Source organism: Oryctolagus cuniculus, chromosome 2 (assembly GCF_964237555.1).
Source record: "Oryctolagus cuniculus chromosome 2, mOryCun1.1, whole genome shotgun sequence".
NCBI lineage: Eukaryota > Metazoa > Chordata > Mammalia > Lagomorpha > Leporidae > Oryctolagus > Oryctolagus cuniculus.
This window is the reverse complement of record NC_091433.1, coordinates 90,686,050-90,757,942: the sequence shown is the minus strand read 5'-3', so window position 1 is coordinate 90,757,942 and position 71,893 is coordinate 90,686,050. Positions and strand designations below refer to the sequence as shown.

The following is a 71,893-nucleotide window of genomic DNA, read 5'->3' as shown; positions in this document are numbered from 1 at the left end:
ACCCCTCTCTCCTGGCTGCTGGCAATCTTGTATTCCTCTAGCAATTCAAAGGAACCTTTGGGTCTAAACAACCCCGATAAGAGAACTGGAGCTTGCAAAAGGATATGCAAACACGAGGTCTCCGGAGATGATTTCAGAAGTGCAGTGGCTTTCGTGGTTTTGGGGGAAAGACAAGACAAAAGAATAACTTGAGAGTACCAAGAGGGTAATGCATTGGGTATGTCATAGTGAGATGGAAAGATGCTATGGAGAATAATGTAAAATATATAACCATCATCAGAAGGTTTGAAGCAGATAGCGATTCCAAAGCTCAGGAATGAGGGCCGGTGCTGTGGCATAGTGGGAAAACCTCCACCTGCGATGCCAGCATCCATATGGGCGTCTGTTTGAGTCCCGGCTGCTCCACTTCCAATCCAGTTCCCAGTTAAATGGCCTGGGAAAAGCAACAGAAAATGGTCTAAGTGCTTGGCCCCTACACCCAAGTGGGAGACCCAGAAGAAGTTCTTGGTTCCTGGCTTCGGCCTGGCCCAGCCCTGAGCTGCTGTGGCCATCTGGGGAATGAACCAACAAATGGAACTTATCTCTCTGTCACTCTCTCTCTCTCCCATCCCCCCTCTCTTTCTCTCTTTGTAACTCTTTCAAATAAATAAATAAATCTTTAGGAAAAATAAAGCTCAGGACTGAACTTCCTTCCTTCTTCGATCCCGTCGTGCATGGAGCATCTTCTATGTGTCAGACACTGGACTCTGCCCTTTGTCCTGTGTTTCACAGGTTACAGGCTTATGCATGGAAAAGAGGGAAAGGTTTATACCAGAGAATGTGGGGTCACAGGGAAGAATCGTGACATGATCTTGCTTAGGACAGAGAAGCTTCACACAGGAGGGGGTGGCAGTGTAAAGACAGACAATTGCTGTGCACTCGGGCAGGGGCACGAAGCAAGGGCAGCGCGAGCCCAAGGAACAGTTGTGCACCTGCAAAGGGATCCCGGTGGCTCAGTGTGATCCGGGAACAAAAAGGCACTTGGAATTGTTGCAGATCAAAGTTCAAGAGAGGGAGAGGCGGGGGCGGGGTGCGGGGAGGCCAGATCAGGAATGGGTCAAACTGTGCATGTCTTCATGAGTACATGGAAACCGCCTGCCATCAGGTAGGCTTCAGCCTAGCAGTTAACTGCTTGGGACTCCCACATCCCAGGACCCAAGACCCAGCTCTGCTTCCAATTCCAGCTTCCCGCTAATGTGCACCTGAGAAGCATCAAGTGATGGCGCAAGTACTCTGGTCTCTGCCACTTCTGTGGGAGACCTGCAATGAGTTGCTGGCTCCTGGCTTTGGCCTGGTCCAATCCCGGCCATTGTGAGCTCTGAGCCTCTCTCTGTCTCTGCTTTTCCACTTCTCAAAGAAATAAATAAAAATTTAAGTGTTCACCAGTTTGTGTTAAAGATGACACCTTTTATTTGTCTTTAATTTTTTTTAAAGATAATTTATTTGAAAGGCAGAGTTACAGAGTCAGGGGGAGACAGAGAGAGAGAAAGAGAGAGAGAGAGAGGGAGGGAGAGAGCTTCCATCCTCAAATGAGTACAACACCCAGGGCTGGGCCAGGTGTGAAGCTAAGAGGCTGGAACTCACTCCATGTGGGCTCTCCCATAGGGGTGCAGGTGCCCAAGTGCTTGGACCATCTTCCTCTGCTTTCCCAGGCACGTTAGCGGGTAGTTGGAATGGAAGCAGAACAGCTGAGACTCTAACTGGTGCTCATGTGGGATGCTGGCTTTGCAGATGGCAGCTTAACCCGCTGTGCCACCAAGCCAGTCCCGAAATGATGCACTGTATTTGGGGGAACATGTTTGATGAGGAATAAAGAATGGTAAGATGAATATCCTAGAGCGCTCACTGCAGCACTGGGAAAGGAGGCAGAGAGGCCAGCTAGGAGGCAAGAGTTGCTGAGAGTTGATGGAGAACAAGTTTCATACGACACCAAGCGCCACCCTCTCTACCTCCCCTGAATTTTGGCTCCATGTAAATACATCATTCTCTATGGTAGGCTAAACTTATACATTGAGGGTGTAGGACTTTTTTTTAAATGTTGTTTGAAAGAGAGAGACAGATAGACAGAGGTATAGACAGACAGACAGAAGTATACACACAAAGTGAGAGAGACAAAGAGAGATTTCCATCTGCTGATTTACTACCCAGATGCTCACAACAGCTGGGGCTGGGACAGGCTGAAGCCAGGAGCCAAAACTCAGTCCAGTTCTTCCAAATGGGTGACAGGGTCCCAAGAGCTTAGCCACCACCTGCTGCCTGCCAGGGTATACATACTCAGAAATGCTGGAGTCAGAAGTGGATCAGGCGTTGGAACCCAGGCACTCTCGTATGGGGTATGGACATCCCAAGCAGAAGTTGGTTTTCTTTTTTTGTTTACTTTTTTAAAGGATTTATTTATTTATTTGAAAGGTAGAGTGACAGAGAGATGCAGAGAGATTAGAGGGAGGGAGCTTCCATCCATCGGTTCATGCCCCAAATGCCTGCAACAGCCAGGGCTGGGCCAGACCAAAGCCAGAGTGAGGAGCAACTCTATTCCATTCTCCCGTGTGTTTGGCAAGAGCCCACGGACTTGAGCCATCATTTGATGCCTCCAGGGTACACAGCAAGGAGCTGGATCACAAGCACAGTGGCCGGAAGGCTGGAACTAGAACCATCCCTACGTATAAGATACCAGCATCACAGGCAGCAGTTTAACCTGCTGGGCCCCACACTGGCCCCCAAAGCAGTGTCTTAACGTCGGCACCGAATGCTCACCCTGATTGTGTAGTTTTCAAAGCATTTTTTCTCAGGTAAAATGGCATCACTAACTTCCTTTTACTAAGTAGAGAATCTATAACGAAGTTGAGATTAGAACTTACTCCTGCATCTGAATTTTCCTTTTATTAAAACAAATTATCTGTTTATTTATTTGAAAGGCCGAGTGATAGAGAGAGGGGGCTGGAAAAGAGAAATAGAAAGATCTTCCATCTGTTGGCTCATTCCCCAAATGACAGCAATCACCAGATCTGGGCCAGGCTCAAGCCAAAAGCCAGGAGCTCCATCCTGGTCTCCCAGGTGCACATCAGGGGCCCACGTACTTGAGCCATCATCGGCTGCCCGCCCAGGCGCATGAGCAGGGAGCTGGATTGGGAGCAGAGCAGCCAGGACTCCAGCTGGTGCTCGGGTATGGTTTGCAAGCTGGCGGTTGAACCTGATTAGGCCACGACACATGCCCCCCCGCTTCACATTTGTCCTCTTTCTTTTTATTTCAGTTACAGAAAGCCCCTCTTCTAAGCTGTTAACGAAAGACTTTAAGTCAAGATGGGGCCGTACCCAAGATGCAGTCAAGGCAGTTGGTATAAAAGCAAAGAAAAACCAATGGAGCATCTTGCTGTCTAAAAACTTCAGCCACCACACATACACACACACGCATACACACACATGCACACATGCACGCACACACACGCACACATATACACAGGCACACACGTGCATGCCAAGCTATGGAAAACACTGAACAATCAGATACAAATTTAGGCAAATTTGGCCAAACTTTGACTTTGGATGTCTATGTACACGGTGGGAAACAGAAACCTGAAAATCAGTCCAGAGACATCTGGCCCTATGAACACCCACAATAATAACGCCAAGCATGTGTTCTCTGTGGCTGGTTTACCGCATGCAACCAGCAACCCTGACGCACAGAGAAAGACTTTCTGCAAAGGCCAGATTTCTCCAGGAGGATTCCTTTTAGCATTTTTTCCCTTTGGTCCCAGACCTGCCCAAACAGAAATGCCTTTGCAAGCATGAGCACCTGGCTCCAATTATGAGACTTTTTTTCCCCTTGTTAATGGCTAGAAAGAGGCTGGTTGTGTAAGAAGGCGTAATTTTCACAGCTAAAAATAGCCTAATCTCTGTTCCCAGGTCTTCTGGCACAAGGCAAGGCGATTTTCTTCGTGCGGCGCTCTTCGGGTGAGCTGGCTTTTTATCTTATCCGAAGCCATGCCCCTGCAGGGGCCATTCGTCATAAGGGTCTGGCATTGAGTCTAGCAAAAGCGGTAGCTGCACATGTCACGGAATGGCAGTTTCTGGAAAAACAGACAAGCGCCCTCAGAGTTTCCCGGATGGCTCCGAGAGCCCCGTAATTACTGTGCACACGCGCTCCTCGGTGCGCCGGTCTGATGGGGGTGCTGAGCCTCCGCAGTGTACACCCACTCGTCCGCACAGCCCAGCACGGCTGCTGGGAACCGTCAGGGTCTTCAACAGGCACCCTCTGCACTTCGCTCAGACATGGGTCTCTTGAAGGCGGCCCAGTTGCAGGGAGACGGACTCAAGGCTGGCAAGGGTTCAGGGAGGGAGCTGTGGACAGTGTGCGCTTTCCGCAGCCCTGTCTTCCGGGTCTGCTGCAGCAGCCGGTGATTGCAGAACCCTTGTGACTCCCAGATCAGCATTAACGGAGCTCCATCAGAGAGCTCGTACCTGCAAAGCTGGGACGACCAGAGCTGTGAATCTCCCAGTCAAATACTGAATTACGTCTCCCTGACTGACCTGGGGAATTGAGAGCCCCGAGTTCTACAGTCAAGGTGTGGGAGATGCCTTACGAAGGGCACTGGCGTGAGCAAGGGGAACAAAGCCTTCCGTGTTCCATAGTGGAAATGCCTGTGATCAGCAGAGGCGCCAGGAACAATGTAATTTAGCAAGCCGAGCCGCAAGCGGACACTGGGTCAGAATCACCTCCGGAGTTGCCACCTAGCAAAAATGAAAGGCAAGCACCACGACCTCTCCTCCCCTGGAAGTGGAAGAAACGAGGTTGGCCAGACACTACCGCTGAGCACGCGACTTTCCCGCGATAGAGAGCACAGGAATTTTGCAGCCCCGTAACCAGTCCTGGAGAGACTGTGGCATCAATGCCGGCTCATAACGTCCGGGGTAGAGGACAGTGTAACAGCCAGCTGTTTGCTCCTTCCCGTTTCTTTCAAGGTTGCAGAAACGAGGGAGGACGCTGGCGGAGGCCGATGACCACAGACTCTCGAGTCCTCCACCTGCGATCCTTGCCTCACGTTGTGCGGCGCTGGCATCTTAAATTTACCAGCCTGCTCCCATACCTTATTCATCCTCAGGAAATACCCCTAAGGTGCCGGTTAGATCGTTAAAGGTGACTCACTATCTGAAACACTGAACTTGGCAGTCCAATCCCCCAGTTACAAACAGCGACGCCCCAGTTTACACAGTGTAAATGTTAGGCCGTTGCTATGAACCTTGTATTTGTGTAAGAAAGTTGAGGTTGTAATTGATGGGTGAAGCGAGAACTGTGCGTCTGAGTCACGATGGGACTTCCTCCCTGCCGGAGTCCTTGACCTGAGTGGGAGGGCGTGGGCCAGAGGGCAGAGACGGAGAGGGGGACGTTAGGAAGACCCTCCTGTTACTCGGATGGGAAGGGCCCCACCCACCCCCAAACACACACGCTTTCGGACAGCACTGATATGAATCAGTGGTCCTCACCAAGGCCCATTTGTCTGTACCTTGAGACGTCTTTGGTTGTCATGGTGACAGGGAGCTGGGGTGGAAGTGTTATAGGAATTTAGTGGAGAGTAGATCAGGATACTACTCCCCACACACACACTCAGGGCAGCTACCCAGAACAATATGATTAGCTGGCCAAAATGTCAATAGTGATGAAGTTGAAAAACCTGATTTAATGTAATTTTAGATCAAGGGCTGGCATGCTACAGCCTGGCTCATGTCCTCTTTTGTAATAATAAAGGTGCTTTCTAAAAAAGTGTTTATTTATTTGGAAGAGAGAGAGAGAGAGAGTGGAAGAGACAAGAGAGACAAAGAGGTCTTCCCTCTGCTGGCTCACTCCCCAAATGGCTGCAACAGCTGCGGCTGGGCCAAGCTAAAGCCAGGAGCCTGGAACTCCATCCAGGTCTCCCGTGTGGGTGACAGGGGCCAAAGTAATTGGGCCGTCATCTGTTTCCCTCCCAAGCACGTTAGCAGGAAGATGAATGGGAAGTGGGACAGCCAGGACATGAAGTGATTCTCATATGGGGTGCTGGTGTCACAGGCTACAGCTCAGCCCGCTGCGCCCCTTGTAAATAAAGTTGTATTGGAACACAGCTGTGTTCATTGGTGTGTATCGTCTATGGCTGCTTTCACAAGATGAAGACTTCAGCAGTTGTGACAGAGATCGTGTGACTTGGAAATCATAAAGTGTTTGTATTTTACAAAAGACTAAAAGATAATCTTGTCACATCAATAACCATTTTAATTATTTTTCTGATAGGGTCAGATAATAGGTGATCATTAGACACTTAAACAGTTCTGAATTGTCTGTCTATAAGTCATTGCTAGTCCTTACGCTCCCTCTCCTCCGTTTGTTCAACAAAGAATCATAGCAGCCAATGAGATTTAGATCCAGTGGGTTCTGTGATTCTAGGTTCCCTGGGGCCTAGACAATGTCTTTAAGAAGGGAAATTATGATTGTGAGATAAAGCATGCTATTATAAATCTATTTAAAACGAGAAAACCAACCTCAACAAATCCGTGGACGTTTCCTGTCTCCTCAGTCTCTTGGACACCTGTTTAGTGGATTACTCCTGAAGAGACTGCCCTCTGACTGTGTTCTGACCTGGCCACACCCAGAGCAGTACCCACATCTCAGCCACTCTCAGCACCCACAGGGCTGGTGCAAGCCCAGGGCTTCGAGGACCTCATTCACTTTCCTGAATCTTCAGCTCAGCCCAAGTGTGACCAGCACAATGTTTTTATTTCCATGATCAATTGGCTTTGGTTCTGGTTTCGCCACTCAGTAACTGTTGATCCTGGACGAGGGAGTGCCTTTCTGGACCCCATTTCCCTAAATAGGTAGAAGGTGGCCAGCTCCTTTAAATGCCTAATCCCTGTTAGCCATTGCTCAATTTTCTTTGATTTCCAAAATTTCTTGGATTTGTTAGAAAATTTTTATTATCTGTTCTATCTGTTCTACTACCAGTTTCCCCTTACTTAGCAGAAAATTGGTACCTTAAGGCCCATATTCTAAGATTCAGCTCTGTTCTAGTCCTAGCCATTTAAATAGCTCTGCACTGTCTGCCTAGGAATCGTGGCTGACCCCAGGGTTGCCTCTTACACTTTGTTCAGCCAAACCTGTGACGTAAAAATGTGTTTTCTTCTTCGTGGCTTCTGCTTCATGCTTACAAATACGTTTTGCTTTGTTTTTAAGATTTATTTATTTTGAAAAGTACAGTTACAGAAGGAGAGAGGGAGGGAGGGAGAGCTCTTCCATCTGCTGGTTTACTCCCTAGATAGTTGTAGTAGCCAGGGCTGGGCCAGACGGAAGCCAGGAGCCAGGAGCTCCTTCCAAGTCTCCCACACGGGTGCAGGGGTCCCAGCACTTGCGCTATCTTCCACTTCTTTCCCAGGAGCGTTAACAGGGAGCTGGATTGGAAGTAGAGCAGCCAGGACTGGAGCTGGTGCCCACATGAGATGCAGGTGTTACAGGCAGCGGCTTTACCAGCAATGCCACAACACTGGTCCCTAGAAATAGGTTTCATATCAGCTGTAAGAATCTATGAGAAATTCCTTGGTTTCATAAAACCTTCAACTGGCTACAAACCTTGTCTATTTTTTTCTTCTGTATTATCAGCAGATTATTTACTGGATTTCTTCACCCAAAGTAGTTCTTGCAACTGAATTTATGTACCCCAAATAGTTCTCTAATGCATAACTTCAAACCAGAGTCTAATTTTAGGTGGAGTGTTTATAGCTAGAGAACCAACAACTGCAGGAGTGAGCTAGGCCAAGAACTCACCATACCCTTCCCACCACCTCTAAAGGTGGCTCCAAGAAACTGGCTGGCAGTGGAAGTGGACGTGGCATTGATGGGAGGTGGAAAGGTGGAGCCAGGAGCCTCCTCTGGGTCTCCCACGCTGGCACAGGGGCCCAACAACTTGGGCCACCTTCTACTGCTTTCCCAGGCCATAGCAGAGAACTAGATTGGAAGTAGAGAAGCCAAGTCTCGAACCAGCACCCGTATGGCATGTTGGCACTGCAGGCAGCGGCTTTACTCGCTATGCCACAGCGCCGGCCCCTGAAATAGTTTTTGATGTGAGTGAACTTAAGGGCTGGTAATTTTAGTAACAACTTAATTATAAATGACATTTGGCTTCAGGCACACAATTTCTAAATCCTGGTTAAAAACTTTAAAAAATTCTTTCTCATTGTAATCCAAACAATTTAAGCATATAAATAAAAATATGCATGGAGACCTTTAAGACGTCACGGCTTCTCCTGACCTATCGCTCACACCCTCCGCTATACTTCTCAGAGGCCAGCTCTTCAGCTGAGCCGCTGTTTCCTCTTGTGTTTGCCTCTCTGGTGCTCAATGAGAGGCTTATGCAATAGCTTTCGGATTTCTATTTGTGGATGTCATTACCGCTTGCTGACTGTTATCTGTGCTCGCCGACTTGGGGTGGGTGGGGGGCAACACAGGGCAGAAGTTAAGCAAGAATCTGAAGCCAGATTGCCTTCGTGTAAATCTTGGGACCAGTTACTCCCAGCTGGGTGGTTTAGGACCGTTGACTGTATGTCTATGTCTCAGGTTCCTTGTGTGTGTGCATAGGTGTGAGAACTGTAATTCTTGGGTTGTTAAATGCATGAGATCATGCAGAGTATCCAAGAGTCCCCCAACACACAGCAAATGCTCAACAAGCAAGAGTGATTCTTCAGATGAGGATATAGCAGTCACAAGAGTGCCTTCCACTGGTTTCAATGATTCTGGTTAAACAACATTAAATGGAAAGTTCCAGAAATAATGAAAATTTTAAAAGATTTATTTATTTATTTGAAAGGCAGAGTTAGAGAGAGACCAAGAAAGACAGAGTGAGAGAGAGAGAGGGAGAGAGAAGAGAGAGAGAGAGAGAGAGAGAGAGAGAGAGAGAGAGAAAGAGGTCTTCCATCCATTGGTTCACTCCCCAAATGGCCGCAATGGTCGGAGCTGTGCCGATCTGAAGCCCGGGGCTTTTTCCGGGTCTCCCATGGGGGCAGGGGCCGAAACACTTGGGTCTTCTACTGCTTTCCCAAGACAGAGAGCTGGATCAGAAGTGGAGCAGCTGGGACCCAAACCAGCGCCCACATGGGATTCCAGCACTGCAGACCAGAGTTTTAACCCACTGAGCCACAGTGCCAGGCCCAAAATAATGAATTTGTAAGTCTTAAATTTCACAGCATGCTAAAATCCCACCCCAGACCCCTACATCCTGCCTGGGATGGAAACTATCTGTCTGGCATGTGCATGCTGTATGTAACTACCTGTCCACTGCTCTCTTCATAGACACTTTGGCTATCACGATGCCGGTGTGCAAGTCACCCTTATTTTAGTTAATAACGGCCTCAAAGCTAATGAGTAGTGATGCTGGCAATTTCATTAGCTTTTGTTTTAATTTTCCTACTTTATTATTGTTATTGTTGTTACCCTCTCCATGTGCCTAATTTATAGGTTAAATCTCACCAGAGTGAGGAAAAACCGTGGGTTTGGTACTGCCCATGGTTTTAAGCGTCTACCAGGGACTAGAACGTGAACAAGGGGAGGTTACTATATGTTCCATTTCCCCCAGTGCCACGTGCACAAGTAAATCTCTCCTCAGTGAATATGTTCTGGTCTAAAATGATTTATAGGATCACCGAGCGATGCAAATCCTCCACTTAGAATTTGTTTCTTGGCCGGTTCTTTTTTCCCCCAGACTTTAGTAGCACCTTCATTTGTTTTCCATGAAAGACACTTATTATTTGAAAGATGCCTACAGAAAAACTGTTTGCTAAGATTCTTTTTCCTAACCAATCTTCCTCTACAGAGAATAAGGGAAAACCAGCGTTAGACAAAGTGCCTTGTCTGGATAGATTATGCTCCAGTATGGTATCGTGGCCTTTTGAGATCTCCTGTTCTGTGAATCCCCTGTCTTCTGACTTCTCATTTCCTCACATTACGGGAGCGTATTTTCCTGTTGGTTCACTGGGAAGTGTTCGTGGGATGGACATTTTTGAACCGCCTGTGTGGGATTGCTTTTCTCTGCCATCACACTTGAGTGACAGCCGGGGCTCCGTGTGAAATTCTAGACCGACCTTCACCACCTTCAGGATGTTTAGGGTGGTGTGTTCTAGACGGAGGAGTTCATTACTCTTGTGAATAAGGGTCTTTGTTGTTGACCTGTTTTTATTCTTCTTACGTATTGTAAGGTCTTTATCCTCAGTGACTTGATTTTTAAAAAAGTATCAGAGATCTGTTTGTTTTTAAATTCATTGTGCTTAACTGTTGAAATCCTTACTTAAGGTATACTAAGCTGATCTTCTGTATATTAAGATAATCGAAAATGAATCTTGATGTGAATGGAAGGGGAGAGGGAGTGGGAAAGGGGAGGGTTGTGGGTGGGAGGGACGGTATGGGGGGGGAAGCCATTGTAACCCATGAGTCGTACTTTGGAAATTTATATTCATTAAATAAAAGATAAAAAAAATAAATAAATTCATTGTGCTTGATAGTTGGTGAGTCATTTCAATTTAAAAGCTCATATTCTTCAACCTTAGAGAATTTTCTTGAATCGTTTCTCTGATAAATTTCCTCCTATTCATTTTCTCTGTTCTGTGTATGAAACTCATGGTAATTAGATATTGGATAGTCTTCACTGATTTTTCGAACTTGAAACTTTTTTTCTTGCCCCATTTTTTAGAGTATCTTTTGCTGTGTTTTTTGAGAATTTTCCTTAACTATATGCTCTATAAAATTCTTGGTTATGGTAGTCGGGTTGAAACTGGATCCCTACTCAAGGGTCCCTAAAATTACAGGGGAGATATCACCAGGACCCAGCCTCCCACCCTTATCTCAATGATTCATTGCCCTTCCTTTATGACTAACTAAAGGAATTCACTCAATAGAGGGAGTGAGGCAGGAAAGTCTCCATATCGCCTGTAATTAATGCACATGTCAATCAAACAGGGTCTCCCTCCCTTAAGGGAATCGTGGCCCAGGGTGGAGAGCAACTCCCTCTTGCATGGCCTCCAGATGTACTGGAGCCCACCTGACCACCACAAAAACTCCCTGAAGAGCACAGCATCACAGGCCAATCAGAAGAATGTGTCTAGTGCCACTGAACAACCAGGAGCTTGAACACAAGCTGAACACGCACCTCTCAGCCCCCAATTTAATCTTTGAGAAACTTCACTCCTAACTCCCTGGGAGCCTGGGAATTCAGCAATGGCTATCCCGCTCCTTGCTTTGCACTTTGCAAATATATTCCTACTTTCTTCCACCACCCCACTGTCAGTGATTGGCTCTCCACGTGTCCTGTGAGCAGAAGCACTTTTGGGGGTTCTATAGCTACTCCTCCAGCTAGTTTAGAGGTTGTTCTGCCAGGAGGTATTTTCTTTTCAAGAACTCTTCCCTCTAATCTGAGACTTCGCTTAGTTTAGCACCCTGTTCTTATGCTGCCGCCTTGCTGGGAACAATCTCATGAGGATAATCCCCTGAGGTTTCAATGAACCTGCATATCCACCATGCTTCACACCTCATATGATGGTGATTAGGTCCTGCACCTGATCCTCAGCTCTATAAGGTCATGAGCAGCAAAGTTTTAAGGGTTAAAGTCCCAGGACCGAAACTCGTTTTCAGAAAATTAACGTCTAGAGACAGAGATACCAGGATAGGAAGAGGTTTGAGATATGTTAGCTCGGCAGGACTTTCTCCATTTATGAGTTTTAGAAATGTTATCCCTAGTCTTGGTAAGCGTGGAAGTTTTGAGCAAATGTGTGATACAGCATGAAATAATAATGATTTGATTTACCCATGACAACAACCAAGTCGGCAAAACAGAACCGAGCTGAACTTTAGGGAGACCTGGGAAATTAGTTTAAAAGGAATCTGTGTTTATGTGTGTGTGTTGTATGTGTGGGTGCGTGTGCATGCATATATGTGTGTATATAATAAATGTATTTTCGCATACACTTGGATCTATATAGATGCATATGTCCTATCTATTTCAAGTTTATCTCATGATTCTGTTCACATGTACTTAAAAATCCCTGACGTAAGTACTTGGATTGGTCTCCTTCTAACCCTTCTAATATAGACAAGAGTTTCCTTCAAGTCGCCATCTTATCCTTAATGCACAGAATCTGCTTGGCCATGGGCTATCCGTCAGGCTGTCTTTATTGTCAGAGACAGAGCTTCATCCAGTTCTGCCGAGATGTGTGGTCCTTGCCCTGTAGTTTAACATCTGTGAGCCCGTGTTTGCTTGTCTGTAAGAGAACAGTAAGCACCAATGTCCTAATATGCGAGAGAGTCTCAAAGGAAAAAAAATGCTAGTTTCCTCCACCTTTTGATGGAATCTTGGATGAGTTCTTCCCAGTGTGATAGAAGGTCATAAAGTCAGATAAAATCTCTGCAGCTGTCCCCAGGGAGGACAGGCTGTCGGTGGCGCTCCTGTGCCTGGCGAGCCCCATCTGCAGGGTGTGGGTCTTCCTTGGATTCAGTCCTAGACAGTGGCATTTCCTGAGCGGAGCGCCTTGTCTTTGTCCTGAGTTTGCGATTTCCTGACCTTGTGGGTTTTAAGAGGCAGCCTTGCTGGAGGAGAAGTAGGACTGGGATTTGGCGATTCCTGCAGCTTTCTCACCTACTAACTCCGTGACCTTGCACTGTTCAGAGGAGCAATCTTGGGCATTATAATAAATAATAGCTTTCTCCTGTTATATTTTCTCCTATTGTTTTCATGGCATTTGTTAGGTACATAAGATGAATGAGATATATATTTTATAACTGCTATATTCTATGGGATTATTGGCTTGGTAGTTGCCCAACAAGCTCATGTCCCTTTTGCTCACCACTATAACCCCAGCATACCCTGTGTTGTGCTGATTACTTAGCAGGGTCTCAAAATCTACCTGTCCAAAGAATGAATGACTAAAGGAGTATTAGATGCCTCAGATCACCTGCCCTTTCTTTCTCACATGGTAATTACACAGGTCAAATGTAAGCTCTCTGCGAGCTGTAGCAATACTAGTACAAGATGTCTTGATTTTGTTCACCCTGACCTCTCAGCATTTGGCTTCCGGCAGTGCCTCTCCCAAACCAGCAACAATAGCAGCATCTGGGCATTTATTGAAGACTCAAGGTTACATATTTACCCAATATCAGCTCTATCAGAACCTCTGAAGTTAGGCCCGGGAGTCTTTGTTTTAGTGAGCCCTGGAGGAAGCAATTCAGACACATGGGGAAGTTGAAGAACTCCTATCCTATGGGACACTTCAGAAGGCTTTCCAGGTTACATAAAGGAACCGCATCATTTGAATTTATTCTTTTACTTACAGAAATAAGCAATGCCTTTAAATCTCACATTCCTCCCATCATCTCAGTCCCAGAAAGGCCAAAGCGTAAGGAAAGCCTTCCCTGGATCCCTTCTTAACATAGTTCCTTGTTGAATTAGAACAACATTTATATCGCTTTATCAGTTTTTGTTTTTTGCTGAGTTTTCTCCTCTGTATTCCTAAAATAGATATTCATTGCACAGGCAGATGTGGAGGTTTTCTTAACCAACACTTGTCCCCAGAAGATGACATAGTAGTACATGGTCCTTAAAGATGTATTCATTGGCAAAGACTGTCTGTGGATTGAAGAAGTCCAGGACCCATCCTTAGGGTCATGGTTTGGATTACATTAAAATTCTTGTCTGCTTCCCAAGAATCCATACAGATTTGATGGAGTCTTAAGTTCCCTAAATCCGAGTCTTCCTTTTTCCTCTATAAAAGAAGTTGAAATTTCTTCCAGTATCAGCACTGGATGGTACCCACACCTTGTTGGCCATGTTACTCAATCATCTTGCAATCAGCTGTGACTGTCTCAACACTGTGTCTCTCTCTGTGGGTAAATTATACTTCGTGAATCTTGTTTTGAGTCCTGTATAAAATTGGATAGCTTGACTTCTGCAGTCCTCTGTTTATCAAAGCAAAATTTAGCCTAGCAGGATCTTTTTAAAAACCAATAAACAAACAAACAATCACTCCTCCTAGCAAAGAAATGCAAGCATAATAACTGTAGTTAGTCTCTTCAGACTGGGTGCAGAAGAAAGATTGCCGTTCATCTCTAGCAGCTGAAATCACCGGTCCTGAGCACTTGTGCAGAACAGGGTGGACGGCACCAGGCCTGCTCAGCTGATTCACTTATTTCTCCAGGGTGAGTTGATTGTATTAAAAGGATCAGACTCAGAGCCAGTGCTGTGGAGTAGCGGGTAAAGCCTCTGCCTGTAGTGCTGGCATCCCATATAGGCACCAGTTCGAGTCCCAGCTCCTCCAGTTCCAATCCAGCTCTCTGCTAATGCACCTGGGAAAGCTGTGGAAGATGGCCCAAGTCCTTGGGCCCTTGCACCCATGTGGGAGACCCGGAAGAAGCTCCTGGCTCCTGGCTTCAGATCAGTGCAGCTCTGGCCATTGTGGTCATTTAGGGAGTGAATCATGACCTCTCTTGTGTCTCTACCTCTGTCCGTATGTAACTCTGCCTCTCAAATAAATAAATAAAATCCCTTTTTAAAAAAGAATCAAGGCTCTAACTTGTTAGATTTTTAAAAATTCGTCACTGTATTATAGGTTGGCTCCCTTTATTTTCTGTTGAGTCAAAGGAAGATACCTTGTATAGAACTGCACTTGTATTACTATCCACAGCATAGCGACTTTAAGGGAACACAAACATTTACCATGGCCGGCAAGGAATGACTTACGACTTACGTGCTGGCCATGGTTTGACTTGGGTGCTGTACCATACCCTGCCGCTTTTTTAAAGGAGTATACTACACAGATGGATTTGCACTGTGTGGGTGGTTGCAAAAGAAAACGATAAGAATGAGCAATACTTGTCTATCCATCTATCTAATTATCCATTTTTAATTAATAGACTATTTTAAGGCATTTTAGGGTTCACAACCAAGTGCAGTGGGCATTACAGAGTGCCCACTTATTCTGTGCCCTCACACATGTGGAGCCTCTCCCAATGTCAACATCCTCTAGCAGAGTGGTTCGCTTATCATGATGGAAGAACTCACATTCAAACATCACTGTCACTCGAAGCCCATAGTTCACTTAAGCGCTGGTGCTGGTGTTGCCCACACTGCGGGTTTTGACAAATGTACAATGTCAAGCACATATCGCTATTCAGAATAGCTCCTCTACCCTAAAATTCCCTGGGACGCACCTGTTCCTCTCTCCCCTCCTACCTAACCTCTAGAAATCACTGACTTTTGCCCTGTCCACAGTTCGCCTTCTACAGAGTGTGAGGTAGTCGCAGGCGTGCAGGACGTGGCATTTTCGACTGGCTTCTCTGACTTAGCAATATGCATGCAAGGTTCTTCATTATCTCTTCAGGACCTGAGAGTTTATTTCTTTTAGTGATTATTAATATTCAGTCAGACTTGCTGCATCCCACAGTGACCTTTTTTAAATTTTGAAGAAGAAAGCCAGTTTTACTTTGAAGTGAGCAAATTTTACTAAAAAGAAGCCACTTAAAGAATTCTAACCACTTACTAAAAAGAACATTTAAGTTCCTCATTTTCTTTCCTTTTGCCAAGAGTATATCACAAAGTAATATATTTGTGGTTGATGCAACTTTTGAAAAAAAAATTGTAGTAAAATGAAATAAAGATGGAACTAGGAATTAGGAGAGCAGGGGTTAATATTCCTTGTACAATGTTATTTTAGTAGACTTAAGTAGACTTAAGTTTGCCAATCTTTTCAAATAAGAGGGTTAAAGAGCTCTAATAATCCTGGTAGGCTAGGAGTTTCATCCACAAACCTATATTTCATTATAAATTAATATTTAATAAGTTTTGCTTGAATATATGTAATTTTTAGTCTTCTCTTAAAATATCTGATTAATAAACATGGATTTAAAACAGTATACTATAATGTTCCTTCACTATCAAATGTTTAATCTCTTTTTTGTCTACCCAAAAAAGTCTCTTTCAGAAGACATGTTTGAGGTATTAAATCACCCCAACCACTTCTTTGTGAAGAAGCTTGTCGGTTTTCCTTTTTAAAAAAAAAAAAAAGATTTATTTATTTATTTATTTGAAAGGCAGAATTACAGAGAGTGAAGGAGGGAGACAGAGATCTTTCATCTACTGGTTCACTCCCAAAATGTCCACAACAGCCAGGGCTGGGCCAAGCTGAAGCCAGGAGCCTTGAACTCCATCCTGGTTATCCTGGCTTAACCTACTGCACCACTATGCCTACGCCAGGGTGTGGGTTTCTTAAGAAATAATAATACTAGCGTCTCTGAGCTGGAAGGCCTTCCTGAAGTGCAGCAATACTCATTGAGTAGCACTAGGTACCCTGCCAAGCAATGCAACAGTGAACTTAGGAGATGCAGTCTTTGCCCCCTGATATGTACAGATGAGTGATGTGTCAAGCATAGAACAAAGAGGCACACAAATGGGTGTGAAGTGACACAGTGGGGTAGACATGAGGGTGGGTGCAACAGGCAGACTTCATGTGGGCTCGGACAGCAAGGGAGATTTCTCTTGAGACAATGAATTTGAGAACCGAAGGATAAGTAGGTGTTAGATACTTTAGTTAAGATTACAAACTTGAGGGCCAGTCTTACGGCGTAGAGTGTTAAGCCATTGCCTGCGATGCTAGCATCCCATTTGGGCACCAGTTTGAGTCCTGGCTGCTCCACTTCTGACGCAGCTCCCTGCTAATGCACATGGGAAATCAGAGGAAGATGGCCCAAATTCTTGGGCCCCTGCACCCACGTGGAAGACCCAGATGAAGATCTTAGCTCCTAGTTCATGTCTTTGGCCTGATGCAGTCTTGGCTGTTGTGAACATCTGGGGACATTTGTGTGTGTGTGTGTGTGTGTCTCCTTCAGTCTGGGTAACTCTGCCTTTCAAATAAATAAATAAATCTTTAAAAAGAAAACATGATTTGGGGCAAGTTTTAGAATTCTTCTGAGACATGCAAGTGTAACTATCAGCTCTTCAGCTTCACATGAAAATTGAGAGTTTGGCTGGAAAGAAGAGATTACTGCAACCATGTCCGAACTGAAAGCTTAGCCGACAACAGTGAGCACTAACAGTGGCACTAGAACATAATCAATGGGCCAGTGCTGAGGCGCGGCAGGTTAAAGACCTGGCCTGAAGCACCGGCACCCCATATGGGCACCAGTTCTAGTCCTGGCTGCTCCTCTTCTTATTCAGCCCTCTGCTATGGTCTGGGAAAGCAGAAGATGGCCCAAGTCCTTGGGCCCCTATACCCATGTGGGAGATCAGGAAGAAGCTCCTTGCTCCTGGCTTTAGATCGGCATGGCTCCAGCCTTTGCAGCCATCTGGGGAGTGAACCAATGGACGGAAGACCTTTCTCTCTCTCTCTCTCTCTCTCTCTCTCTCTGTAACTCTGACTTTCAAATAAATAAAATAAACCTTTTTAAAAAAAAAGATCAAAGGGCCCTTGTTGTGGCACAGTAGGTTAAGGCACCAGCTTGGATGTCAGCATCCCATTTGGGCAGCGATTCAAGTCCCGGCTGCTGTACTTCCAATCCAGCTCCTTGCTAATGCGCCTGGAAAAAGCAGCAGAAGACGGCTCAAGTACTTGGCCCGCTGCCACCCACATGGGAGACCTACAAGAAGCTCCTGGCTCCTGGCTTTGGTCTAGCCCAGTCTTTGCCATTGCAGCCATTTGGGGAGTGAACCAGCAGATGGAAGATCTCTCTCTGTGTCTCCATCTCTCTCCTTAACTCTGCTTTCAAATGAACAAATATTCTTGGTTTTTTTTGGAAAAAAAGAAGATGATCCGAGACCAATTGTTCACTGGTTACACCCTGCTTTTGATTTCTCCAAGGAGACAGGTGTGGTTCTTGATGCTTAGCACAATGTCCCTATGCCCACTTTCTCCTTACTCTCTTTAAGTCTATATTGATCAACAAATATATCTGTCTACTTTGGAGATTTATTGCATCCACCACAAATAAGTATCTGCTGACTCTAGAGATAATAGCCTAGGTTCATTAGCAACTATCTGGCAACATGGCAGAATAATTCATTAAAGAAAGTACAAGTAAAACAAATAATTATTGAGATGTGGGAATATTTACTTGCAAGGCTGTGACCCAGTCTTGTTAATGATCAAAAGTCACATACTCCTGAATATTTATTTCTTTCCAAGGTTGGCAAAGAGTATTGTCAGTCGTATCACAACAGAAAAGCAGACAATCACCCCCACACAAGTCTGATTTTACAGATGAGGGATCAGAAAAGTTAGGGACCCCTTAAAATTTAGTAACTACAAGAACTGTAACCCAAGTCACTTTTTCCTCTGGAGAGATGTGAGGATCTCAGAGAGTTCACCAAGAATGCGCTTTTTCTTTTCATCCTGTTTTCTACTAACATCTAGTATGGCACTGCCCAGGAACAGACACGTGGGAGCAGAACACCCTTGAGCTCAAATCTCAGTCCTGCTGGGAACTTGCTGTAGTTTAACTCCCTGTGGGCTGCCTACTCCATCTAGCATGGGTCCCTCCTTTCTTCCTTGCTGCAGAATTCCATTCTGTTCGGGTACTTGGGGTGGGGCAAATGCTTACGAAATGTACTCAGAGAAAAGAAAAGTTATTTTAAGCCTTGTCTCACGCACATGTGGTTTCTAGAAATGAGGGGAACATTTCATGATCATTCAAAGAAGGAGCCTAGGACAGGCTTAGATACCAAAGTCATGGGCGGAGCAGAAAGACGGGACAAACCTGAGTGCTTGATACAACTGTGGGCCATTTTTTTAAAGATTTATTTATTTATTTATTTGAAAGTCAGAGTTACACAGAGAGGGAAGGAGAGGCAGAGAGAGAGAGGTCTTCCATCCACTGGTTCACTACCCAATTGGCCACAATGGCCAGAGCTGCGTCAATCCGAAGCCAGAAGCTAGGAGCTTTTTTCAGGTCTCCCACGTGGGTGCAGGGGCCAAAGGACTTGGACCACCTTCCACTGCTTTCCCAGGCCACAGCAGAGAGCTGGATAGAAAGTAGAGCAGCCAGGTCTTGAATTGGCACCCATATGGGATGCCGGCACTGCAGGCAGCAGCTTAAACCGGTACACCACAGCGCCGGCCCCTGGGCCATGTTAAATGCTGGAGTTGCCCAACTGATGGATTTAATTGCCTTTGATAATGTAAAATAGTCCTTGTTTCTGCTGTTGAGGCCATTTGGGCTGGGGGCTGGGGGTCTTCTCATTCTTCCTGATGATATATTTAGCGTGACATCATAAACGATCAGTATTTGAAGACTTAATTCCCAACTTCATTAAATGAAGACCACAAAAGCTATAGCACTGGGTTATTGTGAGGTGCTAATGAGAAAAGGTTGATAAATTATTTAGTATGGTGTCTGCTATAGAGTTCCATATGTGGCAACTAATATCACCCCAGATCAATGCTCCTTCTATTATATTCCTCTGCCTTGCAGACAATTTAGGAGTGCAACCAGATGGTAAATTGGAAATTACATTTGAAGCACAAGCCATAATAGGCATGATATTGCAAAGCAAGATGTAAAATTTAAAAGGCTTGAGTTTCATATATACATACATTTTTGAAAAAAGAAATTCTTGACTCTTGAAAAGCCCTTGCCTACATCTGCATACAGAGGGCAAGATGAAATCCCCCCTGCCTGGGATTGTCAACACTCCAGATGGGACAAGCTATCTCTGATGATGTCACATCAAGAGGAACTGCAAGGAACTGATCAAGGGACCCAAAGCAAGCACATGTGGATTACAATATATGGCAGAGTAGGAGGGGGCAGAACTGACCTAAGAAACACGAAACATGGAGTACTGGTGACACCCTCCTGCTGGCAGATAAGTTAGTACAATACACAGTGTTTTGGGGATTTTGGTTTTATTTCTTTTAGAAGAATAGACAGCAACCACCGACAGAGAGACAATCAGAGGTCCCCTCTGCTGGTTCACTCCCCACAAATGCCCATGATGCTTGGCGAGAGATGGGAGCTGGGAACTGAATCCAAGTCTCCTGTGTGGGACCCAGTCACCTGAGCCATCACCTGATAGCTCTCTGGATCTGCATAGCAGGAAGCTGGAGCGGAGAATCAAACTGAAGTCTCCCCACGTGGGACACAAGCATCTTAACTTCCTGAGCACCGAGTCTGGTAAAATGTACGTGAGAATCTGCTATGAGTCAAATGTGGGTCATCCACAAGAAGACAAAAAAAGAATACCCAGAACTTTCCAACCGGACTAACAGGAGGGGCAGATCTGGCTTCAGGAGAGAGAAACTGAAGGGTGGCTCTGTTTCTAGAGACTGAGAGAAGACACTGTAACAGACCGAAGTCTAGATCCCCCATGTTAAGAGTGGAAGAGTTCCCCCCATGAAAGCAACAGTGAAAGAAGCACCCAAGGCCGGCGCCGCGGCTCACTAGGCTAATCCTCCACCTTGCGACGCCAGCACACTGGGTTCTCGTCCCGGTCGGGGCGCTGGATCCAGTCCCGGTTGCCCCTCTTCCAGGCCAGCTCTCTGCTGTGGCCAGGGAGTGCAGTGGAGGATGGCCCAAGTGCTTGGGCCCTGCACCCCATGGGAGACCAGGAGAAGACCTTTCTCTCTGTCTCTCTCTCTCACTGTCCACTCTACCTGTCAAAAAAAAAAAAAAGAAAGAAAGAAAGAAGAAAGAAGCAGTCTGCAAATGCCCAGAGGGTCCAGGGAGCTCTGGGACCTCCTGTTACAACAATTCCCCAGCTCTCCTGCTACCTGTCCCCCAGCCCGTGCATGTTGCTGGCCTATTCTGGCCTCAAGGGGAAGAGAAGGCTGCATCCAGTCTCTGTTTCAGAGCTGTGGCTTCCTAAATACTGAATTGAAACTGCATTGCAACATAAAGAGTCTTTTCATGTCTTGGAGACTATCCAGGGTTTTATCTGGGAATATGGAAATAGACTATGAGATGCAGCAGGTTTACAGGGAAAATAAAAACCAAACATGAAGTCACCTGCTTATGCTCCAAAGTGCAGCTCTCTCAATGTACCAGTTACACAATTTCCTTTTTCATGCTCACTCTGGAATGCTTCCAAACCCAGCACCATCATTGTTTCACCATATTGCATACAAAAAGGGAGTGGGACACAGACATGGTCCTTATCTGTTACTGCATCTACTGGAACTGTGAGCACAACACCCTCCCCCTAAACCTCACAACTGAAGGAGACAGGAGTGCGGTGGACTAATGAAGACGAGTAGAGTTCTAGTTCAAGTTTTGCAATGATAAGCAGTGAAACATGGGCAAGTCCCACAAGTTTTTTGATGGTTCATTAGCATATCTGTCAAGAGGGAGGAAATGGGCTCAAGAAGCCAAATGGTACTTCCTGGATTTAAAATTCTTTGCATCTACAGCAGAGTTTTCAAAAGAGCCAAATATGCAAAACAACTCCAGTGCTCATTGATGCCTGGGTGCATAAACACAACTGGTGTAGCCATGTGAGGAGCCAGATGGGTTAATAGGTAGTCAGGGTGGTCCCAGTAGAATTTGGGGTGTAAAATATTAGCTTCCTTCCTGGCCTAGATGCTCCTCCACATGGCAGGTTCCTGGTACTCGGTATGAACCCAGATTTACCCCTCTCTCTCTTAGACAAAGCTCTCACTCTCCTATGCATCTTTCTCACTAAATAAAAGCCTAAAATGTACCATGCTGCCTCGTTTATTTATGCTGGTATTTAGAATTCTCTAAATATTAAGCAAGAACCCTCTCGGGCTTATTAATATTGGGGATTTATTAATAAGTATATGGTGATATTGTATGGCACCCTAAATTCCAGTAACATATGTGGCACCCCAGATGGCACTTTTGGGGAACTTTAAGGAGCCACACTTTCATATATATTTTAGGGGGTCATTTCCAATATCAGAAATACTAATACAGGTGTCAACATAGACAAAAAACAGCACACATGTTATGCTAAATGAAAGAAACTACACAGCAAATACCACGTATTGGCGGCATCCTGAGCTCTGCATCTCACAGCACCAATTCTAGTTGTCATGGACACAGCTCAAGAATCATCCGCTGACACAGGCAAGGAGACAGCAGAGTCGGATGAGACGACCGCTGCTCCTGGGTGCCTGGGCGGCTGGGACAAGGATGGAATCCCAGAGGAAACCCACGAAACATAGATGCAGACCTGGAAGAAGGCATGCCCAAGGATGTGCCGGATTTCACAGCAATTGAAAGGGAAGACTCATCATGACTTAATCCTGCAGCCAAAACACTGAAACAGATACCAAAGTAAGGAAAGAGGCACTCAGCCAACAGAGCTGGGAGTCAGAAGAGGCAGTCCCTGCCGCGGCTGTCTCTGAGGAGCAGGTGAACTGCTAGGAAAGCTGTGGCCAGTCGGCTCTCTCCAAGGCGGCCACTGCAAGGCTGATTGAGTCCATCCCCAGTAACTCGGTCCTCAGAAAGCTGCTAGGGCTGGTATCCCCAAGGTTTTCCTTGGGAATGTGGCTGAAGCAGCACTGGAAGTGTGTGAGAAGTGAGGGAGCAATGCCAGCCCTACAAACCCACACATAGGAGGGAGGCTGTTTGGAGGTGGAAGTCAAACGAGACAAATCCCCAACTCGAAGTACACAAACAAGAAAAGATGCCTCTTTGTCTAGACCAAAGCCTAGCAAGGCTTATTACTGGCAGAAGGAATACTGGCTCCAGCCTTTCTGTTACCCAGACTACCTGCACCGGGATTTAGGTTTTCAGTGCTGCAAGGATGCCCTAACCATTTGAACATCTTCCTCAAAACTCTATTCACCACACCTAGAAGAAATGCAGCTTGGTGCACAGCCACCAGCACTAAATTTGGGAACCTGCCAGAGCATCTTCTGGTGTTGGCTGGATGTCTTTTGGCCAGCTGAAGAACCAGTGTGTGGATATCTTGAGTATCTTCTGAGTCAGGGAGCCGTTTTCAGGGAGAGAGAGGACCCTCTCTAAGAGAGTTTTGCTGGTTTCCCCCTTGCAGCCTGAAGTTGCTAAGACCTAAGTTGTTTCCTACACCTGGTTCACGTAGGTGAAACAATGAGAAACTCCTGACATGTGTGTTCTACCAGGAAGGACACGGGGATAACAGCTAGTGGAATGATTCGTGCTGTAAACATCGAAGATTCTCCTGTGGAGTGTGGAATGTGGTGAGTGGTCATTAAACTCTTCTGACTTGCCAAATATACATATGTATGATATTTTATATGATTCCATATATTATGGTACTTTAAAAAGTTCATGGAAAATGGAATTAAAAGAGATGTTTGTTTTGGTGCCAAATATTTTGCAACGTATGCATGGTTTTCTCATATTTATTTTTGTGAACTTTTGATGACCCCTAATATGCATGGATTTCAAAAAAAATTCACACCAAAATGAATTTATGCTTCCATTTTTTCATGAATTTTTTTAAGTACTCTTATACATGAATGCCCAGAAAAGTGAGGCTGTAGAAAGAAACAATGGATTAGAGGTTATCTAGGCATTGAATGACATGGGGAAGGGAGGGATGGCTAAGCAGAATGAATGGGGGGTGGTCTTTGATGAATGATAATATTATCAGCTTGTTTGTAATGATGGTTGCACAACTCTGAATATGCTAGAAACCACTGAATTTACATTTTTAAAAAGAGTTATTTACTTGAAAGGCAGAGGGGGAAAGGAAGAGAAAGAAAGAGAGAGAGAATTTTCCACCTGCTGGCTCACTCCCCAAATGGCTGCAGCAACCAGATCTGGGCCCTGCCAAAGAATCACACTTGGGCCATCATCCACTGCCTTCCCAGGCACATTAGCAGGTAGCTCAATCAGACTCAAACAACCACTCTGATGTGGGATATTGGCATTGCAAGCAGTGGCTTAACCCACTGCACCACAACCCTGGCCCTTTGAGTATACATTGTAAGTCAATGAACTGTATTGGCCCTAGATTGTGTCTCAGTAACACTGTTACTTAAAAAGGAACCCCTGGTGCTTGTGTATTGGTTAGAGGGAGAGGGTAGAGAACACACTGATGTTAAGTAATGTAAGAACAGCTCAGAGGCAGTGAACGTGACAAGCTCAGTTTCTAATAGTATCACATCTGTTATAAGGAGAACTTTTGTAAAGGTTTCCATTTGTTGCATTGCAGGCATATGGATTCATGTATAATTTATGAAGAGTTGAAAGAAAAAACCAAAAGGCTTTTGGGTCAGCAGACTAAGTTTCACGGTTTCCCCCTTGTAACTCTTAAGTTTTCAATTGACAGTTGGGCTGGTGGTAAAATTATCGATGATCATCATTGATCGTGTATGTCTCATCATTAAACACTGATAGCTGAACAACTGAAATGCACAGGTAATCCTTAATCTTCCCCTTGGCAAATGATTTCACCTCCATTATATCTTAGGAGAAAACCAAAAGGGCCTGTGTGTAGAATACGGGCACGTACTATATTTTTGGCCCTGTATCAGTAGAGTCTAGGCACACACCACGTCTCATGTCTCATGTCTCATGTCTCAATGGAGTCATTCAAACAGTTCATGGAAATGAATGAAAAGTTCATTTTGGTTGCAGAAAATTTTTGAAGCCCATGCATATGAGGAGGTCTTCAAAAAGTTTTTGAAAAAAGCATATTATGAAACAACTATGCATAGATCGCAATTTTGTTCACCAACACAAACATCTTTTAATTCTCTTTTTTTCATGAAATTTTCGATGTGTCCTCTCATATCCCTTGCCTTATTCATCACCACCCTTAATGGAGGTAGAATTTCCTCAATTTCATAGAATACACTGTGCTTAGAAAAGGCACTTGATTTGCACAAAGGTGCATAATAGCACTTGGTAGATTTCAGATTTGTTTCCAAGTCACTGAATGTTTACAAAGTATACATTTTTTAAAAGATTGATTTATTTGAAAGGTAGAGTTACAAAGGGAGAGAGAAAGAGAGAATATATATATATATATAGAGAGAGAGAGAGAGAGAGAGAAATCTTCCATCTGCTAGTTCACTCCCCAAATGGCTGCAACAGCCAGGGTTGGGCCAGGCTGAAGCCAGAAGCCAGGAGCTTCTTCTGGTCTCCCATGTGGTTGCAGGGGCCCAAGTACTTGGGATATCCTCTGTTGCTTTCCCAGGTGCATTAGCAGGAAGCTGGATCTGAAGTGGAGCGGCCGGGACTCAAAACAGCACCCATATGGGAGGCAGGCACTGCAGACAGCAGCTTAACCTGCTGCCCACAGCGTGGACTTCTACAAGGTGTAGATATTGACATGAGTTTCTGCCTGTGGCCTGGCACATTCCATGCAGACGCACCAGTGCAGAACTGACTACCTCTGCTCATCTGGCCCTGATTTCTCAGGTCTTCAGTCACCGTTCCACACCCCATCATGGTGCTTTTCTTACTGTTCTTCAACCAGAAGCTCCTTTTTCTTTATTAAGGACCTTCTTGCCTTAGTGGAAGGTCTGAGCTTAATTTTACAGATGGTTATTATGACTTGTCTAAACACGTTTGGTAAATAATGGATAAGGCCTTCAAGGGATTAATTTTCATGAACACTTGAGGCTAGAAAAGTGCGGAGACTCAGCAGGTGGGTCTCAGTCAATATTTGTCCCTGGGCAGGTACTGAGCTCTGTGAGGAGAGGGATACAGAGGCAGGAGCTCATTCCTTGAGAAGCCATAGTAGCAGGACTCAGGGTTGACTCCCATGCCCACGGGACACACCGTGACTTTGCTAGAGCCATGGCTTTCCTGTCACCGTGCAGAATACAGTGTGACAATGGACTCAGCCCCTCCCTTTCACCCAGAAATGCCAGGAGAAAACACCCTGCCACAGGTGTGAGCAGGAGCATCCCACCCACAGTGCCAATAACACTGGCACGGACGAGTGGCCTCCCTAACTACCTCAACAGCAACGAGAAGGCCTGAACTGACAGCCCTGAGAAGACCATCAGGAGCAGGTGTGCAGACGTGTTGCCCTGCAAAGGTATCGGATGAGATTTTGCAAGGGAGTGAGTTTCCATCACGAGGGAGAGGACGAGTCAGTCCAGCTGGATTTGTTATTGTTGACGTCATTTATTAGCGTGCATGAGCTATGGAAGACAGGGGAACTCTAATTAAAATCTGAAGTCTATTCAACTCCACCAAATGTGTCTGCCACTCTGTTCCACATTTATCTCTTCTCTATCTTGTGTTTTCCTCTTTCTTTCATGATATTTAAAATATATTTTTTTAAGTTTTATTTATTTATTTGAAAGGCAGAGTCAGAGAGAGAGAGAAGCAGAGACAGAGATTCTCCATCTGCCGGCCCATCACCCAGATGGCCACAACAGCTGGAGCCAGGCCAATCTGAGGCCAGGCGCCATGTGGATGCAGGGGCCCATGTACCCAGACCATCTTCCGCTGCCCCCCGACAACAGGGAAGCTGGCTCAGAAGTGGAGCAGCCATGTCTCAAACTAGCATCCACGTGGGTTGCTGGTGCCGCAGGCAGCGGCTTCACTCACTACACCACAGCCCGGCCCCTAAAATATTTTCTAAGGAGATTGCTTTTGTTTATTTTTAAATTTTGTGTATATTTTATTTGGTTGAAATAGAGAGAGAGAGAGAGAGAGAGAGAGAGAGAGAGAGCAAGCACACTCCCATCCCCTGGTTGCCTCTCCAAATGCCTGTAACAGCCTGACTGGGCTGGACAAACGGGGGAAGCCACGATCCAGGAGCTCAGTCCAGGGCCCCCATGTGGGTGGCAGGGACCCAGCTCCTTGAGCCATCACACCCCCCACCCCCGGTCTGCATTAGCAGGAAACTAGAATATGAGCATTGCGGAGATGGAGCACAGGCACTCAGATTTGGCTTTGCAGGTACCCCAGATGGCTTCTTAACTGCTAGGACAGACACTTGTCCCTGTGAAGTTTTATTTTTTTAAGATAAATGACAGATTCCCTGGGGTTGGTAGTCATACACAGTGCTTCCTTTATATTGAAAAGCCTGGCCACAGGATTGTCTACTGAAGTTTAAGTCACTCGCTGGTGTTAAATGGACACAGCTGGAGTTTCACGGAACACCTGCATAATCCTACAGCTCCCCTAATGGTGATTTTCGCCCTCTGCCTGTTGGGTCACTCTGTTGGCCTGCTGATATATAGGCAACTAGAAGTACCACCGGACAGCAAAACAGACGTGCAGCCGTGAGCCTAACAAAAGAAGAAAGGTAATTAAGGTTTGTTCTGGGTTAAGGACCTGTTCTAAGTAATTTGCACCTTAAACCTCTTTAGTCCTTCTATCAACCTGTGGGGTGCTTGTTGATGGGTGACTAGCGATTCGCAAAGGCCGGTTACCCTGCTCAGTGGGCAACTCTGAGATTGTGTCGCCAACACCTTGGATCCAAGTCTGTCTGACTGAAATTCCTCACTGAAAAAGGACCAACGCTCAATCACCAGTCTGCGAATAATCAGAAGGCACCACAGATGTAAAACTTCCTCGTGTCTGAGTTTTAAAGAATTGCAAATATCATGGAAGGAGCTCACGTGTTAGACAGGAAGTTAGAAATTGGCCTATGTGTGTAAGAAGGGCCTAAGAAAACTGACATCTAAGGCAGGCCATCATCTGATTTCAAAGTTCTGCCCAGACCCTGATCACCTGGGGGGGGGGGGGCAGGTCGGGGGGGGGGGGGGGGTCCTGCCCTTCCCCCAACGAAAGCTCCCAGGAGAATTTTCTCTCCTCAGGACTAACTGGGTTCTGACCTGGTAACATGGGGGCAATAAAACCTTCACAGACGCCCTAAGGGGAGCCCCTCTGCTCTGCCGGGTGCCAGCAAATCTGGGGAGGAATTGGCTAATTTTCACAAACTCTTTCGCTAGGACTCTCCATCCTTTGTCCTGGAGGAGTGGGGGGGGGGTTAAACAGATTCCCTTAAAACCTGGGGAGTCCAAACAGACTGGGTACTCAGCCTCTGCCTCCTGGCTGAGCCGCCCGCCTGGCCTGCCCAGGTGTATTCTCTCCATTCAACCATGTAACCTCGCTCTCCCCAGTCTGAGCGACAGCTCGCTCTCTGTCCCTTCCATCTGACCGGTGCCCTATCCCCAGTAAAGCCTTATCACTCCACTCTCTGTCTCAGCCTGAATTCTTGGGTGAAGACAATCACCCCACAGCTTCCACAGCTCTTTTCTCTGGTGACACAAGGAGCAAAAATCTGTCCAGCTTCCCTGTAATGTGCATATTTCCCAGAGGGAGTCCAGTGATTATCAAGATTTGGCTGAACATCTCCCCTAATAGATCAGGATAAACTCAAAAAGGACAGTGGGGTGGGGGAGTCTGAAATTCCATTCACATGTGTAGTTTCTATGTTAGCAAGGGGGCGGCTTTGATCCGATAATCCGATAACCCCCAGTAGCGATTCTTAATTATCTATACATTCCTGGGGCAGACGCAAGGCACCCCTCTTCTCATCCCTATGAAAAGACCGCAGTGGGCTCTAGGCAGTGTTGCCTTCCTCAGCTTTCAGTCTGAACCATGCAGGAAGTAGCTAAAGATTAACAAAGTAAGCAAACTTATTGACTGTGTAAACTACGGGTAAGTCAGAGGCTAACTTCAGGAATTCTGAGCCCTTGGGCTGTGCTATGTGGTTTCCATAACAACTGATGACAGAGAAGAAGGCTAAGAGTCGTGACTCACTAAACCTTTGGGTCCGGTTCTCAGAGGCCAAATTTGGTCATCGGGAGACCTTTAAGGCATAGAGTCATCTCTGTCTTAGTAATCACATTCAAAGGGCAAAGTGTCCCCACTAAGAGCCCCAAAGGCATTCTCATTTGCCACTCCTGGGGGGAGCGGGCAGGGGGAGCCCAGACTTTGCACATCTGGGCTCTCAACTCTGTTATTCGCGGTGACCCCGGGGCAGGGGCAGGGGGAGTTAGGCCCCAGGGACTTGGGCAGCTGAGCTGAACTCAAGCAGGGAGGGTGGGGTCAGCCCTGCCGCCTGGTGGATTCTTTGGCAGCTGAAGCAGGGTGACAGTGAGGTGAGGGAGACCAGGAGAGGTCTGTTTGGGCTCTTGTACAAAGGATATCCGAGGCTAGCTAGCAATCTGCAGAACTCCTGTCCAGCAACCCCTGCTCACGGCTGGGGCCAGGCCCTAGCGAGCCGCCCCCTCCACCCTCCGTGTTCCAGGCTTCCCAAGAACATCCCCCTACCCCGTACATCTCTCCCCTGGACAGACTGTCCCCTTCCTGCGGAGGTCAGTGCTCAGGGCCCCCACGGCTCCCCTTCTGTCCCCATTTCTGCTTTGTCCCTTTTTCCTCAGCACAGCCAGAGGGGCAGCTTTCGAAATACGCATCCGCTGTCCAGCCTTTTCCTTGAAATGCGTCACGGATTGCCCTGCTGTCTGACTCAAATCCACATGGCGTGAGCTCCCTGCCAGGCACCTGGTTTGCCTTCTGTGCACCCAAGACACCACGCCACCACGCCACCTGTCATCTCCCAGACTCTCCCCATCCTTCTCCTGGCTGAGTCACCCCGAGCCCCTTGTTTCAAAGGCCCCTCACCCAGTGACAACACAGAGAATCAGATCTTCTTGGATCTTCCCTCCTATCAGTCCCTCCTACAGATCCGCAGCCATATTCAGCAACGATATATTTGGTTATATTTGCAAAGAGGGTGGGTTCACACACACACACACACTTGAAGGTCCAGAAAGGTGGGCACCAGCCTATTTTGTTTGTCACAATCTTTTTTTCTTTTGAGAAGAGAAAGTTTATTACAAGATAGCCAAGGCAAGAGTTGAGGGCAGTACCCTGATCTGACTCTTGTCGCTTTAAACTCACGGCCTCAGTGTCTCATTAGGTGTGGGAATTATGTGTGTTCTTTAAAAAATTATTTGCTTATTTGAAAAGCAGAGTTACAGATAGGCAGAGAGAGAGAAAAAGAGAGAGAGAGAGAGAGAGAGAGAGAGAGAGAGGGCTTCTATCCACTGGTTCATTCTCCAAGTGGCCGCAACAGCTGGAGCTGGGCCGATCCAAAGCCAGGAGCCAGGAGCTTCTTCCGGGTCTCCCACGAGGGTGCAGGGGCCCAAGGACTTGGGCCATCTTCTACTGTTTTCCCAGGCCATAGCAGAGAGCTGGATCAGAAGAGGGCGGGACTAGAACCTCGACCATATGGCCCAAAAGATTAACCTACTGCTCCACAGCACCGGCCCCCACGTGTGTTTTGATCCACGTCTTTTCTCACTGTGGGGCAGCAGATGACAGTGGAACAGTGTATGCTTGGAGACAACCCCTGTGTTCTCAGGTAGTGAACGCCCTGCAAGAGACATCCTTGATTTCACAATTTTGAACTCTGTTAAACCACTGAGTAGGCTACTGAGGGAAGGCTGATGATGCAAGGCCTTTATTATCGTCTGCACAGAGGAAGCAAGCTCACTTGCTCTGGCTTAGACTGGTTTTGAGTCATTTCCTGCTGGCCCTGGTCATGCCCTGCGTACAGCACTGGGCTTGCTCGGGAGTGAGCTCGCTTTTGGAATGGTTCATCTGCCCTCCGGAGCGTCAGTCTGTGTCGCAGGGGAGGCCCAGCACCGGGAGAGTGTTTCTCAGGGAAGCCCTGGGATTAGGAACGGCTGAGTCAGTGGGAGACTTTTGAAAGCGGTGTGCCAAAGACAGGCTCTCTGAAACATAGTCTGCCTGAGGATCATCAACTGCTTCCGGTTTACTAGCAAAGTGATAAAACACGGGTCCATTCGGAAGCAATTTGCATCCCGGCAAAAAAATGAAAATGGAATGCATCCGAATGTGAAATTTGGCAGTTTCTGTTCTGCCATCTCCACATAGAAATCGAGGTGAAGGGACTGGAAGCAGGACGAGTGGAAATGATTGGGCAGACGATTGGTAATCTGATTTACTGAAGAATTAAGTTCTGACAGAGACAGAATTCTCTCCACTGAGCCAACGGGGGGGGGGGGGGAGCTCACCCAAGGTCAAGTTCAGCCCCTCAGCAGCGTGTTCTTAGAATGCAGCTCCCGACCAACCCAGAGCAACATCGATCTACATATCCAATGTGATCAAGTAGCACTGAGATTTTTTTCTCTGTAAAACATTAAGCTGCAATAATTGGAATACAAGGTACCATTCCCTTCACTGGATAGCACGTTTCACCATAGATCATGTAAAACTGGCATTTTTGTAACTCAAAAACTGCTGAGCACTGGTAACTTCAAGTTGCATTTGTCTTTGAATTGTCTGTTTCTCCTGGCTCAACTGTATTTTATCTCTATATTTTAGCACTTAGCACGTCACCAGGAGCATAACAGAAATCCAGTAAGTGTTTATTGGAAAAATGAGGGAAGTAGAAATCTACTGTATAAGATGCAGACATCCTTGTGTGACATCGCTTTTGCACAGAGACATAGCATTTTGAGAAAAACACATGGTAGCCTTCTACAGAGGAACATGCTTCAAGAAAAGTTGGAATTTCACCTTTACCAGTTACCGTGGGAGATTTTGGGCAAAGGACCTAAGCCTGCTAATAGTTCCCTCATTTGTCAAGTGGCAATGTCAAGGATTACTAGAAAGATTAAACGGGATTGCATTAGCACTGAATCAATTCTACAGAAGGCACGGTACTCAGCAAACGTAATTTCCAACTTCAACCCTGCAATTAAGTAACCACTTAGAAATAATTGCCACCACCACTTGATTCTATAAGGAAAAAGATGGAATTCTCTAAAAAGGTGCAGTTTGTTTGACAGTGATTTCTGTAAGCTGTGTTGACTCCAACGTTTAGTAAGCAACGGAGATTTTGAAAACATTCAAATGAGAATACACAATGAAGCAATATTTCCCACATATTAGATGTATTGCACGAGTGCCTTCATCTATGACTACAGCATAGTAACATCAACAGATTGAAGAAAATGAAGATTCTCGTGGCTTCTCCCTTGTGGGAGAGGTATCTTTGTAATAAATTCTATTTAAAACCCTGAAATGGTAAACTTCCTGTGTTCCAAGTGCATAACCGTTGCCCCACCCCGTGCAGATGATAATGGTTAACAAAACAGAGCTATTTTGGCACCAAGTAAGGCTGCAAAATCTCCCTCATCAGCAAAATTGAAGGGAAGACAAGGAGGCTGCTTTTATGTTTGCAATTAAATGGATCCCTTTTGATATTTAATATTTAAGAAAATCTGTTGAGCTAATAGAATCTGATCGTTTAGAAGAAAAAACAGTGCCTGAGGAAAAAGCTTCAGATTTTATTTTGCTATTGTGTGTGAAGATGTTCTTGATGAAAAAATTAGTGTACATTTTCTATAGGGGAAGATTTTCAGGGTTTGTTTGTTTTAGTTCTTTTCATGTGGAAAGGCCCAGAACATTGTTTCTTGACATGTTTTAACTTCATTCAAGCAAAATGAAGATCTTTTTTTAAAAAAAAAGATTGATTGATTTATTTGAAAGTCAGAGTTACACAAAAGAAAGGAGAGGCGAAGAGAGAGAGAGAGAGGTCTTACAACCTCTGGTTCACTCCCCAAACGGCTGCAATGGCCAGAACTGCACCAATCCGAAGCCAGGAGCTTCTTCCAGGTCTCCCATGTGCGTGCAGGGGCCCAAGGACTTGGGCCATCTTCTACTGCTTTCCCAGGCCATAGCAGAGAGCTGGATTGGAAGTGGAGCAGCTGGGACCCGAACCAGTGCTCAAATGGGATGCTGGCACTGCAGACGGTTGCCCTACCCACTATGCCACAGCGCAGACCTCAAAATGAAGATCTTAACATGGCTTTAAAGACTTTATTTTCCAGGGGTTACGTTTGTGACTATTCACAGAAATGGCATATGGTAGCTTATCCTCTCATTCATTTAGGATTCAACAAACATTTTTTCCTATATATTTATCTTAATTGATACATAATAAATGTACATATTTATGGGGTACAATGTGATAATTCAAAACATGAGTGCAACAATGTCTGATGTTCATGTCAGGAAAGTTAACATTTCTGCTCCTTCAACATTTATCATTTTTTTGCAATGGGAAGCTTTCAACTCCTCCCTTGTAATTCTTTCGAAGCTATGCAATAAATTGCTGTCATCTATAGTCACCCTTCTGTGCTATAGAATGTTAGGACTTCCTGTCTAACTGTATTTTAGTGCCCATTATCTGGCCTCTTTTGTTTTGTTTTGTTTTGTTTTTAGGCCTCTTTCTTTCTTTCTTTTTTTGTTAAGATTTATTTATTTATTTTGAAAGTCAGAGTTACAGAGACAGAGGGAGAGACAGAGAGAGAACAAGATCTTTTATCTGCTGGTTCACTCCCCAAATGGCTGAATGACCAGGGCTGAGCCAAGCTGAAGACAGGAGCCACCAGCTTCAACCAAATCTCCCATGTGGGTGGCCAGGACCCAAACACTTGAGCCATCCTCTGCTGCTTTTCCCAGGCCGTTTGGAAGTGGAGCAGCCGGGACCCGAACCGGCGCCCACATGGGATGCTGTCTTTGCAGGCAGCAACTTTACCTGCAATACCACGGAGCCAGCTCTGTCCAACCTGCTTCTGTCCTGTCTATCCCAGCCTGTCCCAGTGTGAAGTGACCACCCTTCCACTGCTATGAATGAGAACATGTGGGACTTGTGTTTCTGTGCCTTGCTTCATTTCACTCACCGTGGTGTCCTCCTTCCCACCCATTCAGCAAATGTTTGCTATTTACTCTGTACAGGGCCCAGTGAGAGACCCTGGAGAGCCAGAAAACGCAGCATTTCACCTTCCTCTTGCAGGTGATTTTTCCTTCCTGGGAACTGTAACTTATGTTAAACTCATGAGCTATAACTCATGGTGGCACAATTTTATCTCTGCATGGTGATTTGGTCTATCTATTGTGAGTAGAAAACACACACACGCACACAAGCACACAGAGAAGCACATGAATATTCGCATGTCCAATCCATATACAATGATGTTTAAGTCCAGTTAGAAGTCAAGGGGGCCAGCGCCGCGGCTCAACAGGCTAATCCTCCACCTTGCGGCTCTGGCATACTGGGTTCTAGTCCCGGTCAGGGTGCTAGATTCTGTCCTGGTTGCCCCTCTTCCAGGCCAGCTCTCTGCTGTGGCCCGGGAGTGCAGTGGAGGATGGCCCAGGTGCTTGGGCCTGCACCCCATGGGAGACTAGGAGAAGCACCTGACTCCTGGCTCCTGCCTTCAGATAGGCCGTGGCAGCCATTGGAGGGTGAACCAATGGCAAAAGGAAGACCTTTCTCTCTGTCTGTCTCTCTCACTGTCCACTCTGCCTGTAAAAAAATAAATAAATAAAATAAAATAAGAAGTCAATGGAGCAAATGTTCATGGAGGCCCAGCCATTCAGGATTCTGCACGCATTATGTCCAGTGCTTCCTTGGAAGAGGCTTCCCCTTCGTGGGGGAAGAGGACCACCTGCCAGACAGCACTGGGGAAGAGAGAGCCCTGGTGCCCCGTCCTGAGAAGAAGCACATTGTACGTAGAGCAGCACCCCAGAAACAGAGAGTGTGTAGAGTGGCATTTCAGAAAGCTAAATCTTGCTGTCCAGAGACGGACCTATTGAAGGGCAAAGAACTGGATGGAGTGGGTTACAGCAGCAACAGCAGCACTCCAGGGGCGATGGCAGGGGCCCAGGAGAGTGACCATGGCACCAACAGAAATGATTTCATTTGAGAAATAATGCAGATGAGTAAGACACTGCGCCTCCAATTCGGTGCTTCCTCCCAATTCTTTTCCCCAGTCCAATGCCTAGTCTCCATCTCCACTGCCAGGCGCTCTAATGCAAGCAAATACAGTACCCACCTAGAACACAGACATTTTGTGTGAGTGCTTCCCTCTGCTTCTTTCCACAGAATGCTGGAAATTTACCCCTGGAAACAGGAATCAGAGCGGTGCCACTTCTCTGCCACTCTCCAGAGGCTGCGTCTGCCTGATGACACACAGCCAACTCTCAGCAACACGGTCCTGCTTCCTCTCCAGCCCAGCCACGTCCTCTGGCCCCACTGCTGTTGAGAAGCCTGCTTTCCCAAAGGGAAGCCTGTTATAAACTCTTCCCTTGGGGCTGCGCTGCGGCATAGCAGGTAAAACCACCACCTGAAGGGCCAGCATCACGTATGGGCACCAGTTTGAGTCCTGGCTGCTCCACTTCTGATCCAGCTCTCTGCTGTGGCCTGGGGAAGCAGTAGAAGATGGCCCAAGTCCTTGGGCCCCTGAACCAGCGTGGGAGACCTGGAGGAAGCTCCTGGCTCCTGGCTTCGGATGGGTGGAGCTTCAGCCATTGCAATCAATTGGGGAGTTAATCAGAGGATGGAAGACCTCTCCTTCTCCCTCTCTCTCGCTTTCTCTGCCTCTCCTTCTCTCTGTGTCACTCTGACTTTCAAATAAATAAATATTTTTAAAAAATATAAACTCTTCCCTTCTCTGAAATGCCACTTTTCCCACCCATAGTTACAATACCTTTTCTTCATCCAGGCTTCTACTGCCAGTGAGTACCTTGGTCCCAGTTTAGGAAAGTCAGCAGTCCTTTTTTTTTTTTTTAATTTATTTGACAGGTAGAGTTATATAGACAGTGAGTGAGAGAGACAGAGAAAAAGGTCTTCCTTCTGTTGGTTCACTCCCCAAATGGCCGCTACGGCTGGTGCTGCACCGATCCAAAGGCAGGAGCCAGGTGCTTCCTCCTGGTCTCCCATGGGGTGCAGGGCCCAAGGACTTGGGCCATCCTCCAGTGCCCTCCTGGGCCACAACAGAGAGCTGGACTGGAAGAGGAGCAACCAGGACTAGAACCCGGCACTCATACGGGATGCTGGCATCGCAGGAGGAGGATTAACCAAGTTTTTAATGGCGCTGGCCCCAGCAGTCCTTTTGAATGTCCTTAAAAATAGTTAGGAAATTGAATGATGCTAACATTGCAAGAAAGAGAAGAGTCTCATGTTTGGTTTCTAAAATCCATACTACACTTTTAAACTTTTTTTTCCAACTGTGGTTTTTGTTGACGTGTTAACCATTTTTAGGCAGGGAGCTCGGTGACAAACATTTCTGAGCAGCTGTCATTCAACTCCAGACCTCTCTTCTCTTCCCAGACTCAAACAATTCTGTGCCCGTTACATTCTACCCCTGCCTTCCTTCTCTCTCCAGCGTCAACTTCTGTGGAATCGAATACTGTAGGTACGTCCATGGGTAGGACCACACCGTATTTGTTGTATTTGTCCTTGTGTGACGGACTTACTTCACTGAGCGTGATGTCCCCCAGGTTCACCCATGTCACTGCGTGTGTCAGGATGCTCTTCCTGTCCGAGGCTGAATTGAGTTCCTTTGTGTGTGTAGATCCCATTCTCTCTATCCCTTTGTCCTTTGTTGAACAAGTGGTGTCATCACCTTCGGGCTACGGTGAGTCACACTTACATGAACACTAGGAGCATGGGTGTGTACAGGCCTATTCCAGTCTCTGCTCTTACTGCCGCTGGGTGTATACCCAGAAGTGGACTTGCTGGGGCAGATGATAATTCTATGGCTGGTTTCTGAGTCTGGCCACATACTGTTTTCCCAAGTGGCTGTGCCATGCCATTTAATTTTCTCCCCAGCAGAGCACACGTTTTCCAAAGTCTGAATCTTTCCCCAGGTGCTTGTTATTTTCTGGGTAAGGGCTGCAGTCTCATTTGGCCCCAGTCCCAGTGTGACAGAAGAAGCTGAAACCCAGAAAGCTAAGTGACTTACAACACACCACATATCAAAACATGGGGCTAGAATCAGGTTTCCTTGCTCTGAGTATTCCACAGGGCCTCTTAAACATTGAACGCCAGAGCAAAGAATGTAGACTGCTATGTGTCTGAATCAGGGATACATCAGAGCTGAAATAAAATTGTATGTGAGATCAAGACAGAATTCTTATCTGAGGTCCCTACCTCCTGATGAAGTGGGGATGGCGTTGGAAGAGTGGGTGAGCCTCCTGGGGCCCCAGTTTCCTTACCTATATCATGAGAATAATAATACTTGCCTTCAGAGATGTTGGAAAGCTTAAACAGATTTAGTCAGCATGGTCTCTAGCCTGAATGCTACGTAGGGACTGAAACTTTAGGTTAACTTTCCCTCCAGTGCCGCTGCCTACGCTAACACTGGACACATGTTAGTGGCTGAAGCAATGCTCGCTGTTGTGAATGGCTTGGACAGCAGGGTCTAGAACGCCTTCAGAAAGTTTCAGGTCCCTTCTGGAACTTTCTTTCCAGTTCAGGGTGGGTGCTGACAAAAGGTCAGAGGAACAGGAGGACCAGATGGCCTTCCTGGAACGTGTGCCAGAGGCATTCGTGTGTGTCTTGGGGGTGACGCCTCCACACCGACCCCAGGGCTTGGAGGCTCCAGGGCAGGTCTCCCACATAGTACATGCCTCTTCCTGAGCACTCCCTGGCGCAGACTGCAAGTCTGACAAGGAAAATGTGCTGTGATCATCATACGGGGCAGAGCACAGCTGCTCCAAGGTGGAGTCCATTGTCAAGGCTCTCTGGGTAACAAAAAGAGGAAAAGCCCTATCAAAGCACTTCCTGCCTCCAGGAGCCATGTGCTTCCATTAATTCTTTTCCCTGGGTCAGTCTGTCTCCTTCAGCCAGTGTCCCTCCTTGTCCACTGGACCAGAGGACAGAGTGGTCATTTTTAGCAGTGAATTTTAAGCGCTTTCGAAACAGGGAGGGTTAGCAGGAGGACTAAGCGCAGAGATTCGGTGCCTCCAGGCAGAGATGTCACACGCAAGCTGGTGCTGAAAAAACTGCGGGCAGGACGGTCACGATTTTTTCAGAAATCTGCCCCCTCCTGTCTATCTACTGCTGTGGCACTGCCCTGGGTCGAGGAGTAAAAAGTGAGGCCTCTGTGCTTCCTGTAGCAACAAGGAATATTCTAGACAATCAGCAGGGGATGTGCCCTGAATGTCACACTGGTCACATCCATACCTGGTGGAAATGGAAGACACATTGGCTAGTGATGGCAACAGTTAAATGAGTGAGAGGGTTTTGTGAATGGAACTAGCCAGCCGTGGGAGTACACGAAGATTATCTACAGGGGAGGGATTGAGTTTCATGAACTAATGTGGATGTGAGCTCAGAGAAGAAGGCCTGGAGTAGCAAGGTGGAAGGGAGTTATTTGCAGTGTAACCTGCTCCAGGGAAGACAACATTACAATGAAGATGGGCCATGAGCATGTTTCACACATAGCGCTATCAGAAAGGCAGAATTTGACACCTGCCTAATCTAGCAAAAATTAGTGGCAGAGAGTAGAGGCCTTGGCTATCACCAGCATGCCCACCAGCAGATACGTGGGTGAGGCCATCCCGCGTCATCCAGCCACCTGCTGACCTGTAGTGGACCACAGAGGCTCTAGAGAGAGCCAGCAAAGGGTAGATTGGAGTTGGATGGGGTCTGCAGAACCCTTACATTGACCCACTGAATGACGAGTTAAATTGAATTAGTTACCTTCAGTCGGTAAGTATTGGGGAAGTTTGTTAGGCAACAAAGGCTAAAGGCACAGTGGTCTCTGCTGTGACAAAGCTTCCCAAAGCCGGGTTGGTCCTCGGGACCCCACACCGCATTTTGCTCTCACTTAGAATCTGGCCTCCTGCCGGCAGTTAAACTCCTCCTATTACTGAATCAATGAGTGCCCTTGTTTCTCTAGCAGACTGGGGGTTTAGCTAGGAGAGGGAGTGAGTCTCCCAGGTCTCCTAGCCTTGGTACCCAACACAGCGACTTCCTGGTCTCTCTTGGCTGAAGAGCAGAGTTTGAGTGCTGTCGCCTTTGGCATGTCCTGTCTTGCCCAGGCAGCCAGCTCTGTGTCATTCGTCTACAACGTTTTACAAACCTAATGGCTGAACTTTTAAAATACCAAGAACAAAAGCCATTTTCTTGAAGAAAAAGCGAGAGATAATGGAAGAGGAACTGAAATACTGTGAGCGCTATCCAGCAGGATCCAGGATTCCGGTGTCGAAGTCTTAGGATAAAGGCCGGATCCACGCAGCAGGTGAGATCACCAGGGCCTTAGATACTAGAAAGGCGGGGAGGGAGGCCTCCGCATCGTCCGCATGTATGTAGAAAGGCCGTGCCTACTGGACGAGACCAGCAACGTCCAAAGCCAGACCCTGAGACTGCTACTTTGCCTCCATACCGGAGAGGCCCCATACTTGCAGGCTGATGTGGTTAACTGATTTTATTAAGTGGTTGTGCATTGTCCCACATATGTGGTCTTAGTAGTAGGTATGCTACACAGTCAGGGTTTTTTGCTTTGTTTTCCAATTAAAGCTGGGAAATACCCGGGTCCCCACTTCTCAAGCAGGGATCATGGAGTCCTCTAACCCCACTGCACGCAGTCTGAGGTTCTTACTCTGTAAGGTTTGGTGGATGGATTCCTCTTGGGATCGGCATAGCCATTTTCCTGCGTATCGCCCGGAGTTTTCAAACCTTGCTGGCAATGGTCTCTCCCTTCTTCACACTCGCCCAAGCTGTGACCGGCTGTAACAGGACTCTGCAGCTGCCTGGAGAGCAGGAGGAAGCAATACCTTACGCCTCAGATTCGTGGCTTCAGGTACAAGCAGTACGGCAAGAACCACGGGCCTAGAGACCACGTGAGATCAGAGAACTCAGCGGCTCACAGCTGCTCGGAGACCCAGCTCACTCCCACCGAGCGTTCTGGAAGCTGCTGACGAGTGCTGAGCAGCAAAGTGCCTGCTGGCAGAAATGCACCGTGACCGACTCCATGCCAGCACAGCCCTTGCAGCACGAACCATGCCTCCGGCCGAGGGTCAGCCATTTAACGCTAGCGGACGAAGCCTTCCTTTGAGTCGCTGGAGACAAAAGGGAGGCAGAGGCTGATTTCAGAGATGAGCAACTTGCTCCATCAAACAAGTTCAGGTAGTGTCAGCGTGCGTGTTGTGCGTGTGCGTGTGTGTGTTCATGCAAAAGAATACCAGAGGCACCTGCCCACTTTAAGTTCAGGACTAGAAACTTTGTTCTGTTTGTGAGCAAAGCACAAGCCCTGTCCCCAAGCATCTCAGGCTCACAGGTGCTTAACCTCTGAACTCCTCCAATCCTCTCGAGTGACAACTTTGACAAGTCCAAGGGTGTCTTCCCCAACCAAAATTCGTGCATTGAAATCCTAACATCCATGACTCCAGGATGTGTCTGAACCTGGAGACTAGGCCACTGAAGAAGTGATTGAGAGGTGAACAGTCTTACAAGTGGACCCCCGAGGCCAGTGCCACGGCTCACTAGGCTAATCCTCCGCCTTGCGGCGCCGGCACACCGGGTTCTAGTCCCGATCAGGGCGCCGGATTCTGTCCCGGTTGCCCCTCTTCCAGGACAGTTCTCTGCTGTGGCCAGGGAGTGCAGTGGAGGATGGCCCAAGTCCTTGGGCGCTGCACCCCATGGGAGACCAGGAGAAGCACCTGGCTCCTGCCATTGGATCAGCGCAGTGCGCCGGCCGCAGTGCGCCAGCCGCAGCGGCCATTGGAGGGTGAACGAATGGCAAAGGAAGACCTTTCTCTCTGTCTCTCTCTCTCTCTCACTGTCCACTCTGCCTGTCAAAAAAAAAAAAAAAAATGGAAGGCGGCCTTTGTCCCCTGAACGGTGCTTACCACTCCATGAGCATTCTGAAGACCAGTTTTCTTAGTCCAGAGAAGTTGTTCTCTTAAAAAGGGAGATTTAGCCCTCTTCAGTAGCAGGGTATCCACTTATACAATGGCACGTTCATATATTTGTGCTAAAGTTGAATTAAAAGATAAGTGTGTTTCAGATTTATATACCGGGGCCAGCGCTGAGGCACAGCAGGTAAGTCACAGCCTAAAACACTTGTCCTATATGGGCTCCAGTTCTTTAGCTGCTCTGCTTCCAACCCAGCCCCCTGCCAATGTGCCTGGGAAAGCAGTGGAACATGGCCCAAGCCCTTGCACCTCGGTACCCATGTGGGAGACGTAGATGGAGCTCTAGGGTTCTGGCTTCACCTTGGCTCAGCCCTGGCCTTGGCTGCCATTTGGGGAGTGAACTAGTAGACAAAATCTCTCACTCTCTCTTTCTGCCTTTCAAACAAAATAAAAATAAATCTAAATAAGATTTGTGTATTTATTTTTTAAAAGAGAGAGAGATGCCACCTTCTCACTCCCAAATGGCTGCAACAGCCAGGGCTAGGCCAGCCAGCTCTCCCACATGAGTGGCAGGCAGAGACACAAGCACTTGGGCCATCTTCCACTTCTTTCCCAGGCACATTAGCAAGGAGCTAGATTGGAAGCAGAGCAGCCAGGACTCAAATTGACACTCTGATATGGGATGCTGCCCTTGCAAGTTGTGGCATAAATCACTGTGCCACAACATCTGTCCTAAAAGACGCTTGCTTTGGGTGCAAAAATAACAAAACCCATGCCTAGACTTTTAATAATATGTATGTTCCTTTTGAAGACTCCTCACGTGAGTGGTGCAGGCTTCCATCACTTACTAGTTAGAGGGAAATTTTCTTCTTAATCTGTCCTTTGTGGTTTTTTTAAAAAATATTTATTTGAAAGGAAGAGTGACAGAAAGGAAGAAACAGATAAAAAACAGAGAGAGAGAGAGAGAAAAAAAAGAGGGATGCAGTGAGGGAGGGAGATGAGATGAAGAGAGAAAGAGAGAGAGAGAGAGAGAGAGAATCTTTCCTTCTGTGCTGCTTCACTCCACAAATGCCTTGAGCAGCCAGACCTGGGCCAAGCCAAAGCCAGGAGCCAGGAACTCCATCCAGGTCTCTCTCATGTGAGTGGTAGGAACCCAGGTGTTTGGGCCATCATCTCCTGCCTCCCAGGTATTTGAGCAGGGAGCTGGATCAGAAGAGGAGAGTAGCCAGGACTGGTACCAGGCACCCCCATATACGGGCTCCGTAAGCAGCAGTTTAACTCACTACACCACAATGTCACCCCTACATGTAAACTTTGGTAAATGATGTATTCCCGACTTTATAAAGTTTGGATTATGGCATGCTGTGTATTATCCACATATTATTTCCTTGTGATTCTGGGGGCAGAGTCGGAGACAAGGAGTCAGCCGGGTTGGTTTCCTCTGAGGCCTCCCCTTGCCTTGGTAGGTGGGTGTCTTCTCCTGTGTCTCATCTACTCTTCTCTCTGCGCATGCCCGTGTCTAAATCTCCTCATGTTGGATGGGGGCCCACTTGTTTGTTTTTTTTTTTTTTTTTAATTTTTGACAGGCAGAGTGGACAGTGAGAGAGAGAGACAGAGAGAGAAAGGTCTTCCTTTGCCATTCGTTCACCCTCCAATGGCCGCCGCGGCCGGCGCACCGCGCTGATCCAATGGCAGGAGCCAGGTGCTTTTCCTGGTCTCCCATGGGGTGCAGGGCCCAAGCACCTGGGCCATCCTCCACTGCACTCCTGGGTCACAGCAGAGAGCTGGCCTGGAAGAGGAGCAACCAGGACAGAATCCGGCGCCCCGACCGGGACTAGAACCCGGTGTGCCAGCGCCGCAAGGCGGAGGATTAGCCTAGTGAGCCGCGGCGCCAGCCCCTGCTTCCATTCTTTAGAAAAACACTTTTCAAATTGCTAGGCTTCTGGGACTGACGCTGTGGCATAGTTGGTGCAGCCACCGCCTGCAGTGCCAGCATCCCATATGGACACCGGTTTGAGTCCCAGCTGCTCCTTTTCTGATCCAGCTCCCTGCTATGGCCTGGGAAAGCAGTAGAGGATGACCCTAGTCTTTGGGAAGACCCAGAGGAAGCTCCTAGCTCCTGGCTTTGGATCGGTGCAGCTCTGGTAGTTGTGGCCAATTGTGGAGTGAACCAGCAGATGGAAGACTTCTCTCTCTCTCTCTTTCTCTCTCTCTCTCTCTCTCTCTCTCTGCCTCTCCTTCTCTCTGTGTGTAACTCTGACTTTCAAATAAATAAATAAATCTTCAAAAAAAATTGCTAGGCTTCTATGCCTTGGGGAGTTTAGATAACAATGAGCTCAATGAGGGCTGACATGGCTTAGAAGGATTTCTTAGAACAAATAGAATTTAGAACACAAGTAAAATGACGGCATTGTTTGTATTAGAGATCATAGCAATCACGTAGTCCACAGGAGGGTGGCAGTCAGAACTTGGGTTAATCATTGTTTCTTTCCAAAATACCGGAGCCCCGCAATTTGCCAGGGGATACGCGGTTGCGCTGGAATGAGCCACGTCCTCACGCGGGGCACAGCCTGTGACTTCGAGCTAGGTCAGCGGCGCTCTGGCTGGCTGAGCAGCACGCCATCCGGGGAGTGATGGAAGAACACAGACAGCAGGTCCCCAGCCTCAGACGTTCGGACTCACCGATGCAGAGGCCAGCATTGTTCAGTGCTCCCCAGGAGACTCCGGCTGGGGCGCCCAGCCGCTAGGTATGTTCTGCAGCTTCTGCAGGGGAACACGGGGACCTTGGAAATCGCACTGCACACAGGACAGCCTCGGGGACCGCCCGGGTCTGTGCGATTCTCTCAGATCCGGCTGCTCCCGAGACTTGGGCATGCATAATGCACACAGACAAGCTGCAGGAGAACAGGATCAGGGGCTGCGAGAGGGAACTGGGGAACCGAGCTTTTTCCTGCTACACGGGCTTGTCAGCATCAAGAAACACCAGACTGGGAGCTCAAGGTAAACAAGCACCAGACAAGGTCACGGTAATGTTCACTTCCGCCGACTGCCACGATGAAAACTCCAAAACCTTTCTGTTCTACCCAGAATGTGCCCTTTGGCTGAGGGGCTGGGGGTGGGAGGGATGTATCATTTTCAATGAATGCCCGACAGAATTCCTATCAGGAAAACTCCCCTGCTGAGAGATCAAGTCTGTTTTCTTGGTCTTCTCTCATAAAGTACGATCCGCAGGAGATCCAGGGAAATCAGTTCCCAGATCTGAGGTCCTTGCTGACTGGAGCTTTGCAGAAATACCTAGCACCGGGCCTGATGCCCAGAAACCCACATTTAAAAAAATGTTTACTTTATTTATTTGAAAGGCAGAGTTACAGACAGAAAGAGGTAGAGACAGAGAGAAAGATCTTTCATCTGCTGGTTTACTCCCCAAATAACCACAATAACCGGAGCTGAGCTGATCTGAAGCCAGGAGCCAGGAGCTTCTTCCAGGTCTCCCACGCAGGTGCAAGGGCCTTGGCACTTGGGACATCTTCTATTGCTTTCCCAGGCCATAGCAGAGAGCTGGATCAGAAGATGTACATCTGGGACTAGAACAGGTGCTCATATGGGATGCCAACGGAGGCTTAGCCCACTATACCACAGTGCTGCCGCCCCCAGAAACCCACATTCTAAAAACTCCACAAATGATGTCAAATCTCACCACCAGTGGAGGCTGCCTCCACACCTCTCTCAACTGCTGGGATGTGAGAGTGAAAATGTTAACTGTCAGCCCCACCAGGGCTCCAGACAACCAGAAAAGAGGAGGTTTGTGAGACAGACAGCTGTAACCACGGTTACAATCCTGCAGTGTGCCTTCAGCAACAATCACTTATGATCACAACTTTGAAAAAGTATTTATTGATCTAGGAGGCAGAGAGACAGGACAGAGAGAGCTCCCATACACAGGTTCATTCCCTAAATGCCCACACTGGCCAGGGCTTGGCCAAGACAAGGAACCAGGAACTCCATCTAGGTCTCCCATGGGTGGTAGCAGGGACCCAATTTCTTTGAGCCTTCACAGTAGCCTCCTAAGGGTGTGCATTAGCAGGAAGCTGGAATGAAGAGTAGAGCTTGCACCCTGACATGGGATGGGGTCGGTACTGTGGCTTAGGAGGTTGAGTTTCTGCCTGCAGTGTCGGCATCCCATATGGGCACCGGTTCGAGTCCCAGCTGCTCCACTTCTGATCCAGCTCTCTAATGTGACCTGGGAAAGCAGTAGAAGATAGCCCAAGTCCTTGGGCGCCTGCACCTGCATGGGAGATCCAGAAGAAGTTCCTTGCTCCTTGGCTTCAGTTCAGCCCAGCTCTGGCCACCATGGCCATTAGGGGAATGAACCAGTAAACGGAAGACCTCTCCCTCTGTCTCCCCCTCTTTCTGTCTGTAAGTCTGCTTCTCAAATAAATAATATTTAAAAAAAAAAAAGTGGAGTCTTAACTGTTAAGTCAAATGCTTGCTCCTAATCAAAATCTTTTCTTTGAGATTTCATTAGATTTCAGAGAAACCGTATGGCATATGGGATGTTAAGTGATCCATAAAGAAATTCTGTCATGTAAGGTGGTACAGTCACCCTCCCAGCGATGTAGAACACAAAGGCTGATGGAGGTCACGCACATCTCCCAGTGGAACATTATTTTTGTTCCCCATTGCAGATGAAATGCCGAGATAAAACAAGAATGTGTTCACGACATTGTTGGGAAAAACCCCAGAACTGCAGACACAAACGGCTGTCTGCCCGTCATGCTTCTGCCGTCCACAGCTGAAAACACGGAAGTTTTCAGGCATGGCTGGCCTGTGGCTCTGTAGTCTGGGCGTGTGGATGCCTCGGGCCAGCACGTGTGCAAAGGGGACGGGTTGGGGGAAGGTGCCACCAAGCAGAAGTCTTCCCTTTTATTTTAATCCACTGCTGACGCTTCTTGCAACATGATATCCAAAGCTCCGTAAGGCAGTACGTAAGGCCGACACTTAGCTGAACCACAGCCACTGTCATTATGAAGGCGTGTTGGAGCAGGATACACGTGCTTGGACCTGTGAGGGTCACGGAAGATATCTGGCAGTTTTGTTTGCAGAAGTTATTCACGTGAAGGCAAAACGTATTAATAAAAAAATAAAACATTAATAAAAATATTATTTATAATATCTGGAAAATACCAAGACTCATTCCAAGGTGCAAGCATAATCACAATTTCTTAAAGATTGATTCTAGTTGTCTGTGAGTTTGCTGTTTCCCAAGTCTGGACTCTCGACGCTTCCCTTCATCATCTCCTACTTGTGTCTCGTCTTCACCACTCACGCACCTGCTTGTCGTTATTGAATTGCAGAGGCCCTGAACAGCTTTCCAGTAAATAGACCTGCCATGAGGCAAGAGAGTTCTGGGAGAATCTGTAGCCACTAGACTGCATTATGTCTTAAAAGAAAAGGCAGGGCCGGCGCTGTGGCTCAATAGGCTAATCCTCCACCTTGCGGCGCCGGCACACCGGGTTCTAGTCCCGGTTGGGGCGCCGGATTCTGTCCCGGTTGCCCCTCTTCCAGGCCAGCTCTCTGCTATGGCCAGGGAGTGCAGTGGAGGATGGCCCAGGTGCTTGGGCCCTGCACCCCATGGGAGACCAGGAAAAGCACCTGGATCCTGGCTCCTGCCATTGGATCAGCGCAGTGCGCCGGCTGCAGCGGCAGCCATTGGAGGGTGAACCAATGGCAAAGGAAGACCTTTCTCTCTCTGTCTCTCTCTCTCACTGTCCACTCTGCCTGTCAAAAAAAAAAAAAAAGGCATATTTTCCTAGGGTCTGATGCATAGTTGTTTGTTGGCAGGTGTTCCTCCTCTATTTGAACTTCCCACTGTCCATCTAATACCTTTGGAATCATATTAATACTCAAGCTTATCGTTTAAGGCCCAGATGACTTTCTCGATACTTCTCAGAAATTCTTGGCCCTCCAGCCATTTGGAACTGCTTGAAGATTCTTAAACAATTCCCATCATGTCAAATGTCTTTGCCTTTCCACTTTCCCGGCTCTTACTTCCAAACAGGGAAAATTCTCCGTGGAGTCTCCCAGCACCTCCCCAAGCTGGGTTAAATTGCCTCCAATTCTCCGGCTCCTCCCTGGACACACACACTCACACATGCACTATTTCTGCCCAGAGCTCCCCCAGTATCCCGTGTAAGCTCCTGTCATGCACCTCACTGCGTTCTATTCATCCTAAGGCATTTTCTGGCTCTTCTGACAAGGAGAGTAAGGCTCCGTTCTGCCCCTGTTAGCCCCCGTTTATGGGGACTTGCTCTGTTGTTGTTGTTGAGTGAACAGACAAGGTACAAATATTCTTCCCACCTTCTAATTTCCAGTTTGTAAGAAAGAGGGTTATGTCCTTCCGGGAAACCCAGATGCAGGGTCTAGAAGTAAATGAAAGATTCTGGAAGGGCGTGCACTTCCCCAACCATGGCTTAATCGGTTCTTTACTTGCAGGTAAGACTTTTCAGGGAAATATCAGTTGCATCCTCTGATTGCCTCTGACAACGGGAAAAGGTAGTCGTCATCAACCCTGGACACCTTTTCCTATTTGCTAGACTCTTTTTTCTGAAGGCCAGGTGATGAACTGAGCAAATAAAATAATGAATTCACGGTGTTTGATTTGCCCCAGTGAACAAACTGACACCCAATGCCCGATGGACTAGAAGAAGAGAACTTGGACATGGCCTCTTGCTCCAAGGTGCTACTCAGCTGTTATTTCAACTGCAGGTGTGAAAGGCTACATCTGTGAAGCCTCTGACAAGTCTAAAATGATTAAGTTATGGCACTTTCTCCACATAATGCACGTGCCAAATAAATAGACAAACGCATAGATCATGCAGCAGCGACTGCTCAGGGGTCAAGCCTTCCCGTCTTTCTCATGAGAAGCAGTAGCAACGGAGGCTGGCTTTGCAGAATTTGCTTACCTGTGTGTTGCTGAACAAATTTCTTCATTCCTCTGGGCTTCAGTGTCCTCTCTCTCTCCGCCCTGAGTAGACACATGTGAACTTACCTCTTATGTCATAATTAAATTACCTAATACACCAAAAAAAAAAAAAAAAAAATCTTTCTTTCGTTGATTCACTCACAAATGACCACAAATGGCTGGGGCTGGGCCAGGCTGACACCAGAAGCCCAAAACTCCATCCGGGTCTCCCAAGTGGATGGCAGAGGCCCAAGTATTTGGGTCATCTTCCGCTGCTGTCCCAGGTGCCTCCACAGGGAGTTGGATGGAAATTCGTAATAGGTGGAACTCAAACCTGTGCTCTGATATGGGATGCCAGATCTTAAGCAGCAGGCTAGCCTGCGGCCCACAATGCCGACCGCCTATTTCTCCCACTTCAGGGAACTCTCCTGAGATGTATTTGGCCATCCCTGGACTGTAGATGGACATCTGGACTAAACCTATGCTCCCCATTCCAATGATGTGTATTTTCACCTCGCATTAAAACGATAAATGCATGGCGGCAATAAAACTCACCTGTGTGGATCCCAGTTGCTGCTCTCCGCAGAGGGTAAAGAGAGCAAGTTTGCAATGATCAGTGGGAAAGGATTTCATTCTCTGCATCTCTGTGGGTCTTATCTAAATTACCTGTCAATTAGTCTCCCATGTTACCGTCTTGTGATCAGAAAATGATGATACTATGTTGCAAGAAAACAATTTAATACATACTAATGTGGAAAGAGGATCACCCAGCCCTTGTGTTTCATTTAAAGCAAGGGTGGTGCAGTGATGAGTTAAAAGTATGATAATTCTAGCCCTTGAACTATGCACATCACCAAAAATGTACTTCAGTCTTTGACTAGAAATCAAGTCTTCTCATTGATGGGCCTGGGTGGGGAAGGATGCGGAGTCCTAGCACATGCAGAGGACACGGAGCCATTCCTGTGCACAAGGACGGGGAGACAGGGTGACAGAGGGGAGGACGTCTTGACAGATGTCACTCTTGGGACCTGAGCCCTCCGGACAACCCCTTCCTCTGCTGCCCTCAGGGGCGTTTTAGGGTCAGGACCACCTGCCACCCTGATGAAAATCCTCAATACCTCTTCCAGGAAAACGCATGTAGGCACACCCACGTGTGCACACACGCTTCTTTAATTCATGACTTTCACAAAAGCTTTCTTGGAAGGAACCCCTCCTTAAGGGAATGATTTTATCATCTTCAGTAGATGAATTCATTCATATCTGAGAATACACTTGACTGTCGGATTTTCTTTTAAAAACCTGACTGTTAGCATCCTGACGCATAACCACCCCCTAAGATCTCAGACAGTTCACTTAGTTTGTTTTACTCTGTTCAGGGCTTTTAAAAACATTTGTGGGTGTTTTCCGAAAGAATTTCTGGGGCAGTTTTATTTTACCAGGAAATAAGCAGAGATGCTAATGTTCTTTTCATATTGGTTTATACGAAAGGGATGACGATAACACACAGAATCCTGGTCTTCATTCAGTCACTAGCCCCAAAACGTGTGATCTGGGGAGAAAGAAATATCTTCCTCTGAAGAGGAAGTCTTTTCCCACTCACCCCTCATGGCTAAGTAAGCAGCAATGTGAACAAGCCAGCCTGGGAATTTCTGTATCTATGTCTTAGATTTGAAACGTGGGCCCAGAAATGCCTCTGATACTGGATGGAAGAATCTGTCTTGAAAGAGCTGGGTAAGTCACAGCAAACAATTCTTAAAGCATCTTTTATTCTTAGAGTCAAATCTTTAGGAACGTTTATCACCCAAATTTATGTTCTCCCTTGAGACCAAGTATCACAGACCAAGAGCAACTATGTTTATCATAATTTATTATGGTTGTATATCAATTGCCAGGTATAATAACTTATAGAAACCATAGCATCTTTAGAAACTATTGAGTGTATCGTATTCACGTCCTAATGCTGACTGTGATAACTGTATGAGATTTAATTAGAATATATTTTAGCAATAGTCAGAAAATTAAGAAACATAGTTTTTTTCACAGTACTTTGGATTTCCAAAAGGACCCCATTATTTTAAACTTCTGTGCAGCCTGTTTGACAAGTAGAAAAACCCTTGACAAACCAGAAGGTGGCGTTTGGTTTCAACTGAGTTGCTAAATTCCTTGCCTTGTACTTAACACCCTTGCCACACATTTTTTTTTTTCAGGCACTGTACTAAATGCAAATAAATGATCAAGCACCCAGCTCTTAAATCCAACACCAACAGACAACATTGAAGCTCGGCACCATCTGAAACACTCAGCAAACAAAAAAGTTTTCAGCAAACAATTTATGCTTGTTTTCTCTCCCACTTCCTGCTCCCTACCCACTTTGTTTAAAAAAATAAAAGAAAATAAAAGTTCAGTTCAGTTTGGATTTGAGTCCTAGGGCCTGACAAAGCGACCCCGGCTTCATGCCTTCCCCAGCCGCGTTGTCATCTTCAGATCTCACTGCGTCTGTCAGATTCTTCCACAGCTGTCAGCCCTGTCCTGCTGGGAGAGCGTGCAGATCCTCGCCCCCAGCATTTGGCTCTCCAGCGCCGCCGCAGCGCAGGGCGTGGAGCTGGTCCCAGTCTCTGTCACCAGGCTCTCCGTCCTTTTCCATCCTCAGGATGGTCCCCGACAGCAGGGAAGCAAGGCAGACCCCCAGGGCTGCGCCTGCCAGGCTCTCACAAACTCACTTGGTCTCTGAGTGTCCCGTCTGCACGCTCAGGCCCTCAGTGCACCTTGATGGAGTATTTCCGCAGCTTCAGGAACTGGAGCAGCTTGTCTTTCGTCCTCTTCTTGAGCGCCATCAGGGCTCGCGTCTTCTCTTCCAGATCCTGATCTATGGCGAAAATGATCCTGGCCCTCTCCTCCGCCTTCTTGTCTCCGGAGTTCTTGAAGAGCCGCTGCAGGGACTCTTGGTCTATGTTCTCGAAGATGTTGCCCACCGCTTTCTTGCGAGAGGCCGTGTCGAAGTGGTAGCCGTGGATGGAGGGGCTCACTCTCAGGGACGTGGACATGGCGACGGCTTGGTGGCTCCGCTTTGCTTTCATCGATGTGGGGATCTTCCAGAATTCAGCTCTCCGGGCCTGTGCAGTGAGTCTGTGGCAGGATCCGCCAGGAACTGCTATTTAAAGTGTGAGCCAGGGCTCTGGGCTCAGATTACACGATGATGTCAGAGTGATCTCAGGAAGAAAGCCCTGGGGCAGGCTTAACAGTTGAGCTGCCAGCCTCTCTCCTAGGGTGAAAGCAACATTCCCTGACGGGGCGGGGCTGCCTGCTGGTGTTCCTTTCTCCTTCACCTTAGCCTTGGCCTCTGGCTTGTGCAGACGTTCTCTTTGAAAAGAGAACTGAAGCCAGGGGCGTGCGATGGGACAAACCAGGTTGCTTAGGCTCTCAAAATCTCCCCAAGTCGGGGTTCCAGGAGCCAAGGGGAGGTGTTTAACTCCCAGGGAAGCTGCTGAAAGGGCTGTGAGGCTGTCCGGCGGCTCAAACCTGCACCTTGGAAACACCTGTCAGAGGCCAAGCCAGGGTACTTAGAGAAAGCTTAGCCATCAGGAAGGATAGATTGGAACCTGCCTGGTTATGGAATGGGAGTTCACCCACAGGACGCTGACACGACACTGCCTGAAACCCGTACTGGAGCAGTGCATGTTCATGTCACCACTGAAAGCAGTCGTCATGTCCTGCTGATAATGACAGCAGGCAGCGTTCTCTTAGGCTTGTGTGACAAGACCGATCACAAAGCAGGGCAGGAAACCAAATCGGGGGTGTTAAGTACACAATGCACAGAAGGAACCAGTTGACCTCTGCTTGTAAAACTTGTTTGGGAAATCACCCAGGACGCCTGCTTTGGGAGAATTGGAAGGTGTTCTTCCTGCCTGCCACCGGACTCGGCCAGCCAGTGTCGCCCGCGCTGGTCACCGTAGGCTGAATGCCAGCTTCCAAGTTCCCCAGCGACTGCCACCTCTCTTCGTGGACCTTCAAAATAGCACGGTTGGGGCTGGCATGGTGACACAGCCTGGTTAGAGCCGCAGCGAGGGAGCTTCCGAAGTGGGATCCAACCGAGGAGAAGAGTGGGAGGCAGCCGCCCCGGGAAAAGAACCCCGTGAAGAGGACTCTGGAGGAGTCCCACAGAGGTTAAGGTAACCAGGTTGAGCACTCCCAGGTCAAGGGGAAGTCCGCGGAGGCTGGCGCTGCAGTGTGGTGCCTGCGACACCAGCATCCTGTATCAGAGTGCTGAGCTGAGTGCCGGCTGTTCCACTCACAAGCCAGCTCCCCACCAGTGAGCCTGGGGAGGTGCAGGATGATGGCCCTAAGTGCTTGGGCCCCTGACACCCCTGTGGGAGATCTGGAAGGAACTGGCTTCGGCCAGGTGCCTCCTGGGGCCACTATAGACATTTGGGGAGTGAACCTTCTGTCTCTCTCCCCTTCTCTCTGTAACTACACCTGTTCAGGTAAGTAAATAATTTGTAAAACAAAACAAAACAAAACACGGTCCTTGCCTTCCTCGCAAGTCAGATCTGGATGAAAGCAGACAGCGTGGGAAGGTAACCCCTGGAGAACTGAGCTGCAGGCACTCACATTGATTCATTCACCTGTCCCCTTATTTATTTATTTTTCTTTTGTAAAACAGATGTATTCATTTATTTTGAAACTCGGGGTTACAGAGAAAGAAGGTGAGACAGAGACAGAGACATCTGACAGATCGTCAGCTGCTGGGTCACTCTCCAAATGTCTGCACCAGTTGGGATTGGGCTAGGTTGAAGTCTCCCATCTACGGATTCCTTAGGCACATTAACCAAGAGCCAGTCAGAAGCGGAGCAGCTGGGATGTGACGCTACGATATGATCTGATGTGACGGCTGCGATAGGAGATGTGGGCTCCCAAGCAGCATGTTAACAGACTGTATCACACCATCACTTCTCAGTAGAGAGTCGCTGCTGGCTTTGCAGATGGAGGAAGGACCACAGTTAAGGCGCGTGGGCAGCTTCTGTAAGCTAGAGACAAGAAGCCATCCTTTTTATTAAAAAAAAAAAAAACTATTTTTTTTATAAAGTCAGAATTACAGAGAGAGATGGAGAGAGATGGAGAGACTGAGTGATCTTCCATCTGCTGGTTCACTGCCCAGATGGCCACAACAGCCAGGGGCAGGGGCAGGCTGAAGCCAGCATCCTTATCCGGGTCTCCCATGTGGGTGCAGTGGTCCAAGCACTTGGTCCATCTTCCTCTGCTTTTCCCAGGTGCATTATCAGGGAGCCGGATCGGAAGTGGAGCAGCCGGGACTCGAACCTGTGCCCACACGGGATGCTGGCGTTGCAGGTAGTGGCCTTCCGTGCTGCGCCACGGTGCCGGCTCCAAGGAGCAACCCTTCTCCAACCCTTCCAGAAGGAACACATCTCTGCAGAGACATTTAGACTGCTGAACCCTGAACTGTAAGATGTTGTGTTTGTTTTTTTTTTTTTTTTAATGTCACCATATTGTTGGCATTTTGTTACAGCATCAACAGGAAAGTCATAGGGATCCTTCCTTTTTCCCTGGGGGCTGTGATGAGACAACTTGGACCCAGGATTATCTGACTCCAAAGCCCCATGACCTGAAGTCCTGTGCTACACTCCACAAGCTCTCTTTCCCAAAGTCTGAATAACATTTTGACATGACCTGAGCAGAGCTCCCGAAGGCCTGCCCAAGAGCTCTCAGATGAATCTGAGAGATTAAGGAGTTTCAGAATTGTGTAGAGGACAAGAGCACCCACTGGGAGCCAGCGTGGGGTCCTTCCTCCCCAGCCCGAGGGCTGGGGCTTGCTCATAACCTCTCACTGCCACCGCCTGCTCGCTCCTCTCTTTGCACACGGTTTTCAGTGAATGGCGTGGACAGTAGAACTTCAAGCATTATGGCACAAGCATCCACAAATTGCAAGCGGACGCCTTACAGGACTGGGCTTTCCACAGCAAAGCCAGGGGTTCATGAAGACTGTGGACAAGGGGGCAATGCCACCAGCCAGTGGGCTGGTTTCTGGCACCAGCTCCCAGTCTCTTGCCATGGTAACACAGCTGTTTGCCAATGATACACACATGTGCATGGTGGATTTCATATCTAGCGAGATTTGTGAAATGCAGGAAAAGTAGAAAGTGAACATTTATTAAGTGACTAGTATACCGTGTTTTTGACATTTAATATCTGAGTTATTCTTCATAACAATACTGGGGACAGGGGCTGGTGCTGTAGCACAGTAGTTTAAACCTCTACCTGTTGTACCAGCATCCCATATAGGCCTGGTTCAATTCCTGGCTACTCCACTTCCAATCTAGCTCCCTGCTTGTGGCCTGGGAAGGCAACGGAAGGTAGCCCAAGTGCTTGGGTCCCTGCATGCATGTGCGAGACCCAGAAGACACTCCTGGCTCCTGGCTCCTGGCTCCTGGCTCCTGGCTCCTGGCTTTGGCTTGGCTCTGCATTGCCTGTTGCGGCCATTTGGGGAGGGAATCAGCAGATGGAAAACTTCTCTGTCTCTCCCTCTCTCTCTGCAACTCTAACTTTCAAATAAATAAAAATAACTTTTTAAAAAATATTAAGGATCTCTCTGTCTCTCTCTCTCACTGTCCACTCTGCCTGTCAAAAAATATTAAGGATAGATATTATTGACCAGCCTTTATTTTGACCAGAATCAAGGACCTGCGCTTAGGATAAACAAACAGGTCCACGATAAGTGTTGAAAAGCTGGATTCACGTCCAGAATTTTGTCTCCAAAAAAGAGAAAGTTCACTGGCCCTGCTGGCATCACCGGCACCTAGGTTTATGTTCTCAGATGAACATTTCTGATTCCTTAGGATTAGTTAGTGCTAGGTCGGGGCTGGAACGTGGTGTATACCCAATGACTAGCTGCTGAATTATTATGTGAGTTAAGGGGAAGAAAGTGAGCACACAGCCATGACTTGAATCCCGCCCTTGTGTACCCACTCCCCTCCCTCGCAACTTCCTCAGTATGAATAGGGCATAGAAGCCGGCTCTGCGGGGTTTGTACCCTGAGCTCCAGTGGAATGAGCCCTGGGCATGTGTGTCCACAACAAGAACGTCAGGCTGTGTTACAACGCACCTTCACACGCATTATCTCATCTGGCTTTTACAACACTGCTGCCATTGTCCCCACGTTGCAGAACGTCGCAGAAGTCCAAGAGTTTCCACCAAATCGCGGAGCTCGTTAGAGGACAGGGTTGATCCTGGAATTCTGCTTTTCTGATTCCAAACCTGTGTTTTTCCCTCCATTGCGAAATCTCTTGATTATGTTCACTATTTACTCATCTCCTCTGGGCTGCAAATCCGAAACCGTAAGTTCCTCCGTTATCTTCTCACGCACTGAGACAGTGACTGCTAGGTTCATTCATAAACATTCGTTCACTACCTGCTGCATGCTGGGTAAACGGACATATGCTTCAGGAATACGTTGGAGGGATATGTTTGTGGAAGATGAGGTCTGAAGCAACAAAAAGTACACAATTAAGTAAACATCTAATTATATGACGAATCTGTGTAAGTGCTCACAAATGAAAAGTCTCAGCTTCTGAAAGGAGAAAGCAAAGTAGGGCTTGGTTTAAAACGGGTCAGGACATGAAAAGCCTCTCTACAGAAGTGTCATGGAAGCTCAGCATAGAGAAAGGTAGGGGTTACACAGGAGAAGAGCACAGCTTGGAGCTTTAAATGCAGCCAGAAGGTCCTGTGCAAAGGCCCTGGGGTAGAAATGCGAGATCAGCGATCAGGCTGAGGACAATAAGCCTGGGTAGTCTTTAAAAACACCGGGTTCTAGTCCCGGTCGGGGCGCCGGATTCTGTCCCGATTGCCCCTCTTCCAGGCCAGCTCTCTGCTGTGGCCCCGGAGTGCAGTGGAGGATGGCCCAAGTGCTTGGGCCCTGCACCCCATGGGAGACCAGGAGAAGCACCTGGCTCCTGGCTTCGGATCAGCGTGGTGCACCGGCCGCGGCGGCCATTGGAGGGTGAACCAACGGCAAAGGAAGACCTTTCTCTCTGTCTCTCTCTCTCACTGTCCACTCTGCCTGTCAAAAAAAAAAAAAAAAAAGTGTACTCATGGGAAGGGAACTACTTGTTTTTAACATTTAATTGTAAAATTGTGGCTGTCGGGCTATCAAGAACGACACTTAAAAAGCTTCGATGTTGCCAAGCGAGCGAGCAGATTGCCCTAATGAAGCCCCATGTGTAGTGAGGAGAGTGGGGGTGGGTTAGGGACAAAGGGGTCTCCAGGTGAAGTCTTGGGAGAGGGGAGGAGCCCCAACCGGAAGTGCTTTCTTCCCCTGAGTTAGGGTGCATCCAGACCCCAAACACTGCTCGGGCAGAGCGGACTGGGAAGGAGCAGCGCGGTGGGGGGTGGTTAGCATCTGGCCCACCGGGCTGCAGGGGCGGGCAGGCTGGGCTGCCCACGACGAGGGCTTCTCTTCCGCGGCTGCCGGGTCGTCCCCATATCCCCACGTCTCCTGCGTTTGTGGCGAATCACGTTGGAAACCGCATCAGCACACTTTTCTGATCAGCCAGCTTCGTTAAATACGTTCCCCATCTTTAATTATTGCTGAGAAGACAGCAACAACTTCATTGCGAAGTTTTAATTACGACGTTTAGTTTGAATCATGGAGAGGAAATCACACTAAATTCTGAAGCAATGCAAAATGAAAAAAACAAACAAACAAACAAACAAAAAAAAAACAAAGAACCTTGAGAAAAAGTGTATTCAAAGCCTTTCTTCAAAATACGGGAAAAAAATCCGCAACTTTATTGAAAAGAATTACAGCCAGAACCATGTTTCAAAAAGTCCTCCTTTGAAGTGAGGCGTGGGCATCTGAAATAAAACAGCTGTCTTTGATTAAACCATCAGTCTGCATTTGAAATGTTTCCCTAAAAAGAAACTCAAGATAAGCTGTTCCTTTTTAGAATCTTAATTAGCTGCTCACATTCAGATGTTGCGCCCCTGGCATTTAGAGCTCCCTTAAAAAAGAAAACGGTTGTGAACGTAAACCAACATGTTTTTGCTCAGGAAGTGAGCAGGAGCTATTTATACGTATTTATAGTCGCGTGTGTGTTTCTCCCATCTATGACTAAAGTCAAAATAAGTCTTCCGGAACCCGGCTCCTGCAGCCGGGCGCTCCCACCCACACCACGCCAGCTTCTGGCTGAGCCCGGGGGGCTCAAAGAGGAGCCACTAGGAGCACCCACAACTTCTTCCCTGCACGCCCCAAACTGTTTAGCCAGCGTTGCCAGGGGTAACCAAGGCAGCTGTAAAACTCCCCCTGCATTTATTTTCTTTACCTGAGCCTGGGACAGTCTCACATGGCTCTTGTCTGTCGTGCAGGCTGACGGCGTTCTGTCTGACTTCTAAGAACCACGCTTTTCCCAGCCTTGTGAGGGTCTCCGAGAAACCCAGTCAGCGCCGATTCTCAATGGCAAAGCCACCGAACTCTGGAAAAATGTCAGCGGGAACTCCACGTCTCAGTTTCAGTGTTGGCAAGGCTTACCACGTGGAAGAAAAACTTAGGGACTGTCTGAAAGGTGCCTGGAGTAGGAAATCGGACCAATAAATAAGCTCCAGGAAGAGGTAGTTTACCTTGTAAAATTAATCATGGAATTAATGAGAGAAAGGAGTAAGAGCTTTTGCACATAGCCACCAGCGGGGTGTATGGGGAGCATGGAATTAGTGGGAACAGATTTAATTATTATTCTTAGTATCTTGCTTGTGATGCATCGCCAGTGTGACCAAGTTACCCATCTAAAAGTGTAACCATTTTGCTGCGGCTATTATGCACACACACAGTGTGATGGTACTTCATGGAGGAGTGGAGGCCAGTGTCCCACGGTGGGGTACCTGGGTTTAATTCCCGGCTCTGGACCCAGATTCCGGCTTCCTGCCACCGCAGGTCTGGGGAGGCGTCCATGCCGGGTCAAGTAATGGGGCCCCTGCCACCCACGTGGGAGACCTGCATTCCTGGCTCTGGGCTTTGGCCGGGCCCAGCTCCTGCCATTGTGAGCAGCTCTCCATGTTGTCTGCCTGTTACATAAAACTTGAACTTCTTTTGAAGTTCATGGGCAACTGGAATTACCCGCTGAGCGGATCAGACTGGGGGAGGCGTGGCTCTAGCCCAAGGGACACAAGGGTTGCGATGCCCCTGCAGTGATAGAAGCAAACCTACAGCAGGCCTCCGGCGAATCTGGGAAGTGCGCAAAGTTGCCTTTTCCTCCGACTCTTCGATGCAACATTATAACGCAGCAGGAAAGAGAATCAGCACTTGCATACCTCAAGGAAAAGGAGAATGAGAATATTTTCCTGGGATAATATTTAATATTAATATTTTAATTTATTAATTAAAATAATATTTATTTATCTTAATTAATTTTATTATTGATTTCATCTATTTTAGTATTTTATTTATTTTAATTTATCATTGATTTATTTTATTATTAATTTTAATATTATTTAATTATTAAAGTACTATCTATTAATAAATTTATTAATATTTTGAGAGAGTGATTTTTCTGTGAGAATGTTTTTCTTGCAGCCAGCATTTGCACGTATAACAAACAGTCTCCTAACATCACAGAGAGACTCAGCGCCCTGGTCGGCTCTCCTTCTGGGCTGGATTTCTCCTCAGTCGCATCACCACTGACCCACACTGGATTGCCACATCTGGCCAGTGGCAGCTATCAATAAAGCGCAGCGTATGCGTGGAGGGCCTGCTGGTGCCCAGCCTGGTATCTGCTTACTCTGACTCCCACAGGGCACGGGCTCAGCATCCTGGCACGCTCCGCTCACCTGCAGTAGGACTGCTTCCGCGTCCCCAGCTCTCCCCGGGGGAACCTTCAGCTTTCTGTTTGTCTAACCGCAAAGGCACTGCAGAACACCGAGTTCTGGACTTGCCTCGTGGCCAGCTGGCCCCGGTGCCAGTGACTGCAGTTCTTGGCAAGCCTGCTGGGGCCCTGGAGCCGGCTCAGAGCCCAGCAGGAGGTGGGGCTGCCCAGCCAGGGGCCCGCTGGGAGCAGCTGCAAGGTTAATGGCTCCTCAGCCCTGCGTGCTTCCCTGTCTGAGAACCCTGGGGTCTCACGAAAAGCTCACGCTGTGCAAAGGCCCAGTGTGGCCTCACCTTCCTTCCTCTTTCTGCTCCCGGACAGAAATCATGGATACAAGAAGATACTTAAGGGGCTGGCGCTGTGGCGCAGCAAGTTAAAGCCCTGGCCTGAAGCACCGACATCCCATATGGGCGCTGGTTCTAGTCCTGTCTGCTCCACTTCCGATCCAGCTCTCTGCTGTGGCCTGGGAAAGCAGTAGAAGATGGTGCAAGTCCTTGGGCCCCTGCACCCGCATGGGAGACCTGGAAGAAGCTCCTGGCTCCTGGCTTCAGATCAGCACAGCTCTGGCTGTTGCGGCCATCTGGGGAGTGAACCAGTGGATGGAAGACCTCTCTCTCTGGCTCCACCTCTCTCTGTAACTCTGTCTTGCAAATAAATAAAATAAATCTTTTTTTTTAAAGACACTTAAAAAACAAATAAACAGACTGTGGACCAAATCTCAGCTTAGTTCATACTATTTCTGCATCATCCCTAGAAGTCAACAAAACTGCGGTAAACGATCCCAGATCACACCGCATGGGTAGCAAGCAGGCCGTTTGGACAACAGTCATGTTTTGGGATCTTTTACACTAAATCTAAATACCGCAGCCACTGCGCCTGTGCTTTTCAGAGTTGGGGGTGTTGAGGGCGTGGGTTCAGAGTTCCACTCTTTCTCCCCAAGTTTGCGGCTGCTGCTTCTCTGACTGCTGCACACCTGCGGAGGTGACACAGTCTTGCAGAGGCGCCCAGATACCTTCCTGCCCAGGAGACTTTTTCCAATTATTTTGCTGATGGCGGGATGGCAAGAGGTGCGTTTGCGGGATGGGATTTGGTGTGTGTGTGTGTGTGTGTGTGTGTGTTTGAGAGAGGGAAACATGCTGGAGAAAAGTTAGTCTGAAAAAGCGGCTGGGTGCAAATTGACCAGTGGGGTAGTTGATGACTGTCAATAAGTAACCAGCATTCTGGTCAGCAGGGCTCCAGGTGTGGGGAGAGGAGAGAGGGGGCAGAGAAGCTGCGTTTTGCAAGTTGCTTCAATTCTAGGCACATTTGTACACCCGGGGCTCCTGTAGATAAGCATGGGGGTATTTGTGGAAACTGAGGTTCGGGCAAGAGGTGAATGCACAAGGCCCCGTGTTTTGTTTGGGTCTGGTGGGGAGTCCACCACAGAGCTCCATGCAGACATCCTGGTCAGGCGCCCGTCTCTTCCTCCTGTCTCCGTTCAATGTCTGCTTCTGTGTTGTGCTGTGATCACCACAATTCATGTATGCGAGGATCCATCAAAACCTTCATGGAAAAGCCTATTATGAAAAAAACTAGGTGTGGAGTTCAACATTTTTTTGGTATCAAATAAGCTTGTGCTTCCATCCCATTCTCTACAGATCCTGGAAGCACCTGTGCATATATATATATAAATATATATATAAATGTATATATATATGGCTCTAGCTTCCCCTCCCTTCCTTCCTCTCCCCCATTCCTTTTCTCCTTCTTTGTCTCCAGCCACCCTGGCCTTTCTTCCTCCTACACTCTGTCCCTTTACCCCAACCTCTGGAGGACTCCTACAATATCCTCTTCATGGAACTATTTTTGCCCCAGGGCTGCCTTATGCCTTCGCTTTTCTCAGCAGTCAGTTCCTACTTCCAACATCCCCTTTCCATAGGAGGCTTCTTTTTAGCATTGATTATGGGGTCATATTGTGTCCCTCCCCCCCCAAAAAAATGATACATAGATGCCCTGGCCCCCAGAACCTATCCCTGCTGCCCTCTCTGGAAACGAGGGCTTAGCAATTGTCACCAAGTTGAGACTGGGTCACACTGAGAAGCCAACAGGAGGTATTGGAGGGAGGCAGCTGCAAACCAAGGAATTCCAGAGACGTCTAGCAGCAGCCAGAAGCTGAAAAGGTGGATGTTCCTTGGGGCCTGCAGAAAGAACAATCAGACATCTGATTGTTTTATGTCACCCAATCTGTGGTCATTTGTACAAAAGCCCCAGGAAACCAGGGCAGAATTCATTCAAGAGCTTCTCCCAATCAATTCTCTATCCCATAATTCTATTTTAATGTATCCATAGTGTTTAGTTCCTGAAGTAATTTTTATATCCCTTTGTACAGGAGTCTTCAAAATGCTTCTGGGGCCGGCGCCGCGGCTCACTAGGCTAATCCTCCGCCTTGGGCGCCGGCACCCCGGGTTCTAGTCCCAGTCGGGGTGCCAGATTCTGTCCCGGTTGCCCCTCTTCCAGGCCAGCCCTCTGCTGTGGCCAGGGAGTGCAGTGGAGGATGGCCCAAGTGCTTGGGCCCTGCACCCCATGGGAGACCAGGAGAAGCACCTGGCTCCTGCCATTGGATCATCGCGGCCGGCCGCGGCGGCCATTGGAGGGTGAACCAACGGCAAAAGGAAGACCTTTCTCTCAGTCTCTCTCTCACTGTCCACTCTGCCTGTCAAAAAAAAAAAAAAAGTTCCTGGAAAATGTACATTCTTTTATTTCCATTTTTCTATGAAATTTTTGGGATATCCTCATATATAATAAATATATGCATTTATAATATGTGTACTTATATATAATGTTTATATCTATCTATCTATATAATGTATATATTTGAAAACACAAGTTACCTATCTAGTTCACCCAACAGCTAGGAAGAATTAATGCTATATAAATATCTGTTGAATGAATACATAAACTCAGATAATCTCTGAACAAAGCCCTTTGTCATAAATATTGTTTATAAATATAATTCTGTCAGCAGTGACTCCAGCCCATTTGTTTCGTGTCCCAGATGTATGGAGAGTTATAAAAATGTCATTTGTGCCAGGTGAGGAATGCATGTTCCAGTATGATTTGGTAGTGAGGATCTAGATTTGGAACAATAACAGTAGCTGGCCAATCTGAAAAGGGTAGAGAAAGCCAGTTAAATCCATGTAACGTAGCAGGTGGAAAGATCCCGGTAACCTACTTTTAGCTGCCCTCATCGGTTTGAAAAAGAAACAACCCCCCAAATGGTGATTTTTTTTCCCTACATCTTGAAAATACCCTGAGTTTTGAATCCAAATTTAGATTCTGCTAAACTGGGTATGATAGTTGCTGTATAATTCCTCTCGTCATCTGCTGAGTTAGCTCTGAGCTGATATTACATTGTTTGCTAAATAGAAAGGCTTTTCAGTGGGTTCCACTTCAGAGATCAGGTCCCAGTACAGAAAATTCAAGTTTTTCCAGTGAGCAAAGCTCAGGCTTCAAGAAACAAACCTTCCAATATCTTTCAATATGTACTGCGTAATTGCAGACAAGTAATTCTGGTTGTTTGAGTATAACTTATCATTATTTTTCTTATCATTTCTTTTAAAAATTACATTTTTAAAAATCATTTCTCTAAAAATTTTCTTTTAAAAATTATGCCGGGGTTGTGGCATAACCAGTAAAGCTGCTGTACCATATGGGCTTAGGTTCAAATCCCGGCTGCTCCTCTTCTAATCCACCTCCTTGCTAATGTGCCTGGGAAAGCAGTGGAAGATGGCCCAAGTACTTGGGCCCCTGCACCCACTTCAGAGACTGGAAGAAGCTCCTGGCTCCTGGCTTCAGCTTGGCCCAGTGCTGGCCATTGAACCAGTGGATAGAGGATCTCTCTATTTATAACTTTGACTTTTAAAATAAATAAATAAATCTTTACAAAAAATAAAAATAAATATAAATTATAAACGTAATAAAAGTTTCTAAGATAATTTAGTAAGCACAAAAGAATAATGCTAAAAACATAAATTGGTCATGAGGGGCTGGCGCTGTGGCATAGCGGGTTAATACCCTGGCCTGAAGCGCCGGCATCCCATATGGGCACCGATTCGAGAATAGGCTGCTCCACTTCCAATCCAGCTCTCTGCTATGGCCTGGGGAAGCAGTAGAAGATGGCCCAGGTCTTTGGGTCCCTGCACCCACATGGGAGATCCAGAAGAAGCTCCTGGCTCCTGGCTTCAGATTGGCTCAGCTCCAGCCATCGTGACCAATTGGGGAGTGAACCATCCGACGGAAGACCTCTCTCTCTCTGCCTCTCCTCTTTCTGTGTAACTCTTTCAAATAAATAAATCTTTAGAAAAAAAATTGGTCACAGGACTACTAGCCTAAAATGAGAACTGTTAAGGATATTGGTGTATTTTCTTTCACTTTGTTCTGTGTGTATATACTCATGAAAATACATATACATAAATGTGAATCTATTTATCAAAAATTAAGCGCTTAGGATATACAACAGACAATTCTTGTATCACGCCCTCTTGGTGGCTATGCAAATATTGCTTTCTTTTACTCACATTCTGTGTGAATTTTTTATGTGATTGTGACTTCAAATGTTTGTCCTATGCTTAACTGCATGAACACACTTAACATGTACTCTGTGGTTGGATATCTAGGCCATTACTGTTTTATAAATGGCATTTCTGTAAATTGTCATCCATAAATCTGAAGAACCTTAAAAATCAAACCAAGATGGAGTGACTTAAGCTAACACTATTAAAAACAAGAAGTCACCTTTGCCCCAAATAAAATTAAAGTTTAAAAATTATAGCCCTAAACTTTTTCCCCCAAAGCTAAAATTAGGTGCAGCTATAAAATAAGGGACCCTATGCTTAGCTAGCTGCGACACTTGTGCCTGGCTGTGCTAAGACCTAACCCAGTTTGTATGCCTCCTAATACTCAGATAACGGTGTGGGAAGCGGGACACTGCTCTCCCTCCAGGGGAACGAGGGGAGCGAGACGTCGTCCCCCTCAGGGTGAACAAGATGGCGCTGGCAGGGGAAGGAACTGCTGAAGAAGTAAACAACAAAATGGCGACGAGGTGCATGCCTCCCATGTGATCCCGTAGCTGATTGGATAGAAGACGCATGCCCTTCACATGATCAGCTCACGGATTGGACTGCTGTGTGCATGCCTCCCATGTGATCCCATAGCTGATTGGATAGAAGACGCATGCCTTTCACATGATCAGCTCATGGATTGGACTGCTGTGTGCATGGACACTATAGTGCTTCTGATTGGTCAATGCGGGTATATAAACCGTGTGGCTCTGTGCTGGGGGTGCTCTCTGGACTCCCGAGTTCAGGAGGCCCGTCTGTGCAGACGCCGAATAAATCCTCTTGCTTTTGCATCAGCCGGTCTGGACTCTGAGTCTTTGGGGTTTGCCTCTCGATGTGTTAGCATCCTCACTCAGAGGGTCTAACAAATCTTTGCTTCCATCTGATTATTTCCCCAAGGAAAAACTCATATGGAAAGACACTTCAAAAACTTCAGGGGGCGGCGCCGTGGCTCAATAGGCTAATCCTCCACCTAGCGGCGCCGGCACACTGGGTTCTTGTCCTGGTTGCCCCTCTTCCAGGCCAGCTCTCTGCTGTGGCCAGGGAGTGCAGTGGAGGATGGCCCAGGTGCTTGGGCCCTGCACCCCATGGGAGACCAGGAAAAGCAACTGGCTCCTGGCTCCTGCCATCGGATCAGCGCGGTGTGCCGGCCGCAGGGCGCCGGCCATGGTGGCCATTGGAGGGTGAACCAACAGCAAAGGAAGACCTTTTTCTCTGTCTCTCTCTCACTATCCACACTGCCTGTCAAAAAAAAAAAAAAAAAACTTCAGGGAAAAGTGGATTTAATATCATATTTCAAGACTTACTGGTTACGGTAACCAAAACATAAATACAGACACATGGAACACTGGAAGAGAAGAGACTCCACCAATTTATAGTCAACTGATCGTTCACACAGACACCAAAAATGTAGACGGCAGACAGGACAGCCTGGTCAATAAAGGGTGCTGGGGAAACTACATCCTCTCGTGTGCAGGACACTGAAGCCCGGACACTCCTCGCCCACTTCTCACCTTATACAACAATCACCTCAGTGTGGATCAAGATCCAAATGTGAGACCTGAAGCTACGAAACTGCTAGAAGAAAACACAGGGGACACCTTTCAAGACATCAGTAAAGGCAATGGCTTTTTGGATAAGACCCAAGAAAGATGGGATTGTAGCAAAGTAAGAGGTTTCTGCACAGCAATGGAAACAAGAGTGTGAGGACTGTTAGGACACATCCTACAGAATGGGAGACAACATTTGCAAATTAATCATCTGACAAAGGTTTAATATTCAGAATATAAGAGAAATTTTAAAAAACTCAACAACAGTGAAACAAACAATCCTGGTTTTTAAAATAGGGGAATAAAAGAAGTATACATGGGCAACATGAACTTGAAAGATGACTCAGCAAAACTAGCTATCAGGAAAATGCAAATCAAAACCACAGTGAGCTGTCAGAAAGAAATGCTGATGAGTATGTGGAAGAAAGGAAACCCTTTTGTACTGTTGGTGGGAATGCAAATTAGTACAGCCATTGTGCAGAACAGTTTGGAGAGTCCTAAAAAAATGAAGAAATAAGACTAGGTTTCCCATTTGACCCAATTCTTCTCTTCTGGGAATATATAGTCAGAGACATTGAGAGCAGTGTAATAAAGAGATAACACCTTCCTAGGTCCACTGCAGTGCTCATCCCCGTATGTCAAATACGGAATCTAGTTCCCTTGATCTCCAGCAATAGGTGAGTGGCTAAAGGAAATACGACTTACATACTCGCTAGGCTAATATCCAGCTCTAAAGCAAAGAATATAATCCTGACGTTTGTGACTAATTGGATGTAACTGGATCATTATATCGCATGAAGTAAGTCAGACACAAAGGACGAATGCTCCCTGTTATGGGGACATTAACCAGCGGTCGGAGCTGACGACAGACTGGACACAGGATGGGAGAGGTGCAGAGTGAGCTTGGATGGTGGGCGCCACAACACAGTCAGCTGGAAGCACGCGGTCCTGCTGGTCCTCGGCACACTGGGTGACCCTGGTTCACGGTAGTCTGTTATGCACCCTGTGGAGCCGGGAGGACAGGACTGCTGCGAGGCTGCAGTCACAAGGTGAGAGCAGCGAGGTGGAAAGCCCGGATGCCTGGCTTGACTGGTTTATGCTGTGTGTCCGTGTCGCAACGTTGCCCTGTGGCTCGTAAAAACGTACAGGAATCCGATGTTAGTCAGCATGTTACATAATAAAGTAATCTATTTAAAAAAACCAAGGAAGAATGGATGTAATGGATGAGTTTATTTTGCTGCAAAAATTTTGAAATTCATGCCTGATTTTTCACAGTTTCTTTGAAGACTCCTTGTAGGTGACTTGTAGGGTAAAAGTGTACGAATGATTTTATGGCTTTGTATCAGTTCATCCCTGCTTCAGGAAGTGTACTTAATTCCCTCTACACTCACAACATATATCTGGCAACTAATTTATAGCTAAGTAAAAATGACATTTCATTGCTTTAGTGATCTATGTTAATTCTAAGAAAGCCAGTCTTTATTTTATGAATTCTTTGTATTCTTTTTCTATATATTCCTTATATACAAGGAGTTTTCAAAAATTTCATGAAAAATACACATTATTAAGAAACTATATATGGATTTAAAGATTTTGTTGCAAAATAATCCTCTTTTTAATTCCATTTTATGAGCTTTCTTTTTTATTAAAGATTTATTTATTTTTATTTGATAGTTAGAGGTACACAGAGAGAGAAGGAGAGGCAGAGAGAGAGAGAGAGAGAGAGAGAGGTCTTCCATCCGCTGGTTCACTCCCTAAATGACTGCAATGGCCGGAGCTGCGCTGATCCGAAGCCAGGAACTTCTTTCAGGTCTCCCACGAGGGTGCAGATTGGCTCAACTCCAGCCATTGTGGCCAATTGGGAAGTAAACCAGCGGATGGAAGACCTCTCTCTCTCTCTGCCTCTCCTCTCTCTGTGTAACTCTGACTTTCAAATAAATAAATCAATCTTTAAAAAATAAAAAAAAAAAACTTGAGCCAGTGACAAGCATTTTGCAAATAGTTTTCTTATTGTATTGTCTCATGATTTCATTTTTGATATGTTCTTTGGGTTTTTTAAGTCTACGAACAAATGTCTCAATCGTTTTTGATCATGGGCTCTCCAATTTGAGTGTTGGCAACAATGTCTTCACTGCAAAATGATTCAGAAGTTTCTACCAAACACCTTCTATACAGCATACTGCATAGCATTCCACAGACATGCTACATACTACACACTACATTATACTGCATAGCATTCTACAAACATGCTACACACTACATACTACACACTACATTATACTGCATAGAATTCCAAAAACATGCTACATACTACATTTCACATATTACATACTACATTATACTGCATAGTATTCTACAAACATACTACATACTACATGCTACATTATACTACATAGCATTCTACAAACATACTACATACTGCATTCTACACACTACATACTACATACTATATTCTACGGCACCCACTGGTCTAGGTGCTGGCACTGTAAAAAGGTTTGGGACAAAATTCCTGCCCTTGCTGGATTTACCATCTAGCGACAGGAGATTCACAATAATCCATCTAAAGGGATAGCTAACTAACCAACTAACTAAAAGATTGCACAAATAAGTTACTTTCGGGTAGTGACAAGTTCACGAGCAAACTAGAGTAAGGCCATTGAAAACAGATCATCCTTACACGTGAGGGGCAGGTTGGGAGGTACCGTCAAGGTAAGATTTCAGGAGCCCTCCAGGAGAAAGAGACTTCTGGAAGGAAAGGTGACCTACAAACACCACGGACATGTTCACACAGCTTGACCCTGTGGTTCCTGCTGGAAACGGCACCGAGTGATAAGAAAGGGTCTTATTCATCTGCCTGGCTCGCTGCAAGTTGAGAAACTGGTGACGACTCTCCAGACTTTCAAAGGCGAGCAGGCCTGCTCTGTCTCCCGACTGCAAGAAGGCCAGGCTGCCTGCAGCAGGGTGAGTGTTGCAGGTGGTGACGTCACACAGATAAGAGACCCAGGCCCCCTGGCTCTTACAGATCATGATGAGGAGTCTGGATTTCACACTTCAAAAAAAAAATCTTTTGGAGGGTGTTAACTGGCTCTTATTGTCATCTAGTGATTGACTACGGTGTATTTGTCAAGGGCTGTATTTGTGGACTCTGTGTTGTGGTTTCATTTATTAGAGTTAAATTTCTAGTTGTGTGAAATTCTCCTGTTTATTGTAGTCAACTTTTACTCTTTTAGGAGAAGATGGAATTCTCAACTTTCCTCTCCTGCGTTGTTTCTTTTCCTGGGCCAACGTCTCCATTTTCACTATTTTAACTACTGCAGTTTGAAAATGTTTCAGTTCTACCTTCACTGCTCCTCATTTCCAGAAATTATGACTCAACAGCTCTCTCTCTCAAATGTGCATTAGAGCATCTCCCCACATCTCTGCTGTTGGAATACATACATGCACATGAACACACACACACACACACACACACGCACACACACGCCTGGGAGGTGTTCTGGTTTCTTAAAATTTATTTATTTATTTAGAAAGCAGAGTTACAGAGAAGAGCGAGACACAGAAAGAGGAGTCTTCACCCAAAGGTTCGCTCTCCAAGGCTGAGCCAGGCTGAAGCCCGCAGCTTGGAAACTCCATCCGGGTCTCCCACATGCGTGTCAGTGGGCCACGCACTTGGGCCGTCTTCCACTGCATTCCCAGGAGTATCAGCAGGGAGCTGGATGGGAAGTGGAGCAGCTGAGACTCGGGACGAAATCCAGCGCTCACATGGATGCCGAAGCAGCAAGTCATGGCTTACCTGCTGCACCACAATGCCGGCCCCTAATCTGAAAACTTATGAACAAACCAAGTTAGCTGTTCCCACGCACATGCCCACTGTACACTGGTGATATAAGCACATACGATCAATTAAACTGTTCCCGCATCCCAATTCATATGTTCAAAAGCTATAGCCCGTACTCCCTCAAAAGATCAACTTTGTTGGAAGCAGAGTAACTGCATATGCAAAAAAAGCCCTTGCTTATGTAAACAAGATGGAGTTCCTCTGGGTAGGACGTACTGTTAGCCAACTGACTGGCACAGTTATACAAAGGAGGAATTTGGGAGCCAGCATTTGGCATGGCCGTGAGCAAGTCAGCTGGGACACCCGCATTCTGTATCAGAGTGCCTGAGTTGGAGTCCTGGTTCTGCTTTCAAGTCCAACTTCCTGCCACTCTGCAACCTGGGAGGCAAGCAGCTGAGGCCTCAAGCAGATAGGTCCCTGCCATCCACGTGGGAGCCCTGGAGTTCCTGCCACCTGCCACCAGCCTGGCCCCATTTTGGCTGTTGTGGGTGTTCAAGGAATGAGCCCTGTGTGTCTCTATCTTTCTAATAAATATTTTGAAGAGAGGAATCTGGACACGGACATACATAGGGAAAGTGAAATGAGGAGAAGCAGAGAGAAGACGGCCATGTCCAAGCCAGGGAGAGAGGCGCGGGACATGCCCTTCCTCACAGCCCTTAGGTGGAACCAACCCTGCCAGTACCTCAACCTTGGTCTTCCAGCCTCCAGAGCTATGGGACAATCAGCTGCTCACACACAAAATACCAAGGTAGTGATGCCGGTTGAGGCAGTCCTCGTGAGCTCACAGGAGAGTAATTGAAATAGGAACTCCTGCTTCCTGCAGAAGATTTTCAATCTTTGCTCCTTTTCATCCAGGCATAGGATGCTTCTGCTAGTATAACGACAGCAAAGCATTCTGTCTGTGGGCTTTTCCTCAATCTTATTAGGGTTGCTTCCCTTACACAAAATCCACACATCTGGCTTAGGCTGAAGATGTGGGTGCTGTGGGATGAAATCCTTATATTGGTTAGTCGAGTGAGTTTATGCAGGGTTCTTAAATGCTTTTAAAGTTTTAATGAAGAGCCTTGTAGTCACAGCCCTGATTCTTTTTTACATTGAGGTTAGTTCTTTGTCATCTAGAGAAATAAGAAGTCATTTATTTTCAAGTCTATAAAGGAACAAATCCTTAATATTTCTTCCAAATTCTGCTTAAAGACAGATGTGCTATTTTTTAGTTCAGCTTGTTTTTCTCTATTGAACCCTTACCATATGTAGCTAAAATAAATTAATTGGCATTTTTAAATTTCTGAGATCTCCTTAGCAAACACGTCAACTTCACTTTATGTATATTTTCCCTTTCTTTTTTTTTTTTAAAGATTTCTTTTTATGTGAAAAGTAGAGCAACAGAGAGGTAGAAAGATAGAGACAGAAAGAAAGAGAGGTCGTCCATCTGCTGGTTCACTCCCCAAATGACCACTAAGACCAGAGCTGAGCCAATCTGAAGCCAGGATGTTCTTCCGGGTCTTCCACACGGGTGCAGGGGCCCAAGGACTTGGGCTATCCTCCACTGCTTTCCCAGGCCACAGCAGAGAGCTGGATTGGAAGAAGAGCAGCTGGAACATGAACCAGCGCCCATATGGGATGCCAGCATTGCAGGCAGAGACTTAGCCCACTACGCCACAGCGCTGGCCCCAGACCATAGTTTTGACAAATTTTCAACTATATAGCATACATTTCTTTTTATTCATTGTTAAATGATAATGTCCTCACTGTCCCTTAAGGCTACAATCATCAAGTTCATTCTAGTTTTTGCCCACCACACAGTCCCAAAGAGAATAGCACCTGTTTCAGTTTGACATTATGGTAGTGCCATAGTTCCATACAGCAACTTAGATACCAGACAGGACAATTTAGGTGTGAGATCAAGCAAGCACAATGGCTCAGAAGGGTATGGAGTGTCAGATTTACTGCGGGAACGACACCACACTTATCTGTGAGATTTTGCGGTGGGTTAAGCCTCTACCTGCAGCACAGGCATCCCAAAATGGACTTTGGTTTGAGTCCAGGCTGCTCCACTTCCAATCCAGCTACCTGCAGATGACCTGGGAAAGCAGTGGAAGATGGCCCAGGTGCTTGGGCCCCTGCACCTGCGTGGGAGACCTGGAAGAAGCTCCTGGCTTCTTCCACGTGGGTGCAGGAGCCCAAGGACTTTGGTCATCTTCTACTGCTTTCCCAGGCCATAGCAGAGAGCTGGATGGGAAGAGGAGCAGCCAGGATTAGAACCGGCACCCATATGGGATGCTGGCGCTTCAGTCCAGGGCGTTAACCCGCTGCAACACAGCGCCGGGCCCCCTGACATTTAATATTTGTAAATGTCTTCAGTCAGTGTTCCCAGCTTCACTGATGCTTCCCTTTCATTATTGCTTTTTTTTTTTTCAAAATTTTGATAGTAATTTTAATAATTTTTTTGAAGATCACTTTTTTAAAAGAAGATTGATTGCTTTAAAAGATAAAGTTACAGAGAGAAAGGGAGTTCTTCCATCTGTTGATTCACTCCCCAAAGGCCCCCAGTCATGGGTTGTGCCAGGTTGAAGCCAGGAGCTAGGAACTTCATACGGATCTCTCACGTGAATGCAGGGGCCCAAGCACTTGGGCATCTTCCTCTGCTTTCCCAGGTGCTTTAGCAGGGAGCTGGATGGGAAGTGGAGCAGCGGGGACTCAGACTGTAGCTCCTACAGGATTCCGGCATCTCAGCAGCTACCGAACCTGCTGTGCCACAACGCAGGCCCTGGTCTTCATAATCTAATATTTAATATTTAATCTAATATTTAATATTTGTAGGTCATCTCTGACAATTTCTGGAAGTGGGTTGAATGTGAATGTCACGTGTCATTGTGATGGTTTTACAGTTGCTTCAAAGGTTTTTAATTTCTTCCTCTTTCTGTCTTTGTCTTCTGTTTCCTTTGGCTTGCTTTCTATCTCCTTGTTTGTTTTGGTTTCATTTTTCTTTTCCATGTTGTGCCTAAAGCTGAGTTCTTAGAAATGTGGAGGAGATGCTGGGTTAAATGTAGGGGCTGACGCTATGGTGTAGTGGGTAAAGCTACCGCCTGCAATGCTGGCATCCCATATGGGCAATGGTTCAAGACCTGGCTGCTTCTCTTCCAATCCAGCTCTCTGTTATGGCCTGGGAAAGCAGTAGAGGATGGCCCAAGTCCTTGGGCCCTTGCACCTGTGTGGGAGACCCAGAAGAAGCTCCTGGCTCCTGGCTCCTGGCTCCTGGCTTTGGATCGGCTCAGCTTCGGATGTTGTGGCCAATTGGAAGTGAACCAGCAGATAGAAGACCTCTCTCTCTCTCTGCCTCTCCTCCTCTCTCTGTGTAACTCTTCCTTCAAATAAATAAATAAATCTTTTTTAAAATATAAAATAAATTTAGAGGCTATTATGTGATCTTCTTGGGGAGCAAGATCTGAAACCTCACTTT

At 47.0% G+C, this 71,893-nt stretch overlaps 1 protein-coding gene across 1 annotated transcript; it reads right to left on the bottom strand.

Annotated features, from left to right (window-relative positions):
• Nucleotides 1-49,435: 49,435 nt before the first annotated feature.
• On the bottom strand, nucleotides 49,436-55,675 carry TCIM (transcriptional and immune response regulator). Its single transcript, XM_008273928.3, has one exon. The coding sequence runs from the start codon at nucleotides 50,660-50,662 to the stop codon at nucleotides 50,342-50,344; it is 321 nt and encodes a 106-aa protein (XP_008272150.1). The 5' UTR covers nucleotides 50,663-55,675; the 3' UTR covers nucleotides 49,436-50,341.
• Between the last annotated feature and the right edge of the window lie 16,218 nt (nucleotides 55,676-71,893).

Coding starts and splice junctions, on each gene's coding strand:
- TCIM (XM_008273928.3), bottom strand. CDS start 50,662: ATGAAAGCAAAGCGGAGCCACCAAGCCGTCGCCATGTCCACGTCCCTG.